General features: G+C 43.5%; 2 protein-coding genes, 1 long non-coding RNA gene and 3 pseudogenes across 3 annotated transcripts; 2 read left to right on the plus strand and 4 right to left on the minus strand.

The window, feature by feature from the left end:
- Nucleotides 1-1,401: 1,401 nt before the first annotated feature.
- Nucleotides 1,402-3,945, minus strand: LOC134759391 (C-terminal-binding protein 1-like; annotated as a pseudogene).
- A 6,197-nt stretch (nt 3,946-10,142) lies between these two features.
- LOC129050019 (E3 ubiquitin-protein ligase HERC2-like) lies at nt 10,143-12,824 on the minus strand. The gene is made up of 3 exons (XM_063716506.1): nt 12,621-12,824; nt 10,710-10,818; nt 10,143-10,603 (listed from the first exon to the last, which is right to left on the minus strand). The coding sequence occupies exons 1-3, from the start codon at nt 12,781-12,783 to the stop codon at nt 10,375-10,377; spliced, it is 501 nt and encodes a 166-aa protein (XP_063572576.1). The 5' UTR covers nt 12,784-12,824; the 3' UTR covers nt 10,143-10,374.
- Nucleotides 12,621-45,213, minus strand: LOC129050020 (E3 ubiquitin-protein ligase HERC2-like). Its single transcript, XM_054531305.2, is given in 31 exon segments — nt 12,621-12,743; nt 12,841-13,001; nt 14,322-14,460; nt 15,959-16,155; nt 16,292-16,310; nt 16,312-16,440; nt 17,255-17,436; nt 20,139-20,321; nt 21,027-21,219; nt 22,285-22,472; nt 28,766-28,957; nt 29,656-29,807; nt 29,926-30,062; nt 30,139-30,159; nt 30,161-30,313; nt 30,850-30,983; nt 33,625-33,820; nt 33,913-34,040; nt 34,148-34,220; nt 34,222-34,281; nt 34,555-34,670; nt 34,673-34,735; nt 34,738-34,767; nt 37,671-37,821; nt 38,823-38,926; nt 39,310-39,480; nt 40,547-40,608; nt 42,658-42,833; nt 43,856-44,027; nt 44,540-44,650; nt 45,090-45,213. Coding segments are annotated over 29 exon segments (3,780 nt in total). The 5' UTR covers nt 44,638-44,650; nt 45,090-45,213; the 3' UTR covers nt 12,621-12,743.
- Nucleotides 45,214-45,566: 353 nt separating this feature from the next.
- On the minus strand, nt 45,567-50,585 carry LOC129050391 (uncharacterized). Its single transcript, XR_008513977.1, has 3 exons — nt 50,480-50,585; nt 49,559-49,660; nt 45,567-45,683 (listed from the first exon to the last, which is right to left on the minus strand). It is a non-coding gene; the product is annotated as an uncharacterized LOC129050391 (long non-coding RNA).
- Nucleotides 50,586-51,743: 1,158 nt separating this feature from the next.
- LOC129050371 (COX assembly mitochondrial protein 2 homolog) lies at nt 51,744-52,303 on the plus strand (annotated as a pseudogene).
- A 9,270-nt stretch (nt 52,304-61,573) lies between these two features.
- On the plus strand, nt 61,574-69,101 carry LOC129050021 (alpha/beta hydrolase domain-containing protein 17A-like; annotated as a pseudogene).
- The last annotated feature ends 2,988 nt before the right edge of the window (nt 69,102-72,089 follow it).

Here is a 72,089-nt window from a genome sequence, read left to right on the forward strand (position 1 = left end):
GACATTCCGCTTCGCCATTCCCTTGGTTCTTCCACGGATTTTACTGTCTATTTGTGATGTATATCTTCCCCCACATGTGTTAATTCCTGGTTCTGCCCTTGTCTGCTATGAGAGGCTTGTCTAGGTGTGTTTTGAATGGCAGACTGCTCTCTCCTGTTCCCCGTGTGCATTTTCTTTTTGGCTTCTCTTCTGAGTTATTTAGCCATTTCCTGCATGAATGAGGTGAGGATAGGAGAGTAGGTGGTGTGCCCTCAATGTTCAGTGTGTTCTGGGGGTCCCCGAGCAGGACAGTGAGTTTGGGGTCTGGGGCTGGGGCACTATGTCAGTAGGCTGTGTGAAGTGACAAGAAGACATCCATTTTGCACACTTTGTTTTCTTTTTTAAAGAAAGATGTTACCATCTCAATTCCCTGGGGGTCCCCTCTTTCACTCCATGCTTAGTTATGAATTTGTCACTCTGCTTTAAAATATATGTATTTTTTGTAATCCCAGCTACTCGGCCGACTGAGACAGGAGAATCGCTTGAACCTGTGAGGTGGAGGTTGCAGTGAGCTGAGATCATGCCATTGCACTCCAGCCTGGGCGACAGAACGAAATTCTGTCTCAAAATACATTTTTTTTTTTTTTTTTTTTTTTTACTATGTCTAATGATGTTCTATAGAAGAAAGAGATGTAGCATGTGGTCACGCTGCTGTCTTGACAGTGGAATTTTTGTTGTTGCTGCTTTCTCTTTTGAGACGGAGTCTCGCTCTTGTGGCCTAGGCTGGAGTGCAGTGGCGCCTTCTTGACTCACTGCAACTTCCACCCGGGTTCAAGTGATTATCCCACCTCAGCCTCCCGAGTAGCTGGGATTACAGGCACCCACCACCATCCCCAACTAATTTTTGTATTTTTAGAGGGCCAGGGTTTTGCCATATTGGACAGGCTAGTCTTGACCTCCTGATCTCAGGTGATCTGCCTGCCTCAGCCTACCAAAGTGCTGGGATTACAGGCATGAGCCACCGCGCCCGGCCAACAGTGGACTGCTTTTGTCTGTCTACTGCATGAAATAGTAACACCTCGCAGGCGAGGAGCTCAATATGGATCTAGACCAGAATGAGGATGGAAGAGGCGGAGCGGTATTGGGGCCTGAGTCCCAGTCCTCCAGCTCATTCTGGCCACACTGTGTGGGTCTTCTCTTGTGCCTACTCAGCCCTGGATGCTGGTGTTGGCTGAGATGTCCACTCCTTCAAGGGTTCTTGATCTCTGGTGCAAGTTCCGTTGTCTCAGCATCAACTTGTTCTGGGCCCAGCCCACCCAGCTGACTGTGTCCTGTCTTGCAGTGGCCAAGCCGCTCTTAAGAGGGCTGCAGGCAGTTCTGTGAGGCCACTGCCTGAGGACACTCTGCTTAGTAGCCTCACTGTTTCTTTTTTTTTTTTTTCTTTTTCTCTTTCTGGGATTTTTATTTCTTTAAAATAATTCATACAGACGGTTACAATCACAGACATGATTTTAACCAAAATCTTGCTAGCCTATCACATCAGCAGGATGGCACTCGTGCAGGCGGGGATGCTGCTACCCTCTGTGTCCCCAGGACAGAAGTCGATGGGCAGCGGGCAAGCTGGGCAGTGCCCAAGCTTTTTGTCTTGAAGCTGCTTCGTGATGCTGTCTTCATTTGGAACAAGGGGGGATTCATGGCAAAATTAGGAAAAACAGCCTTTGTTTTGTTTTCCTATTCTAAAAATAAGCAGGTAGAAGAAACAATGCACTGTGTGGCATGAAAAGAAAAACGGGAATGATTCATTGTCCTGAGAAGTTTGCCAACTGCCTCATTCCGGGGCACATTCCAACATAAAAACAAACAAACAAAAAAAACAAAACAACAAACAAAAAACAAAACTCTGAAACTGACTTCCAAATGTTCCTTCAGGTTTCCTTTTTGTTAACAGCTAAGCAAACAGATCTTTGTAATGTTCTAAAAACTGTACACAGACAAGAACGTTCATGGGAGAATAACTACTGACTTCTGCTTAACGAGGAAGGCAAAGGACACAGGGCAGAGCACCCATAAGACAGATGACGACAACCGACACGAGGCCCAGCGCTGCCCCCTCCCGCCTCCTGAAAGCCCGGACCAGTCTCTGCAGTGCCAGGGCAGCCACACAGGCGCCTCCTCCACACACTCTGGTCCAAGGGTTTCCAGGCCCTCCGCCCAGGCGCCCGGGCTGGAGAGCTCCTCCGGGGCTACAACTGGTCACTGGTGTGGTCTCTATCCGCCTTGGGCTTGATGGTTTGGCCAGGAGAAGGGGCCCCTGTGGGGCGGGTGTGCCATAGGGGAGAGGCTGTGGGACACGAACAAGGCGCTGGGGACGATACCTTCCACAGCAGCTGGGATGCCAGTGGGGCCACGCCCACCACACCCGGAGGGTACCCGTCGAGCTCAGGGTGCACGACGGCGGGGTCCACGCTGGCCCAGTGGGTGGCAGCCGTCAGATGGTCCTTGTTGACACAGTTCTTCAGGCTGTCTGGGATACGGCTCTGCGGATCTCCTGCACCGCCTCCTCTGGCATCTCGGTGGATGCCAGCTCGCTGTACCACGCAGCGTGGGGGGTGCAGAAGAGATTGGGTGCAACCTTCGGGGGCCCTGGCTAAGGCTAAAGGGTTCCCACTCGTGCATGACCAGGGCCTTGCCGCGGATCCGACCCTCCTTCAGGGCCTGGGCCAATGCCTTCTTGTCCACCAGGCCGCCCCAGACAGTGTTCACCAGTGTTCACCCTTGTCTCACTCTAAGGAACAGCAGCATTGCAAAGGAAATTGGCAGCCAGGCGCAGTGGTTCACGATTGTAATCCCAGCACTTTGGGAGGCCAAGGCAGGTGGATCACTTGAGGTCAGGAGTTTGACATCAGCCTAGCCAACATGGTGAAAACCCATCTCTACTAAAAATACAAAAATTAGCTGTGTGTGTTGGTGTATGCCTGTAATCTCAGCTACTCAGGAGGCTGAGGCAGGAGAATCGCTGGAACCTGGGAGGCAGAGTTTGCAGTAAGCAGAGTTGATGCCACTGCACTCCAGCCTGGGTGACAGAAGGAGACTCTGTCTCAATGAATAAATAAATAAATAAATAAAGGAAAGCAACATAAACTGTGTTGTCTGCACAAACAGTTTAGGCACAGTGAGCCACTCTTATTAGGTAGGGAATGGTGACAGGCCTCTCTAAACCCATGTTCCCAGACGCCAACTTTGCAAGCAGCCCTCTCTAAGGATAGTAGTCTCAGGTCTGCTATTCTAACTCTTCTGAACAGCATCCTAGACAAAATTCCTAATTCTTTTTTTTTTTTTCTCACTATGGAGTCTTGTTCTGTTGCCCAGGCTGGTCTTGAACTCCCGGGCTCAAGCAATCCTCCCACTTCAGCCTCCCAAAGGGCTAGGACTACAGGTGTGAGCCACCACCCCCGGCCAGGTTCTACTTTTTAATATTTAAAATATGAAATAGGCTGGGCAAGGTGGCTCACCCCTGTAATCCCAGAACTTTGGGAGGCTGACGCGGGTGGATCACTAGAGGTCAGGAGTTCCAGACCAGTCTGGCCAACATGGTGAATCCCCGTCTCTACTAAAAATACAAAAATTAGCCGAGTGTGGTGGCAGATTCCCATAATCCCAGCTGCTCGGAAGCCTGAGGCACTTAAATCGGGGATGTTGAGATTGCAGTGAGCCGATAACATGCCACTGCACTCCAGCCTCGGTGACAGAGTGAGACTCTGTCTCAGAAAAAAAAAAAAAAAAAAAAAAGAAACCTAGATGGTGTCAGTGATTTCTATTTCATCAGGTCTGGAGGCACTCTGTACCTGATTGCTCTACTTTTAGTGGTGCTAAGTTCAAATAATTCAGGTGGTGAGAACTGACTCCTTCACTGCAAACATCCCCCATCATCCTCTCATCTAATACGGTATTTTCATCCATTGCCATCTTTGCCTCAATTAATTAATTAAATACCACAAAATGGTGATTTTTTTTTTTTTTTTGAGATGGAGTTTCACTCTGTTGGCAGGCTGGAGTGCAGTGGCGCAATCTTGGCTCACTGCAACCTCTGCCTCCCAGGTCCAATTGATTCTCCTGTCTCAGCCTCCTGAGTAGTTGGAATTAAAGGCACACACCACCACACCCAGCTAATTTTTGTATTTTGAGTAGAGACAGGGTTTCACCATGTTGGCCAAGATGGCCTCGATCTCCTGACCTCGTGATCTGCCCTCCTCAGCCTCTCAAAAGTGTCATCCTAGGATTATAGGTGTGAGCCATGGCATCCGGTCACAATGCTGATTTTTATAATTCAATCATTCTATGTTTACTAATGGAATATATATATATATATATATTTTTTTTTTTTTTTGAGATAGCCTCTTACTCTGTCACCCAGGCTGGAGTGCAGTGGCCCAATCTTGGCTCACTGCCACCCCAGCCTGCCCGGTTCAAGCGATTCCTATGCATCAGCCTCCTGAGTAGCTGGGATTGCACGAGTGCACCACCATGCCTGGCTAATTTTTGTATTTTTAGTAGAGAGGTCTTTCATCATATTGGCCAGGCTGTCCTCGAACTCCTGACCTCGTGATCCACCTGTCTCAGCCTCTCAAAGAGCTTGGATTAGAGGCATGAGCCACAGTGCCTGGCCAGAATCTTTGTTAATGTGCATTTTGGTATATACACTGAGACACACACACACATATTCCAATATATATCAATGTATGTGATAGCCTCACCTAGGTGAAGATATAGCAGATTTTTTTTTTTCAGATTTTTTTTTTTTTTTTTCCTTTTTGAGACAGAGTCTTGCTCTGTCACAGAGGCTGGAGTGCAGTGACGTGATCTTGGCTCACGAGTTCAAGGGATTTTCATGCCTCAGCCTCCTGAGTAGCTGGGATTACAGGCATGTACCAACATGCCTGGCTAATTTTTGTGTTTTTGGTTTTGCCATGTTGTCCAGGTTAGTCTCAAACTCCCAGCCTCAAGTGATCCAGCTGCCTTGGCCTCCCAAAGTGCTGGGATTACAGATGTGAAACAGTGCACTCAGCCGTTTCTTTTCTTTTCCTTTCTTTCTTCCTTTTTTTTTTTTTTTTTTTTTGTGACTGGTCTGGCTTAGTCACTGAAGTGACAGGCTGCGGTGCAGTGGCACAATCATAGCTCATTGCAGCCTCAAACTCTTGAGCTCAAGCAATCCTCCTGCCTCAGCCTCCTGAGTAGCTGAGACTACAGGCGCACACCAGCATGCCATGCTAATTTTTAATTTTTTGTAGAGATGGGATCTCGCTATGTTGCCCAGGCTGGTCTCTAACTCCTGGGCTCAAGTGACCCTCTCGCCTAGGCCTCCCAAAGTGCTGGGATTACAGATGTGAAGCAGTGCACTCAGCCTTTCTTCTCTTTTCTTTTCCTTTCTTTCTTCCTTTCCTTTCCTTTCTCTTTTTTTTGGCGACTGGTCCTGCTCAGTCACTGAAGTGACAGGCTGCAGTGCAGTGGCACAATCATAGCTCACTGCAGCCTCAAACTGTTGAGCTCAAGCAATCCTCCTGCCTCAGCCTCCTGAGTAGCTGAGACTACAGGCGCACACCAGCATGCCATGCTAATTTTTAACTTTTTGTAGAGATGGGATCTCACTATGTTGCCCAGGCTGGTCTCTAACTCCTGGGCTCAAGCGACCCTCTCACCTAGGCCTCCCGAAGTGCTGGGATTACAGGCGTGAGCCATTGCACCCAGCCAAGATACGGCAGATTTCTAGTACCCCAGAGAGCTCCTTCCTGATCTAACTTTCCCACAAAAGAAACTACTCTTCTGACTTCAATCATTGTCAGTTCTGCCTTCCTGCGCTTCATCTAAGTGGGCTGGTACAGTGCACTGTCTCTCATACCTGGCTCCCTCTATTCACCCATGTTGTTGAACGTTCCTACCACTTCATTTTTCTTTTTTGGCTGTGTAGTATTCCATGATGTGACTATCACCACTTATTCACTCTCCTGTTGATGGACATTTAGGTTGTTTTCATTTGGGGCTCTTATGAATAAAAATGGCAATGAACATTCTTATATGTCCTTTTGTGGACATATGCACTCATTTCTCTTGTGTACATGCTTAGGATGGAATTTCTGAAGGTAAGCATAGATATAGCTTTAGTAGAAGCTGCCAAACAGGTTTCCAATGTGCTTATACAACTTTATGCTACTGCCAGCTGGACCATTCTTGTAGCTCTACATCTTTGCCAGTACTTGGTATAACACAGCATTTAACTTTAAATAGAGATAAAACGATGGAAAGATCCAAAGAAATGTGCATGTTCCTGAAGAACATCCAATAAACGGCCTATTTTATTCATCTGTTTCTGGCACTGAAAACCACTGCATGGCCAGATCAGGAAGGAGGCCTGGTACAACTCCCAAGGAGGCACGTGTCCCTCGGGTGGGCTTCGTGTCCCAGAAACTCCAGGGAAGGGGTGGAGAGGTACCTTCTGGGTGATCTGGTCTCCTCTGGATTTTCTTGTCCCCTAGGGCTCCCTCCAAAGAGACAGAGCACAGCCTGGCCAGGGAGCAGTATCTCCTGCTGTGCTTGCTGTGAGCCAGCCACTCTGCCCTCTTTCAGGAATTACAAAATCCATAGGTCCCTGGCATCCTTATTTATTTATTCATTTATGAGGCATGGTTTTCCTCAGCTCTGTTGGATGGGTCTCTGTGAAGGGAGCTTGGTGGGGGCGAGTGGCTCCTCCCTGGAGGCAGGCCGCTGGTTAGAATCTTTGGAGCTCCAGGTCTCATGAGTGGGGGCCAGGCTCCCTAGAGAAACCCTTCTTGGCTAGGGCTGGGGAGCCCACCAGAGTGACTCAATCAGTTCTCAGGGCCTGTGGTGGGGCCAAGTGGTTTTGAGAAGCCAGTGTTCGGCTCCATCCTAAAGAGCACTCATGCAAGTTGGGGAGGAGGGCCGGGGTGCACAGCTCTGAGCCGAGTCAGACCCACCTCAGCACTGAGCCCAGCAGAAGGAGGCCCAGAGTCACTGACCACAAAACGAGCAGATGCCTCCCCCGTGCTGGTTGAGATGAGTCTTGGTCATCAACTCTAATAACTTCTAACTGCACCCAGAAATACTGATTCACACAGCAACTAGTGAATAATAGCCTTTTAGAGCTAAAAAAGCCTTGTATGATTTATTATAAGTTGACATATGCATTTTACACAAACTAGAGGCACCGTGGTGGGCCAGCAGCAGCCTGTTCAGGGGCCACAACAAGGAGACTGGATTTCCTTAAGTGCAATGGGAGTTACTGGCAAGGCTTTAAGGTTTTAGCCACAGGAAAGATGAATGTATTTCAGAGCAATGTGGGTGGATTCAAAATGAGGTTTAGAACTAGATCAATGTTTTTTTTTTTTTTTTAGATGGAATCTGACTCTCATTGCCCAGGCTGGAGTGCAGTGGTGCTATTTTGGCTCATTGCAACCTCTGCCACCCGGGTTCAAGCGATTCTCCTGCCTCAGCCTCCTGAGTCGTTGGGATTACAGGCACCCACCACCATGCCCGGCTAATTTTTGTATTTTTAGTAGAGATGGGGTTTCACCATCCTGGCCAGGCAGTTCTTGAACTCCTGACCTCGTGATCTACCCGCCTTGGCCTCCCAAAGTATTAAAATTTTTTTTTTTGAGACGGAGTCTTGCTGTGTCACCCAGGCTGGAGTGCAGTGGCCTGATGTCGGCTCACTGCAAGCTCCTCCTCCCAGGCTCACGCCATTCTCCTGCCTCAGCCTCCCGAGTAGCTGGGACTACAGGCGCCTGCCACGATGCCCGGCTAATTTTTTGTATTTTTTTAGTAGAAACGGGGTTTCACCGTGTTAGCCAGGATGGTATCGATCTCCTGACTTCGTGATCCATCCGCCTCGGCCTCCCAAAATGCTGGGATTACAGGGGTGAGCCACCATGCCCAGCCAAGTATTAAATTTTTTATTTGAAAAATCTCCCCTCTCCAAAGATCTCCCAGCATTTCTGAAGAGGTCTCTACCTAGGTAAGGAGAAGAAACAATTCTTGGCTGGGTACAGTGGCTCACGCCTGTAATGCCAGCACTTTGGAAAGCATGGTTGGTGGATTCCTTGATCCCAGAAGCTCAAGATCAGCCTGGCCAATATGGTGAAACCCCATCTCTACTAAAAATACAAAAATCAGTCGGATGTGGTGGTGCATGCCTGTAATCCCAGCTACTTGGGAGGCTGAGGCAGGAGAATCGCTTGAATCTGGGAGGTGGAGGTTGTTGTGAGCTGAGATCACGCCATCGTACTCCAGCCTGGGCAACAAGAGTGAAACTCTGTCTCAAACAAACAAAAAACAAAAACAAAAAACACAGTGTAACATGTTATTATAAAGTCACTGCTCAGGGACCAACTTGTCCCCTCCTGTGCCTCTAGAGGGAAGCTCCCTCCCACTGTTCTTTAGAGTTTTATATCTTAAGTACAGGAGTCAACAAACTAGGCCTATGCACCACATCTGGCACCCAGCCTTTATTTATTTTTTCAGATGGCGTCTCACTCGGTCACCCAGGCTGCAGTGTGGTAGCACAATCTCAGCTCACTGCAACTTCCGCCTCCCAGATTCAAGCAATTCTCCTGCCTCAGCCTACTGAGTAGCTGGGATTACAGGTGCGTGCCACCATGCCCAGCTAATTTTTGTATTTTTGGTAGAGACGGGGTTTCACCATGTTGGTCATCTGGTCTCGAACTCCTGACATCAGGTGATCCGCCTGCGTTGGCCTCTCAAAGTGCTGGGATTACAGGCATGACCCATGATGCATGACCCAGCCTTTTTTAAAATGAAGGTTTTGGCTGGTGTGGTGGCTCACGTCAGTAATCCCAGCACCTTGGGAACCACTGTGCCTGGCAAATCCTTTGACATTTTTTGAAACTTTGTTTGAGCGTATGACCCACTTAGCATATGACTGGATTTTATGAACATTTTCTGTGTGCATAAAAGAATGTCTTCTATAGTTCTGTTAGATATGTATTTGTATAAAATGTATAAAATTTTGGCTGGACGTGGTAGCTCATGCACATAACCCCAGCACTTTGGGAGGCTGAGGTGGGTAGACTGCCTGAGGTCAGGAGTTCAAGAGCAGCCTGGCCAACATGGTGAAATCTCACCTCTACTAAAAATACAAAAATTAGCCAGGCGTGGTGGCAGGAGCCTGCAATCCCAGCTACTCGGGAGGCTGATGCAGGAGAATTGCTTGAGCCCGGGAGGTGTTGGTTGCAGTGAGCCAGGATCACGCCACTGCACTCCAGCCTGGGCGACAGAGTGAGACTCCATCTCAAAAAAAAAAACAAAAGCAAAACATTAAAATATGTTAAGAACGCATAAATCAGAATGAAGATAAATGATGTTAAAGAGAACTAAGGTCTTTGCATTGTTTAAGAGAATATACTAAAAATAGATTTGAATGAGTCAAAAATAGATGTTATAATTAATATCTTCAGTAAGTACTAAAACTAAAAATGTATATAACATATACACTCCTTATAGACAGAGTGAGACTCTGTCACAAAAAAATAATAATTAAAAAAAAATAGAAAAGTTAGCTGAGCATGGTGGCACCGGCCTGTAATCCCAGCTACTCAGGAGGCAGAGACAGGAGAATTGCTTGAAGCCAGGAGGCGGAGGTTGCACTGAGCCAAGATCATGCCACTGCATTCCAGCCTGGGCAACAGAGTGAGACTCTGTCTCACAAAGAAGAAAAGTGATATATGCATACAGTGGAATATCATTCAGCCATTAAAAAGGATGACGTTCTGACACATGCTACAATACGGATGAAGCTTGAAGACATTATGCTAAACGCAAAAGGATAAATCTTACATGGTTCCATCTAGATGAGGTATCTGGAGTGGTCATATTCATAGAGACCAAGGTTAGATTCAAGGTTACCAGGGTTGGGGTAAGGGGAAGTAGGGTAGTTAAACTGCTTAATGGGTACAGTTTCTGATCAGAGTGGTGAAAAGTTTTGGTAAGAGAGAGTTGTGATGGTTGTGCAACTCTGTACTTAAGGTACTTAATACCCTGAATTATAAACTTAGAAAATGATTAAGTGGCTAATTTTAAGTTATATATATTTTGCCACAATGAAAAATACAGTAAAAGGTATATAAATGAAAAACCTCACTCTCCATCTAACTAATTCCACATGCCATGCAACTAAACACTTACTAGTTTCTTGAGATTCTTTTAATGTTTCTTTATGGAAAAACAAGCAAACAAGCCTAGTTACTCTAATTCTTCCCCGACACTCCATCCTGATTTTTTTAAAAAGCCAGCCAGTCATCAGTGGGTAGGACCGTCACTTCCGTTTCACTGTACTCACTCTACAGAATTACCGTATACATAGGAACCTTAAAATAACAAATTCCAATACATTGTGGTCCACAATAAGTATTTCATTAATATTTGGTGGAAGAGAGAATATAAACATTCTGCCATACCTGGTTCATTTATTCTGCCAAATGTATGCCTGGTATTGTGTTTTTCGGTCTTGAAACACATTTCACAAAAATCAAAGTCATCACAGTTTCTGCATTTGAATCTGGATCCATTGATAGGAAACATCTGACATCCATCACATCTATTTGTAAAATAGCAACTGAGTTAAGAAAGGTCATTTATTAAACTTACTTCAACAGAAAACCATTCGTCCCAAAGCAAATCTAGCAATCATAAAAATAACTCACGTAACCCCAGGATGAATACTGGGCACCAACTCCATTTCTGATAGCAACCCAGTCCAGTGAGACTGCTGGGGAAAGTCATCAATGATATCTTTTCCATTGGCACTGAAAGCTAGGAGAGAACACAAATCACCTGATCCATCTTCCTCTTCACCAATAAAAACCTGAACTTAAAACTGCACCTAGCCATGTCATACTACATTGTAGTTATTTGTTTTTTACAAAGAGTCTTATCTTTTAGAGATAGGTACTAAAATACTTATGGATGAAATAATACATGATGTCAGCGCCTGGTTTCAAAATAATCACAAGAAGGGAGCATGAATAATTTTGGCCGTGAGGTGACAATTGTTAAAGCCAGGTGATGAGCACATGGAGGTTCATTGTAAAGTACATTCCTTACTTTTGCATTAGGTTTAAAATAGGACATTTGGGTTTTTAATTACACCAAGTCAACAATTCCATATAATACCTTTGGTATCTCAGGGAATAAAAACCACATTAATAACATGAAGACTTCTTTTGTCCTTTGATAAGAGCAACATGTCACTCAAAACAAAGAAACCAAATTCTTATTTTAAAAATTTGTCTTGTTTTGATTTGCAAATATTTTAACAATCTCTTAAACAAAGAAAAATGTTTAAAGTAAAATATTAAATAATCCATTTGTTCTTATGTAACATGAGAAGCTCTAGGAACCTCTCACCACTGTGGAACCACCACCAACTGTGGCCATTTTCTAAGCGATCTGATGAAAAGAGAGGCTTCCACAAGGTTCAGATGAACAAACAAACAATCTCTTTATGGCATCAAGAGTTTATAAAACTATACACATACTTATTTCTCATGCAACTGTTAAAACGGACATAGTATACCTTTCAAAGTGTGCCACGGATTTGATTTGGAATCTCAATAGTATCATATTAAACCAGTTCCTAATTCCCACCATTAGCACATTTCCATTTCTTAAATTCAGTCCTAAATTTTTATACAGCATGAAAAAGGGAGCCAGGCGTGGTGGCTCACGCCTGTAATCCCAACACTTTGGGAGGCCAAGGTGGGCGGATCAATAGGTGAGGAGTTCGAGACCAGCCTGGCCAACATGGTGAAACCCCATCTCTACGAAAAATACAAAAATTAGCCAGGCACGGTGGTGGGCACCTGTAATCCCAGCTACTCTGGAGGCTGAGACCGGAGAATTGCTTAAACCCGGGGATGGAGGTTGCAGTGAGCCGAGATGGTGCCACTGCACTCCAGCCTGGTCAGGGGAGGAGAAAGAAAAAGCAGTCCTGACAGTCAGGAGATGGCCTGTTAATGTCAGTGTTAGGCCATTTCACAGAACAACTGACAGGACAAGTTGACAGAACACGAACATCAGATAAGGCCACTCTGTGACTGATGAATCAAGGCACAACCAAAACCCCTCCTTAACCATGTGTGATTAAAGTTGAGTCTGATCCAAACCACAAACAACCACACAGTCCCCTATCCTGGTGATATGAATGACTGCTTCCTTACCAATCATGACATTAGCATGGCTCCGTTCTTTCTGCCTGCCAGGTAAATTTATTAAGACATCCTGTCTTAGAATTACCCCTGCTTTCTCGACCCCTCCCCCAAATACCCAACATAAACTTCATTAGTCCTTGCTCACTCCCTCTGATGGAGACACCCATTCCCCAAGGTGTGTGTTCTCCTGCACTGCAATGAGTTAACATTAATAAATCTGATTGTTTCACTGCAGGTGAGTTCCTCTGTGGCCTTTGGCAGAAGGTAATGACAAGCAAAGGAACACTCTATCTCTTTCTTCACACTTGTTTTCTTTTTTTGTGTGCTTGAACAAAAAGAAATACTAAGTACACATGCGTTAATGAAAAGTTAACATCAGGAATTTTATTACCCAGATAATATTACCTTTCACAACCCCCACACTCTGATGAGTCACAGATCCCCATTTGTATTTTGGTGTGGTGACAGAGGCTTTGACCCGCACTTTATCACCAATCTTGATGTGGGAAGAACTTGGTGGAGGATAGCCTACAGATTTCAATAACAAATCATTATAATCAGTATTCATTTATGGGAATTCTGTCTCTAAGAAAAAGCAAAAGCACTGAACAAAGAATGTGCTCACCTATAAGTTCAGCATGAATGTACCTAACCCAGTAGGTGCCCCCTTTCTGCTGCCAGTCACACTGCACACTGAGATCATGCAATCCATCTCTGTCCAGTTTGATGACTTTGCCAACATCACCTTCGCACACTTCTTCGTACGCAGGTCCAGGTCCACTTGTCCTGCGGAAGGAAAGAGTGAGAAGGGCGTGCCCTGCTCAGACTCCCTCCTCGCCAGCATCAAGCCTCCGCCACATGGTGATGAGTAACGCTCTGCCCTTCAGGAATCTGCCAACCGCACACACTGTCCGTGACGAAGGGCTCGCCTTTCCCAGTGTTACACTCGGTGCTTCTGGGTAAGCACCTTCTGCCTCCTGGGTCTTCCTTCCCTGCTCTCCAGGCACCTAACTTGATAGGACGCAGGATTCAATGGGTTTAACACGGTTAGAACCATGTCAGCTACTATTAATATGATCAAATGTTCCCCAAGTTGCTGAAGGTTCAGCTGCTTTCACTCTTCTTCTAAGACTCCTCTGAGAGAATCTGTCAGCCCCACTAGCTCTTTAACTGATGAAGATGGCAGCAATGCCCAAGGCTTATCTGAATACAGAGGCCGCAGAAGCAGCACAGAGAGTGTGGGGTGGGAAGGAAGGAGTGCTGCAGGTGCCGCTCGGGCACTGGCTCGACTAACTGGCAGACAGGTTTATTCACCACGATGGGAAACGGCAGCTACTAGAGAAAGCCAGCTGAATTTCGGACATGTTGTGATTTGCATGCACTGCACCTCCAACCAGAGATGTGAATGGGAAATCCAGACTTGAAAGTGCTTACATCATAAATGCTGAAGCAGCAATCCTAGGTCTGTGGGAGCAACAGGGGAGAAAACGTAGGTCTGTGGGAGCAAGAGGAGAGAAAACTCAAGAAGAGTGGGCAGAATATGCCATAGTTATGGGTGAAGCCACACAGACTTCCAGGATATAAAGAACGAGCAGAGAGAAGAGCTCCCTAGAAACATGGAAAGAAACTCAGGAGAGCTGCATTCTAGACCCAAAGGAAGGCAAAGTCAAGCAAGGCTACAGTCTCAGCCACCCTGAATGCCACAAGCAAGCCAGGTGCTTCGGGGACAGAGGCCCCTGGATCTGGCAGGGAACAGACTGTGAGCCATGGTCCAACAGGGTGACTGGGCCACAGGGCCCTGGAATGGAGGGGAGGAGGGAAGAGGTGAACACAGACTTCTCTTCCGGGATAAAGGGTGACACAGAGAAGAGGGTGTCAGCCATGGGGTTCTTCAAGTGTGGCTCCGAACATGGCAAGAAAGGCTGACTCGAAAACACTCATTACCACGAACACAGGGTTACATTGCCAACCGCAACTCAACAAATGGTGGGCCCAGGTGAACCCCAGGACTTTAGCACGTCCGTGAACTCACTCATAAAAGAACACTGTACAAACAACACGAGTTTAAGACGGCAGCTATTTCATCAAGAAGCACGATGTACTGACCTGCAAAGGCCTGTTTAGTTGATTTCTTTATTTTGTGCTTTTCTAACTTGCTTCCAGCGAGGTTCACCAACTGAGCCCAGACAGACAGCATGGGCTCTGTGAAGGGCAGGCTGTTCACATTAAAGGCCACGGCAGGGAGCTGGAGAGGACACAGAAGCTGTCAGCGTGTGGCCAGTATGACTAACCAATGAAACGTGCTGAAAGTCATCAAAACCATGGGCTTAATCCTGAAATGCCACACATACCCGGAAGCCTTTTTATAGCTGAGAATAATCATTTTTTAAAATGACATAAAAGGCAAGATAGAGACTTATACATATAATAAGTATAATCTATATTAATTTTTCTTTACAAACCTGTCAACAGTAATTACATCAGTGTGGTGGTTACTATCTTCTCAGGTATTTTCTATATACTTCAAAAGTTTTCTACAACATGTACATATTCCTATAATAATAAAAAAGAGTACTTTATAGAAAATATAGTCAGGCCGGGCACGGTGGCTCACGCCTGTAATCCCAGCACTTTGGGAGGCCGAGGAGGGTGGATCACCTGAGGTCAGGAGTTTGAGACCAGCCCGGCCAACATAGTGAAACCCCATCTCTACTAAAAATACAAAATTAGCCAGGTGTGGTGGCACACACCGTAATCCCAGCTACTCAGGAGGCTGAGGCAGGAGAATCGCTTGAACCCGGGAGGCAAAGGTTGCAGAGGGACGACAAGATCGTGCCATTGCACTCCAGCCTGGGTGACAAGAGCAAGACTCCATCTCAAAAAAAAAGAAAAAGAATATACAGTAACATTGCACTTGGGCTACATGAAAATAATGTAAATGGCTCCTTCTCCCTGTGCATCCTTGATTCATAGGTTAAGATAACAGTAGCTGCTACATTAAGTCACGTCACTCAAAACAACTAAGCATTTTCTACATGAAGAAAGGCTGTTTTTTTTTAAAGGTGTTTAAACATGTTTAAGTTTTTTAAAAATTTGAGTTGTTTAATAAAAAGTAGACTTCATAAATTCACATTTTAAAATAATTAGAACTACCTCATAGATGCATGGTAACTTCCAGGTTGCTAAAGCCCTCTCCGTGTCTCTGAGGCTGAAACCACAAGAACCACTGCTTTAGGTGCCCTGAGAGACAGGCCCTGCTCACCAGAGACGCACAAGCTCACACAGCTTCCTGGAAGGCAAACTTGAAGTACCAGAATCAAGTTCTTTCAAGTGCTAATGTTGGTGCTGGGTTCTAGTGTAAAGCCAATTTCCCTTAACATACAGTAACTGCGCACAAGTTCACCTACTGGTTTCAGCTGATTCAATGGGCAAACGCGACACGTCTGCATGTCAGAGAACTGCATGGTGATTTTGCCCTTCGGGGTGATGCGAGTCACGGTGCCTTCTCCAAACTCATCGTTCACAACTTGGCCACCCAGGCGCAGGCAACCATCGATGCCTCCAATCACGGCCAGGACCGCCATGAGGCCCCCCACTTCAGGGTTCTCGGAGTCGGGGGAAGTAGTCCTCTAACTAGGCCTAGTGCAGACCAAACAGCGAGCTCCACCAGGGACACTCACGGAGCTGCCCAATCCCTACAGGTTTACCTTTCAACTAAATTAATTCTGAGAACACAAACCCACCCCTTCAGAAGGCCTTCCCGCAAAGCTGTGGGTGATGGAGCGGAGCTGGGAGTTGATGTACTTGTTGATGAACCCATTCCACTGAGTCAGGGAGTGCAGCGTGTGCAGCAGTGCCACCACCTCCTCCGCCAGTGTGCTGCTGTGGGTGCCAGTCAGCGAGGCCTGCGAGCGCACCCTGCGCCGCCTTGGTGTGGACTCTGAGGAGGTAACAAGGGGAGAAGCTGCTGCACCGCTCTTCACCAGGGCACAGGGAAGGGAGATGGCCACCCACCTCTGAGTGACGGCACTGTGCGGCTCTTCACCAGGGCACAGGGAAGGGAGACGGCCACCCACCTCTGAGTAAGGGCACGTCGGGCGGAGCAGGTAGTGAGCAAGCTCCCCAAGAAGTCAAACAGCTTCTCCACAAGGCATTTCATGTCCCTCGCCCTTTCGGTCTTGTCCCATGATGGAAGGACTGCTTGCAACAAATGCACAGCTAAGATCTGATAAAAGAAAATTTAAAATGACAAGCATTAAAAAAAAAATCTGATTAAGAAACTAGAGATTGTTATTTTCTCTTTTCTTTTTTGAGACAGAGTCTCGCACTGTCACCCGGGCTGGAGTGCAGTGGCACGGTCTCGGCTCACTACAACCTCCACCTCCCAGGTTCAAGCGATTCTGCTTCCCTTAGCTTCCTGAATAGCTGGGATTACAAGCACCCACCACCAAGCCCAGCTCATTTTTTTTGGATTTTTAGTAGAGACAGGATTTCACTATGTTGGCCAGGCTGGTCTCAAACTCCTGACCTCATGATCCACCTGCCTCGGCCTCCCAAAGTGCTGGGATTACAGGCATGAGCCACTGCGCCCAGCCTCTCTTTATTTTCTGTTCTCATAATGCAAGTAATCATGTGAAAATGTTGAGATTCATTACTTTACAGCCAGGTAATTACACTCAAGTTGATTAGTGATTAGGATTGTCAGGGACTTTAGAAAAAAACAACATTACAGATGCATGTGTTTAAAAAAAAAGAATTATTTTTAGTTTAATTCTTAAGAGAATTACACTACAAATTCTGTGAAGCAGATGAGTGAGTAGTTGCAGGATTTACCACTTAAGAGAAAAGCAGGTAAACTAAAGGTTAGCAACTTACCAATTATCAAGGACCTCTGCCCCTTGCCTCCAGAAAATCTACCCTGTCACTTCTAGACCCTTTCTGCACTCGTTACTGAATAAAGGCCCCTGAATCTGAGGGCAGGGAACTTCAGTACATGGAGGCCTCTCTCAGGGAACTGGTTTTGCCTGCCAGCACATTACCTGTCTCTGCAGCAAGGCGGCACTGAAGGGTGCGTGCCCTTCCACGACCTTCATGAGCAGCGTGATCCGCTGCGGGGAGCTGAGGGCGCTGCACACCTGCGGCGTGAGAGCGATGCTCTGCACAAACCCCAGCATACATCAGCTCCGGTGTTGCTCCCTGTACATCAGCCTGTTTGGAGAAGCTGCGGGAGGGAAAATAGATATGCTTGGTTAACAAGTCCCTAAAGACAAATCCCTAAAGATAAATCCTTACTTTTTTTTATCAACTTATCTTATTTTCTACAATAAGCTCCTTTAAAATATATTGCAGTTTGTAAATTAATTCAAACTAATTCAAAGTGAGAAGTGGAAGGCGGCTTTTAAGTTAGTTCAAGAAACATTTCCGAATTTTTTTGTTTGATTTTTTTAGAGATGGGCCCTCACTATGTTGCCCAGGCTGGTCTAAAACTCCTGGGCTCAAGTGATTCTCCTGCCTTGCCCTGCCGAATAGCTGGGACTACAGGCATTTTTAAAACCTTGTAAGCATGTGTAGTAAAAGTAGTTAGGGAATTTTAGCTATGCATTGTTTCTAGGCAATAGGAAAATGATCTATAATTCAAATAGCAGTAATTTGCAACAGTGCATCTATTATATTTTTAATTTCGTGTTTTAAATATCTCCACATTTGCTTATATTTAATCTGCACCACTTAAATACTTTTTTTGTATTTTTAGTAGAGACAGTTTCCAATCCAAGTTTAATACATCTGCATTAACAAAATGAGTTTTTCACTAGGTTTACACCATTGGATTCTGGCACCAGTGGGCCCACCTCTGCTCTGCCTGGCTCTAGGACTCCACTACTCCCTGAATGGAGGCTGAGGCTTGGAGGCTGGGCCCCCCGAGGGACCCCGCCCACAGCCCCACAGGACCTGCTCTCCCTCCCACCTCCCCCACCCTGCCCTCAGCTATCCAAGCTTATGAGGACACCTGCCTTCCTTCAGCACACTCACATGAGCTCACACACACACACTCTCACACCCTCATATGCATCCTCACACTCACACCCATACTAAGTTATTCAGACACACTCATGGGCACTCACACACCCACCCTCACACTCTCAGGTGCACCCACCACTGTCACAATCACTAACACACACACAATCCCAGTCACACATATGCACACACAACAGATGCAAGCTGACACACTCCTATGCACTCTCACATCCACTTACCCCTCCCAATGCATACAAAAACTCACATATGCACTCACACTCCTAAACACTAGTCACAACTGATTACTCACCCACTCACACCTTTACCCACACACTTTCTCACTTTACACTCACACCTACACTGTTATAACCTCCCACTCACTGACACGAGCAAAATACTCACATTCACTCACACGCATTCACAATAACGTCACTCGTGCTCACACAGATACAAGGCACTCATACACATTTACACAAATGCTCGCACTCAATCGCACACTTACACATGAGTGGGTGCTGCCACCCACTCATACTTCCTCACACTCACCAAGCCTCACTGAGTTACACTTCATCTCATTCACACACCCAGTAATCCCCTCACACTCATGCCCCCCTCGTGCTCACCCTCACACACACACACTGGCTCAATGTACTGACGCTTTCACTCCCACTTCACCTGAATGTAGTCACCTGCCCACTCACACGCTCTCATGGACATACACACCACTCACATAAATGCACGCATACACACACCCACACAACCACATGCTACAAACACACCATCACACTTGCAACACAAACGCTCAGCCACTTGCCCATCGACTGCTAACACACTCACTCTCATCAATATGTGCGGACTCTCCAGCACACCACTAATACACGCATGCTCTCACACACACTGGAGCATGCCCACATATCCACCCACACTCACATGTGCTCACTCTCAGTCACAGGCACACTCACCCCACTCCCTCAGCTCACATTTCTCATACTTACTCTCCACACACACAAACACTTTATGGATTAAACTGTGCCTGTCCCCCAACTTCACATACATTCGGAACCTCAGAATATGATCTTATTTAATGAGGTCTCTGTAGACGTCATTAAGAATTTAGGTGCCATCATGTTGGATTAGAGTCAAAAGAAACTCAATGAAAGAGTCCTTTCAGAGACAGAAAAGGACATGCAGAACACAGGGGCAGGGGCCATGTGAAGACGCAGGCAGAGACTGGCACAATGCGTCCCCACACCGAGGAAGCCTGGAGCTCCCAGAAGCTGGACGAAGTAGGGAAGGACCTTCCCCTAGAGCCTGTGGAGGGAGCATGGCCCTGCCCGCACTTGGATTTGCGACTTCTGGTCTCCAGAACTCTGACAGAACAAATTTGTTGTTTGAAGCCAGTGTTATGGGTTAAATTCAGAATTGCAAAATTGGTATGTTGAAGCCCTAACCTCTACCGTACCTCAGCAGGTGACCTTGTTTGGAAACAGGGTCGCTGCAGATGTAATCAGTTTGATGAGGCTGAATGATGTCCCTATGAAAAGGGGAGATTTGGAGGCGACTCACACACAGGGAGAATGCCATGTGAAGATGACGGCAGAGATCGGGGTGACACCTCTACAAGCCGAGGAACGCTAAAGAGGCCAGCAAACTCCAGAAGCTGGGGCAGAGCCCTGAAGCAGCTTCTCCCTCACAGCCCCAGAAGGAACCACCCTCGATCTCAGCCTTCCAGCCACCAGAACCATGAGAATTTCTACTGTGTAAGCCCCCAAGTTTGTAGTACTTAGTTACAGCAGCCACAGGAAAGGAATCCACACACATCCACACCCACCCACATGCACACCCAGACACGACAAGCATGCGGCCCCCAGCGCTGACTCCCTGGGCCCTCGATCTCTCATTCCATACATGTCTTGTCCGTCGTTCCGCTTTCCACTAACATTCGCAGCAGTCCGCATAAAGTCTTGGTGGCTTCACTCTGCATGATCTCAGCATGAACTCCGGCAGACAGACAAAGAGTCTGCAGTAAGTTAATAGTGCTGGTAAACATCATTGCAGTGGGGTGAATGTTCCTTTCAGTTTGTTCGGCTTCTAAAAAAAATAATCAAAATAACAAATTATATTGGCAGCCCCAGCTTCTTGGATGGTCTTACGAAGCCCAGCCATGTGAAGCTTCACATGTCTTTTAAGAACAGCTAAGAAATGTCACGAAACCTCCTCCCACAACCTGGATCTCCACAGATAGGATCTAGCTTTCTTGGTGCACCCCTAAATTCTCACTTCTGCTTCCCTAGAAGCGATAAAGTGCTGACTAACTCCACATTACATGAAGAGTTCAGAGTCAGGGACCGCAGAGGAAAGGTAAAGGCAGGTGGCAGGTGGGGTGTGCTCCGGCGGGGGCTCTCACTGGAGGAGGACGCGATGGACCGAGACTGCAGGGCAATTCCACCAGGCCTCGGCTCACTCACTCAGATACAGGCTCAGCACCAACCACGAGACTCACTGGTGGTGCAGCTGCCCCGGCCTGGCCACCACATTCTCAAAGAGGGGCGGGTGCACACGTGAGAGGAAAATGCAGAAAGTCAGTTCCAGCCAGACTGCCAGATCCCACAGCCACTCCACACACCTGCATCGGAGGTGCCTGGGAGCTTATTTAAATTGCAGGCTCCGAGGACAGAGTGCCAGCTGCAGATGTGTCCTGACATCCCATTCTAAGGCCCAGATGGCAGTGGTGGCAGCCAGCACCTGGACAGTTTGTGGGCTGCCTTGGACTAAATGCCTTCCTGAGTCACCCACCAGAGTCGTCCTCTGTGTCCGAGTCCTCTGCTGAGGGCTGTGCAGCGACTGGCAGCTCTGCCAACTTGAGGTCATATTTTCCTTCTTTCCCCATCCTGTAGGAGTTGGTGCTGCCCGTGTCCCACTGGACTCTTATCCACCCGTCCTCTCCCAGCTCACCAATCACTCGGCCTAGGCCTGGAGGAGGCCCATCCTGAGAAAGCCAAAGGAGAGATCAGTTAGGAGGGTGCGTGCCATGCCCTGGTCCTTCCATGGCTCCCAGCAGACCTGCCACACAGATGTCGCCATATGCCACCATGTCTGTCAGGGGCTGTCCCCAGACACAGATTTCACCTCTCCTACAAAATGTGTGCTTGCATCATTTTAAATTAAATGGCATAAAATAACGTGATCATGCTGCTTTACCAAGGAAGTCGGGGAAATCTCATCTCAGTGAGGATCCTCTGAGTCAATGCAGAGACAGGGCTTTGCAGCAAGTCCTGACCCCTCCATCCCTCAAGGGCCTTGCAAGAGCAGAAACCTGAAACAAGCACCAGCACCTCCACATTCCCTTTGCTTCAGTTTCCCCCGGGCCCCAGGGGGAAGCTCTGTCTCTCACTTCTGCAGGAGAAAGCTGTTTCTAGAATGGATGCTGCTGTCTCCAGACACTGCTATTTCTAAGATGACTGTGACAAAGCCGGGGCTTACCAGCGTGGCTGAGAAAAGCTAGACAGACCACGGGAAGGTGAACACTGCCCTAACTTAGCTAGGGCTGTGGTAAGTGACTTCCACCTGGGGGCACCTGGCAGAGATTTAGAAGAGAGCTGCGATGAGGGAAAATGGAGACATGGCCACAGGCCCATGAAGTATATCCCTAACTACTGGGTTCAGGGCACTTCGCAGCACATGGCCATCAGCTCACAGGGGCAGCACCTGGGCTTCCTGCCGCAGAGCCTTCACTACACCAACTTTCAGGATGAGATTTACTCTCTTGCTCACTCTCACTCTTGTTGTTCCAGTGACCCATCAAACTGAGCCTCATGCCAGTGAGTTTCCTGAAAAGAGCTGCCTCTCTTTCCAGACTTGATTCTGCTCAGATGCCCTACTTATGATTCCCTGTTTGTGTCCACTCCCTTCGGCTGCTTGGGAACCAACACTTGTGTCATCGATCAACCAACACATCCTGGATTATTCCAATTTCCACCCACCAATAGCGTACAGAACTTTGCAGAAGATAACTAATGTGTGGCTAATGTGTTCCCATCAAATCTCTGAGTACCTGATCGCCCCATTTCCAGTCCACACCTCTCACGACCCTCGTTCCAATCTTCATCATGGCAGCCAGTTCTGGCCCTGAAACAGGGAGCTGCACAGGAGCCGTTTCCTTCCTTGTTTCTTCCAAAACTGTGGCAGAAGCACCTTGAGCAGAAGCATTCATATCTTCCTCAACGTTGTCACAACTGGGGCCTGACAGAGCGTCAAAAACAATAGCTGAGCCAACAAGTAGCTACATGTCCCCTTAATACACACAAAACATTTAAAAAGTACTAATGAAGATCATAATTTTGAAGAATCCATACTATATGCTTTATCAATTAATATAATACTATCAATATTTTACTGATGTAGGATAAAAAAAAACAGAAGGACGAAATACATAAATAGGCTAAGAAGATATAAAAGATATTAAAATGCTCAGTAAAGCTACTTTCTCTACTTCTAGGAGTTACTCCCCTGAAAAAGCAAAATAACTGAGTTAGAAAGATACTCATCACATTTTTTACTAATAGAAAAACAAAGATAACTACCTAAATATCTAACAGTGGGAAACTAACAAACTTTAATCATGGTTCTGTGCAGAAGACAGCTAACAGGTGGCCCGAGATACGACCTCAGACAGGATTGCTGCAGGCTAGCCCTCGGCTGGAGTCTGGATCTCAGGAGGACTCCCCCACTCCCTAGGTGGGAGGTGTGGTTTGCTGTGCCTGAACTGTCTGTACAAACAACATGTTCTGTGCTGAAACCTGTTTTCCTTGTTCTGGAACTTGGTACGCGCCAGGCAGGGGGTACCTGTGTGATCAGCCCCGATGGAAACCCTGGGCCTGGAGTCTCTACCCAGCTTCCCGGCAGACAGCACTTGACACGGCTCAGTGCCAGGGCAGTTAAGCTCATCCTGTGTGGATCCTGTGGAAGCTTGTACCTGCTTTCCTCTGGACTTTACCCATGTCCTTTTTCATGATTTTGCTGTGTCCCTTCACTGTAATAAACTATAGCCCTGAGTACAACTACATGCTGAGTCTTGTAAGTCCTCCTGGCCAACCATCAAACCTGGAGACCCTTGACAACTGGTGCCCTGGGTGGCTACAGAGTCATCCATAGCATGAAACAGAAGCTGGGCTGCTGTCACCTGAGAGAAGTAAAACTTACCAATGGATTTGAAAATAGGAGGCTAACCCTAGGAGAGTAGGCTAGATTTTTAACACCCCTTTTCCCACTTGCTAAACTGAGAGGGGGTGGGAGTGCGGTTCTGCTAACTCCCTTGATTTTAGTTTCTCCTCCAGGTGGGAGGGGAAAAAGACCCAAACAGTCCCAAAGGTGGGCTTGGGTGGACCAAAAAATGTAAAAAGTTTGTGTTTCTCTCTCTTCCAAGAGAGCAAAAAAGGATATTCAATTCTCAGGGCTGGAGCAAAACTTTAGATAAACTAGCAGGGGTAACAGCCTTTCCTTTAGCCTAGCTGCTACTTTAGGGCCCCCAAGAAGGGGCCCCAAGGAAGGGACAGGAGTTGCATTCCAGGTGGATCTCCCAGGATCCCCTGGGCAGCTATACTGTTAACTCTGTAAAGACTGAATTTATTGCTAAGGGCTTGAATACATTTGCAACCAAAACTGGGGGGAATTTTTTATTTTACATAGCTTTATGTTTTGTGGCTGTTACATGTGGATGTATACATTAAGCTGGTATAAAATATTATATGCTTATAATTTCTTAAATGATAAGAAGGATACCCTGATCAGGGCAAGCTGCAAATATAGACGGATACTCATGAGACACAACTTCCTTGCTTTTTGCAGCCAGTGGGCCAGATGAAATTTAAACACATGAATACTATCAACAGAAAAAGTCCCCATACTTAATGATTTGTGCTGTGATTTTTACTTATTGGAACCTCCAGGGAAAAAGCAGACAAGATAAAAAGGCCATTTCTCGATGGAGATATGCTTTTGTAATTTTTAAATGCAACTTTTGGTTGCTAATGAGGCCTCAAGAAATCAGATGTAACTCTTACTAGATGATTCTTTTCAGCTGTAATATACACATTAAAATATATATTTAACATAATACAACATATAATATATAAATTAAAAAATAATTATATATATGTATAGTGAGAGAGAGAGAGACAGACTGACAGACAGATAGATAGAAAGACTCCCGCAGCCCCCAAGACAGGATTTCACTCCGTCACCCAGGCTGGAGCCCAGGCTGGAGTGCAGTGGCTTGATCTCCGCTCACTGCAACCTCTGCCTCCCTGGCTCAAGCAATCCTCCCACCTCAGCCTCCCAGGTAGCTGGGACCACAGGCACACACCACTATGCCCAGCTAATTTTCATATTTTTTGTAGAGATAGGGCTTCGCTATGTTGCCCAAGTTGGTCTCAAACTCATGAGCTCAAGCAATCCACCCCCTTCAGCCTCCCAAAGTGCTAGGATTACAGCCTGGCCTGATACATATTTTTGAATGGATTAATGTGAACTCTAAGACTGATGTGATTAAAAGAGCTTGGGAAAACCTTGCTTTTTCACTGTGACTTTGACAACTGGCCCTGCAGCATCTCAGTTTTAGCCAAAGAACACCACCATAAACCCATCAGATCTAATAGACACATACAGAACATTTCACCAAAAAGAGCAGAATACACATTCTTCTCAAGTACACCACAGAACACTCTCTTAGACTGACCAGACCATATGTTAGGCCACAAAGTCTCAAATTTAAACAGACTAAAATCATACAAATTACCTTCTCCAACCAAAAGGAAATGATGAGAAATTAATAACAAAAGGAAAAGTGGAAAATTCACAAGTATATGAAAATTAAACAACACACGGTAAACAATCAATGCATTGGTCAAAGAAGAAATCACAAGGGAAATTAGAAAATACTATGAGATGAATGAAAACACAACATACCAAAACTTCTGTGCTGCACCAAAAGCAGGGTTAAAAGGGGCAATTATACTATAAAAGTCTGCATTTACAAAAGATGATCTCAAATCAATAACCCTACATCTGGAAGAACTAAAAAAATAAGAACTCAATAAAAACCAAAGTTAGGCCCAGGTGTGGTGCCTCACACCTGTAATCCCAGCACTTTGGGAGGCTGAGGCAGGTGGATAACTTGAGCCCAGGAGGTTGAGGCTGCAGTGAGCCATGACTGCGCCACTGTACTTCAGCCTCAGGGACAAAGTAAGACCCTGTCTCAAAACAAACACAAACACAAAAAACAAAAAAATACAAAGCAGAAAGAAGGAAATGATAGAGACTGGAGCAGCCATAAATTAAATACAGAATAGAAAAATAATCTACACAACCAAAAGTTCAGTTTCTGGCAAGAACAAAAAATCTGACAAACTTTTGGTAAATTAAGAAAAAAAGTGGCCAGGCAAGGTGGCTCACGACTGTAATCCCAGCACTTTAGGAAGCTGAGGTGGGCGGATCACAAGGTCAAGAGATCGAGACCATACTAGTCAACATGGTGAAACCCCATCTCCACTAAAAATACACAAAAATTAGCCAGGCGTGGTGGCGGGTGCCTGTAGTGCCAGCTACTCAGGAGGCTGAGGCAGGAGAATCACTTCAACCTGGGAGGCGGAGGTTGCAGTGAGCCGAGACTGTGCCACTGCACTCCAGCCTGGCAACAGAGCGAGACTCCGTCTCAAAAAAAAAAAAAAAAAAAAGAGAAAAGATGCAAATAACATCAGAAATGCAAGTGGAGACACTACTACCAACATAAAAATAAAAAAGAGTATAAAAGAACACTGTGAACAACGGTATGCCAACAAATAAAATAGCCTAGATAAAATGGACACATTCCTAGAAACATACATTACCCAAACTGACTCAAGAAGAAATAGAAAATCTGAATAGACCCGTAACAAGTAAAGAGATTGAATCGGTAATTAAAAATCTTTCAGGCCGGGCACGGTGGCTCATGCCTGTAATCCCAGCACTTTGGGAGGCCGAGGCAGGTGGATCACGAGGTCAGGAGATCGAGACCATCCTGGCTAACACGGTGAAACCCCGTCTCTACTAAAAATACAAAAAATTAGCCGGGCGTGGTGGCGGGCGCCTGTAGTCCCAGCTACTCGGGAGGCTGAGGCAGGAGAATGGCGTGAACCTGGGAGGCGGAGCTTGCAGTGAGCTGAGATCGCACCACTGCAGTCCAGCCTGGGCAACAGTGTGAGACTCCGTCTCAAAAAAAAAAAACTTTCAACAAAGAAAAGCTTAGCTGGTCAACTCTATCAAACATTTAAAGCAGAATTGAAACCAATCCTCAAACTCTTCTAAAAACAGAATATATGGGAACACTACCTAGTTCATTCCATGAGGCCATTATTACCCTGATAACTGTAAAACAATAAAACACTGCTGAAAGAAATTAAAGAGGACAGAAATAAATGGAAAGACATTGCACATTCAGAGAATGGATGTTAACATTGTTAAGATGGCACTATTCCCCAAAACAATCTACAGATTCAATCCCTAGCAAAAATCCCAATGGCCTTTTTTTGCAGATATGGAAAAGCCAGCCTTGAAGTTCATGTGAAAATGCAAGGGACCCAAAGTAGCCAAAATAATCTTGAGAAAGAAAACACACTTCTCAATTTTAAAACAGTACAAAACTACAATGTTCAAAACATTGCGGTACCTGTATAATTATCAACATATAGAATGTGATAATGTAATTGAGAGTCCAGAAATAAACCTAAATATCTACAGCCAACTGATTTTTGCCAAGGGTACCGAGAACTTCAGGGAAAGAACAGTCCTCAACAAGTGGTATTGAAACAATCAGATCATCAAAAGAAAAAGGCTGGACTCTTACCTCACACTGTGTAAAAGAAACTACCTAAAAATGGACCAAAGATCTAAATATAAAAGCTAAAACTATAAAACTTACAGAAAAAAAACATGAGATGAGGATAATCTTCATCAACCTTGTATTTGGAAATGGCTTTTTGGATAGATATCAAAAGCATAGACGACAAAAGAGAAACAGATAAATTGAACTTCATCAAAATAAAAAACTTCTCTATCAAAGGAAATACAATCCAGAGAACAGGAGAAAATACCCTCAAATGATATATATGATAAAGGTCTACAGATCTGTGAAGGTCTAGTATACATGAAATTTTTAAAGAGTCTGAGGACCGGTGTTAATTCTTCTTTAAATGTTTGGTACACTTCTATAGTGCATTTATTGGTACAACAACAAGATGACGACAAATAACCCTATTTAAAAAGGAGAAAGGGGCTGGGCGCAGTGGCTCACGCCTGTTATCCCAGCACTTTGGGTGGCCAAGGCAGGCAGATCACTTGAGGTCAGAAGTTCCAGACCAGCCCGGCCAACATGGCGAAACCCCATCTCTACCAAAAATACAAAAATTAGCAGGTGTGTTGGTGTGTGACTGTAATCCCAGCTACTCGGGAGGCTGAGACACGAGGAGCGCTTGAACCCAGGAGGCAGAGGTTGCAGTGAGACGAGATCGTGTCACTGTGCTCCAGCCTGGGCGACAGAATGAGACTCCGTCTCAAATAAATAAAATAAAAAATAAAGAGAAAGTGACTTGAATAGACACTTCTCCAAAGAAGATATACAAATGGCCAACAAGCACAAACATATAAAGAAGCTCAATGTCATTCATCATTAGTGAAACACAAATCAAAATCATAATGAGATACCACTTCACACCCACTAGGATGGCCTCAATCCAAAACAAAAAAAAAAGAAAAGAAAACCACAAAAAATAGTGTTGGCAGGGAAGTAGAGAAACTGGAACCCTGGAATCCTGCCCACTGGTGGTGGGAATGTAAAAATGATACGGCACTGTGGAAAAGTTTGGTAGTTTCTTAGTAAGTTACACAGTTGTACCATATGACCCTGTAATTCCAGTCCTAGCTGTATAATCAAAAGAACTAGAAACAAGTGTTCAAACAAGTATTTGTATATAAATGTTCCTAGCAGCACTATTCACAAAAGTCAAAAGGCAAAACCAACCCAAATGTCCATCAACAGATAAATGAATAAACAAAATGTTATCTATTCATACAATGAAATCTTTTTCAGCCATAAAAATAAGGTACTGATATATACCAAATGAAATAACCCAGACACAAAGGCCACAAATGGTATGATTCCATTTATATGAAATATCCAGGATATGCAAATCCATAGACAGAGAAAGCAGATTTGTGACTATCAGGGGCTGGAGAGCAGGGTGAGTCAGGACTGATGGCTAAATGGGGTGCATTTATAGTGATGAAAAAGTTCTACAACTAGACAGTGGTGATGACTCTAGAAAATTCTGAATATATTTAATACCGCTGAACTGCGATGTTAAAATGCTACACTTTCTGCTATTTGTGTCTTACCATAATTTACAAAAAGCTTAAAAAAAAAAAAAAAAAAAAGAAAAGAAAAGCAATCAAAGCAAAATCTTGACGTTTTCCCAAAGGCTCTCAAGCCGGTGCAGACCTACCAATCAGGCGCAGTGCCGTCTGAGCGAGGGCCAGCATTCCGGAATTGAGCAGGAGGTCGAGGTTGTTTGCGCCGTGCTGCAGGGTGAGCATGCTGAGTACCACCAGGAGGAAGCGGGCTTGCGGGATGGTCCCCAGGCTGGGTCCTGACAGGTTCTCATTGGTGATGGTTTGCAGGGGAACTGGCTGGATACCTAATGAGCATTGGCACCCACTGACATTTCTTGTGATGGATACAAGAATAAACGTAACGCAGAAAGCACGGGCGATTACTCTAAACATCTGACTATTTTGACACCCACTGACTTTTCTCGTGCATGAATGCAAGAATAAACGTAACGCAGAAGGCACGGGCGATTACTTTAAACATCTGACTATTTTCCAGGGGTTTCCACTGAGTGGGCAGCTCTGTCATGCTGCACGATGGGCCTACCCCCTGCATTCTATGCACAGGTCGTTCCATCTGTCTACAGGACTTAGCATGTTGCTCTCTGAATACCCTGGTGCCCTATTCCATTCCTCCCATTTCAAATGTAAAAGTTATGTCTCCCTTTTCCTCCACAAAACCAATCTAATCAACTCTCTGTAGATGCTCAAACTATACAGAAAATAAATATTAATATAGGACACAGACACTTTAGGATATATGGTGATACACATAAAAAGGTCAAAATGTGAAAATGTTATACTAGAGTACTTCAACATTGTGTCTCCTGCTAAATTTTAAAGTTTTGTTTAAAATCTGAGAAAGCTGACAGCAGCATAGATTATACAAGTACAAAGTACAAACTTATTAAAGTCTTCTCAAAAGCAAAAATTGGCATTTGCAAGTTTCCACAACATATAATTAAAGGCAAACCATAAAATAACACTGATGCAGTTGTTGACTCACCAAACTCTTTAAATTTGGCACTGGCATCTATCAAAACATTTCAAATGTTCCTAACAGTCCAAGCATACAGCTTGCCAAAGGTGACTTCCAGCAGCATCCGATTAAAAGGTGAGATCAAATCAACATCCTTTAAACAATCAGTAAGAGGTTCCCTTTCAAATAAAGACAAAGAATTTGACTCGGGACACTGCCAGACTTCTAACTGTTACAGAACAACATTCTGTTGCCACAGCTTCCTTAATTAAGAAAAAAAATATGCTAACGTTTTACCCTGTATCGATTCCTTCAGGAATAAGTCTTTGCCATCCACAAAACATCGCATACCGCACAGATGGAAGTAAGAAATTCTTGCTCACCAGTTTTAAAATTGTATCTATCCCTTCCAGGCGAACCTCTGCTCTCTCCAACTGCAAAATATCATGCATACAGTTAAGTGTTATGTATATTACCCAATGCAGAGATGCATTTCTCATCAAATGTTACCTGTTTTAGTAGGCACTTTCTTATTTTTTTCCACATCCACTGGCTCTTCTTTAAGGGCAAATTCAGCAATTGTACAGAGGAGTGGAGACTGCGGATAAAGACCCTGCACATTCTGCTTCAACCACTTGTATTTGTGAACACCTGTAACAGTACTCAACTGCGGCTGCCATTTGTCCTAACAAAGGAAAACAATTTTCATCATTAGTCTGCCCTATTTAATATTAAACTGTGCTCTAAAAGTTATTCAAGTAAAATATAAATAATGCTCACAGGTTTAAATTGGTTAAAATATGTTAAACTTAGTAATTAATACACGGTTTTAAAACTATGCTATAAATATAAGTGAATTTATAATCTTTATACTAATGTATGTTGGAACAGGCTAGCTTGGCATATAAAGTTAAGTTATGGTTCATATTAATAGCCACAGGGCCCAGCACTGTTTCTGGAACAAAGAATATATTTAAGGAATGAATGGTGGATAACTAATGATACAATCTAGTACCAAAAATAAAAGGAAACCCTTCTCCAGCTACAGCTCTGACCAGGACATCATAAGTCAAGTTCATGAAGCATCACTGGGGCCGTATTTCTAACAACCACCCGTCCCTCCCTCCGGATGCTCAGGTACAGAGGTACGAGACTGTGGATTCCTTTGCTACGTGCTATGATTCTATTCAACCAACCTCAGAATCACAGAAAATACTGCACCTTGGGCGATTTAATTGCAAGGGGTCTCTTGTCCACATTTATTAGACTATGAGGCAAAATGCAAGCTTCTTCTAAATCACTCTCTTCATTTCCAATTTTTTCTTCATTATCCGTAGATTCTGGCTTCTTAGGAACTGTGTTTTAAAACATCATTCACTATAAAAATCATACACTTAAATATAATTTTAAATTAAGAAATACTTAGATTTGCATGAAGGACAAATATTTCATTCAAATAAACATCTAAACAACATTATAAATTGCAACGCTCAAACAACAAGAGTGAAATGATCACCCTGGCAGAACAAAAAGACAAAGTGAGAGTGTGATGAGGGGAGAAGCCCCGAAGCAGGGGAAGCCTGGCAGCCAGCAAGCTCTTCCTCAAGTGCCAGAGAGTGAACATTTGAGTCTTTCAGGCCATGCAGTCTGTTGCAAATACTCAACTCTGCTGCTGTAGCACAAAAAGTAACCACAGATAAAGCAACAGGTGTAGCTGTGCTCCCGTAAAACTCTATTTATGGTGCTACAATTTTACCTTCATGTAATTTTCATGTGTCAAAAATAATATACTTCTTTTGATTGTTAAAAAACAATTTCAAACTGGAAAAAAAGAAAAGGTCTTAGTCCATGGGCAACACAAAGCAAGCAAGAGGTGGAATTTTAACCACAGTTCCTGGCTTGTCCACCCTGGTCCAGTTCAGTGGTTCTGTTAGTGTGTAACCGAATCAATTGAATTCACTGTGATATGTGGAATTTCCTCCCTATATTTTATCTCTTTTAAAATTTTTGGTCTAAATCTCCTCAGCATATAATATAAAAAATAAGCAACATGATAACACACCTGGGCAGTAAAGAGCTAACATAGCAGGCCGGGGTTGCTCAAACCCTGCAAATTCCCAAGGAAGGTCTGTCCCTTCAGGGTTGGTCCTTCTTCTAGGAGCTGAGCTCTGAGCCCTTGGAACATCCTGACTGATAAGCTTTTTGGTATACCTGACACCCAGGACCTTGTGGCAGTGGTCTGGCCAGGTAGTTTATGTTAATGATGTGACTTGCGAGGGACCACTTGTTTTTGCACCGGGGCACTGGAGTCTGAGTAATTGAGGTCAGTCACATGGGCACTGCCTGCATAGGTGACTGGCCCCCAACAAAATCTCTAGACTCGAGGCTCAGGTGCGCTGGCCTGGTTAACATTTCTTTACACATGATGTGACACACTTGCTGGGAGAGCTAAGCACATCCACGTGACGCCACTGGGGAGAGACACCAAAGCTTGTGCCTAGTTTCCTCTGGACTTCCCTCCATGCACCCTTCCCCTTGCTAATTTTAATCTGTATCCTTTCTGCGGTAAAAAAACACAGCTGTGAGTATAACAGCTCTTCTGAGTCGTTTTAGTGAATCATCAAGCCTGAGAGAAGGCTCGGGGATCCCTGACACAGCAACAGGAATATTAATCACTTAATCTTTTCAAGTTACTTAATTTCCAAAAAAAAGAAAACCAGCTTGAAACAACACACAATAAATCTATAAACCCACAAGAAACTCTAAAAGTGACAGTGTGGGCTCAGAACCCACGGATATGAGATGGCAAATGGTGGAGTCTCCCTCCCTCATGCCGAGGCGGCCTGTCTCCTCGGCCCGGGCTGAGTTCCTGCGTGCCTGGGTTCAAGGAATTGCAGCAGTGTGACTGCTGTTACTTCCTGATCCAGAGCACCCATTGGATCCAGACAGGCTGTTATGGTGTAGGGTTTGTTCAGGAACAATCAAATTAGGATGGCTTCTAAAACACTTTAGTCTTTCATAAGCTTATTGTTCAAAACACCCATCAGAAACTCAGTAATTAATACTGTTCAATAAGCAGGTTTGTGAGTAAATCAGTATAAGTCATAATATGATCAGAGGCCAGGCACGGTGGCTCACGCCTGTAATCCCAGCACTTTGGGAGGCCGAGGCAGGAAGATCACGAGGTCAGGAGATCAAGACCATCTTGGCCAACATGGTGAAATCCCGTTTCTACTAAAATACAAAAATTAGCCAGGCGTGGTGGCGCGTGCCTGTAATCCCAGCTACTTGGAAGGCTGAGGCAGGGGAATCCTTTGAACCTGGGAGGTGGAGGTTGCAGTGAGCTGAGATCACACCACTGCACTCCAGCCTGGCGACAGAGCAAGACTCCGTCTCAAAGAAATAAAAAAAGGATATAATCAGAAATTTCTGTAGTTTATTTATAATCACAAGTGACTAAATTCTAAACTATTTTATAATTTCTAAGCATTTTTATTCAAATTTGGATTTAATGCAAAAAGACTTTTCTGTACCCTTACACAGCTACTTCCAGGAAAATGTCAGTAACTCTTTTAGCTTCCCTTTATAATTCTCCATGTATCAGAATACTCAATATTTCCAAACAAAAAACATTTCTTTAGAAGAATGGCAATAAGTTTAAATGTTCCCATTATATCTCATTACCAGAATAACTAATAAAATAAAAATACTTCCTTGTTCTCATCAATTTAGCAAAGATTATTTACATTTTCAACATCAATTTACTAGTAATCAAATCATACCACACTCAATTCCTAATCGGCCTCATTGTCTGATTGCTTGGAAAAATAAGCGAGATTTCTGTATTTAATCATAAGTATACATAAAAATGATGGCAGCAGGTAGAAATGTCACATGGAATCAACAGTAGAGAAACTTCACTCTGAAATCACAGGTCCAGTGAGGCAGGGTGAAGCACATGCTTTAATAGTATCTTCTGTCCTTTTACATTCTCACCTCTCTTTTTCCTTCATTCTTGAATTATCTTCTGAGCTATCCTCCTCCAACGGGGCAAATAACTTAACGATTTAAACTTAGACATTATAGAGAGGTCATTACAAACAGCAGGTCTCAATTCGTTAAGGAGGAATCTCAAACGTTCGATGACAGGAGCACAGACCTCCTTGTAAGAACGGCCCTGTTCTTGATGAGTCTGCAAAGTTAACCAGGAAAAGACAACTTTAACAACAAATATTTCAGCAACTGTCTGCAAAGCACAGAATAAAAAGAATTAAAATCTATCACCTTAATGAGCGAACATTTTGCTTGGTAGACAACTCTACAAACATCCACCACTGACTTAGGCAACGTTCTGTGCTTTACTTGCTCAATACCAAGTGCACCTGCATGAACTAAAGATAATGCCACATGACCTGTAAAAAGACATTTAAAAGAAGGGCAGGGAAGGAATGAATATGTACTGCAGGTTAGTCGAGGGATCTGCAGTGTAGCTAAAGTACACAGATATTGAGCTCCTTACCTAAATCTTCATGTTTCGAGAGGCAACATAACAGCAAGCGACTGACATCTTCCACGGGATGCTCAGGGGGAAAACATGATTGGTGTGGTCAAATGGCACTGCCTACAGTACCTTTCTATTTGACACAAAAAGTCCTGCAACAGAAACAGCTGGAGGTAACCTCAGAGCCACCCAGTGAGTCTTCACAAATCTTAAACATGCCACAGCTTCTGATGCACTTGCAGTCAGTAATGCTTCTGAAGCCTCGCTAGCATGTTAACACAATCAGGTTCTCACCTCAAAACCCTCCAGATAATACATGAAACAAAGTCTGTGCTGTGTTAACCAAAGAGCACATAAGTATTCCTATGTCAAAGTCCTCAGATAAACAGAGCACTGAGGTGGCAGTGGGGGCAGGCCTAGCTCACCTTCATGTTGTGATCCTGAATGTTATTGTCTGCAATGGCTTGCAGAAATGCCTGGGAATGGTCCCCCAGAGCCCATCTGTGGGAGTAGAGTCGAGATTTGCTGGCAGGTGTGCCCCTGGGGAGCTGCAGTGGTCCTCATCTTTCTCCTCTTTGTAGCTGTAGTGGATCTGGCTGGTGTGCGGCTTCCAGAGAAGATGGATGACTGAAGCCATTCTAGAAAATGCACATGCAGACATGAAAGAGAAACTCAAGTGCACAACTCAAAATAAATACTATAAAAAAAAAAAAAGATGCTCAACTGAACACTCAATTTAGAAGGTGAAATTCAGCATCATTCATATGAAAGAGCTCCACCTAAGATGTTTAAACAGGTTGACTTATAATTCCTCTATCTACGTGAACACACTTTCTGGTGATTCCACACGCCTCAGGCATGGCATCAGAACTCAGGATCGTAGTTCCAGTCCAGCATTCACTGGATACCTGTGCTCTGCCTGCAGCTGCCTGGTTCCACAGATACCGTGTGAAGACTGAGGTGCACATTCTAACAAGGAAGGCAGCAAAGGGCACCACTGACACAATTAATCACAGGATTTCAAGTCCAAAACTATGTGCAATGGATGACTATGGGGGTACCAGGGAGACTGGAAGACAGACCACCGCTATTCTGAGGGTCAGTAAGGGACTTGTGGAAGCAACAACTGAGCTAAGATGAGAAATAAGACCTAGACGCTGAGTATCCAGGCAGGGAACAGCACATCTGAAGGATTTCTACAAAGAATTACATCCTCAGGGTAAGCTACGTATTCCTAGAGCACTTATAAAGGAACGAAAAGGAGAAAATATTTAACAAACACACAATCTTTAATGAAGGATAGATCCCTGGAGATGGGAGGGCCGACGGACTGGAAAGGAGACCTGTGCATGGTGCCAGGCACGGGATCGGCCAGTGCGAATGTTAATTACAACTGCTTATGGTCACTTGAGGGAGTGGCACATACACACAAAATTAGTATGTGCACCACTACAGATCTCTATTAAGGATCTGTGTTATCAAATACTGCTCCAAATCCAAGCAATCAAAGCGGGCATGCACTTAGTGTTCTTTTACTGGACATTTAGATTTTAGAGCACTCAGGAGCATTCCCCAACCCACCACATTCATTCTCCTGAAACACTAATCCAATGCCGACTCTCTCTGGCCCTCTCTCTTTAAGCACAGGACCGCCCCTCCTTACTGCTCCAAGATAAGCCTCTGAGCCTCCTGTGGATCGGACCCACCTGCCAGGGCCCATGGCACCCTCTGCCCTGGAGCTCGCCAGCCCTGCCCTCCTTGCCAATTTAAACAAAGCCCATCTTCTGGCAAGCAATGAGCCTTGAGGAGGACGGAGGGAAGCAGACACCTCACAGGACACCACAGGCAGCCCAGCACCCAGCACTGCACAAAGGTCCACCCATCAGGGGGCTGTGTGGACACCAAGATCCTCCTTCCCCGCAAACCTCTGCCACACCCACTCTCGCAAGCAGCAGGAAAGCCCTGCTCCTCTCAGCAGTGCCCTTGACACTCCTGCGTTTTCTGCCCAGAATGCTCCCTCACACAATTTCAGGACTGCTGCCAATGTGAAGCCTTTCTTCTCCCAGAACCACGTATGAACCTCTCCATTTCACCATTCACCACCTTGTAACGTGACCTGCTTAGAATGCTGGCTCATCAACAAGCAGCAGCTGAAGGCAGAGGCATGTCCTATCCATCACTGCATCCTGAACACCTCGCATGGTAACGGCACCAGAAAGCAGAGGCGTGTCCTATCCATCACTGCATCCTGAACACCTCACATGGTAACGGCACTAGAAAGCAGAGGCGTGTCCTATCCATCACTGCATCCTGAACACCTCGCACGGTAACGGCACCAGAAAGCAGAGGCGTGTCCTATCCATCACTGCATCCTGAACACCTCATATGGTAACGGCACTAGGCAACTGCTCAACAGAAGCTGCTCAATGGACAGACAGACAGACAGACAGATGGGAAATGCACAACTACATGAAGGAAAATGTAAACCCATCTTAGGAGACAGGAAGAAGCTTATTATTTTAGGTGGTTACAAAGGCTGCCATCCTGAACTATAACTGACTTGAGCCTGGTCTGGTAAAAACGCAGTCCTCAAGTAGAATGCTGTTCCCTGAGAGGACAGCTGATCCACATTCTGTGCAATTTCTGGGCATTCAGGCAGAAAAAAGCCATGCTGAGCCCATCAGGCAGAGGCTGCAATACGTGAGAACACCACAGGGTAGACGGGTAGACATTCCTGCACACTTTTTAGCTTCCTCTGCAGCAACAGACCATGAGGGCAAATAACAGCCACTCACAGCTGTTTCTACCTGATTCAGTCTCACTATCCTTATTATTATTTTTTTTTAACGTCATCAACTGTGTTGAATACTCCTCTCCTTTTTTTTTTGAGACAGAGTCTCACGCTTGTCACCCAGGCTGGAGTGCAGTGGTGCGATCTCAGCTCACTGCAACCTCTGTCTCCTGGGTTCAAGCAATTCTCCTACCTCAGCCTCCCGAGTAACTGGGATTACAGGCACCTGTCACCACACCCAGCTAATTTTTGCATTTTTAGTAGACATGGGGTTTCACCACATTGGCCAGGCTGGTCTCGAACTCCTGACCTCAGGTGATCCACCCGCCTCAGCCTCCCAAAGTGCTGGGATTACAGGCATGAGCCACCGCCTGGCCATCTCCTACTTTTTTAAAGAGAGAGTCTTGTTTTGTCACCCAGGCTGGAGTGCAGTGGTATGATCATGACTCACTGCAACCTCAACCTCCCAGGCTCAAGCGATCCTCCTACCTCAGCCTCCTGAGTATCTGGGACTCCAAGTATGTGCCACCATGCCTGGATAATTTTTGTGTATATTGTAGAGATGGGGTTTTGCCATGTTGCCCAGGCTGGTCTCAAACTCTTGACCTCAAGCAATCCACATGCCTCAACCTCCCAAAGTGCTGGGATTACAGGCATGAACCACTGTGCCCGGCCCTCTCCCACTCTTAATGGCACTTACAGTTCAAAAAAAATAATCTGCTAATCAGCAAAAAGCAAAGATTTTCTTACTGGCACATTCAATCTCGACAGGAGACAGCGGTGCGCTCATTGCTAAATAGGAAGCATGTAATCCGAGAAGCAGGCCCAGATTCCTCTCTGTGTCTATCAGAGGTGAAGAGAGACTTCCCAGATCTGGTATGGTGACAACTTCTTGGTCAGGCTGGAAAAATAAATTTCATCATCAATCTGAGGAAACAGAATTAATTAAAAACATAAAACCAAAAGGACAGCTCTGTCCTGCAACTGTACCGCCATGTGAGCCCAGGGGTGCTCTGGGCGTTCTGCCCCTCCATCCTGTAATGAGTTTTTGCTGCTGTGCCCAAGTAACAGCAGATACCACATAAACCCACATGCCCAATAAAGCAGGCAGCAACCGCACAGCCCTACTGTAGAAAAACTAAAGCACAGATACGTGATTTGGCTAGAATATTCCTTAGGAATCAGTTTCCAAAGTGACTGTACACCTTGCTTCAGAAAGTATAATGAATTGTTACATGCATAAATAACCCACTGGGCAACAAAACTATGACAAGTATTCGATGACAAGTATTAGTGGACTGTGACCACACATGTAGAGGAAATGAAATTTATTCTAACAAAAATCAAACTCTGAAAAAAGCAAGAGTTCAACTTTTCCAGTCACAGAAGATATTTACAGCAAAGTTAATTCTCCCCTTCATAAAATGCTTTAAGCCCTGCCCTAATGGCATTTAATACATTTTATTACTTGCAGATACCTGGAAAGCTAATCCCAATATATAAATTCTATGTGTTCGTGAATACATAGGAAGGACATATTTCTATTGTAAAGAATTACACTTCTACATAGTTCTTCCCAAAAAATACACACCTCAAGATAATAAGCCATTCCAAATTTCTACATAAGACCAAAGTGTAACCTCTTTTCTTGTGGAACACTGTCTATATTTCTCACAAATTGAACATTTAAAAAACAATCTTTCAAGACCAGTACATCACAGATCTTAACACGAATAAATGTAAATTCATTTATGACAAAACTTCTAAAGGATCTTTATATTTATCCCTAATGCCCCCCAAAAGACTCAGATATCAGTACTTCTAGATCCAAATATTCCTATCACAAACACACAGAGGGTATCCCCTGCCATCCTCTGCATCATTCAAGGCATACAGCCTCACCTCCAAATATTGGCCAACACAAAATGCGTAAACGGATTCCCGGGTGTCTTCAAACTGCAAAGCAGCTTCCAAAGCTACCACTGGGTCTTCCCCTGCAAACTGAGCTGAAACAAAAAGAGAAAAAGCAACATGAGTTCAATTCAGCTTGCCTGAAGAGCTATAGGAGAAACAGTGAGTAGGAAATAAGTTAGGTGCTTAACTCAAAAGTGAGGGTTACCAGAGTATAATGACCTCCCACTGTCTCCCAGGGTTGCCTGGGCCGACTCAGAACTTGAAATGAGTTCCAAGTATTAAAACAAAAATGCATAATGAAAGGAAATTCTTCAAATGTGCTCAATTTGTTGATAAGACAGACACCAAAGCCACCGATACATTAAAGTATGCGGGGGCTGGCACAAAACTAAAGAAATCATTTATAAGCCAAATACTCTGCTTAGAATGATACAGGTTGTAACTTTTAACCAGGAAATAAGAAGTGTAATCTTACCAAGAATACTATTTCCTGTTAACGACTGTGTCTGGAAGTCCTTTATATCATATACTTTCCCGTCAATCACAGTCCAGAAGCCTCCATCTTTATTATGGTTCTCCAAATCAGCTTTGCGTATAAGTGTCACCTCCTCATTATTTCTACAGTTCTGACCTGTAAAAAATGACTCTGTATATACAGAAACCAGAATCAGTCCATCGATCAATCAACAGGTAAAATGAAAAGAACAAACTGTGTGAAAGAACTACAAGCAGAAATAAACAAATCCACAATCAAAATGGGAGAAATACATATCTAGCTCTGAAACTAATACCACACATACAAATTCTATTAAATATAGAATGCTTTAAAAAAAAATCTAGACAGCATGAATATCAAATCTGGCCATGCCAGGCCACAGAGCAAATCTCAACAGATTTCAAAGAAATAAAGTTACAGAGCATGTGTGCTGACTACAATGCAGTTAAATTAGAAATAGGTTTTCAAAAATTCATTCAAAATAAAATAAAAATGACTCTGTATATACAGAAAATAAAAATATTCATTCACATATTTGAAAATTATAAAATACACTCATAAGTAACCCAAAATTCTAAGAAAAAATGACTATGAAAATTAGAAAATGTGTTCAATTAATAATCAAAATACTGCAGATCAAAATTGGTGACATACAACTAAATGCATGCTTGAGGGCATTTACGCCTTTAAATGTGTGTATTAGAGGGAAAAAGCTAAAAAAGAAAAGAAACACCGAATCAATAAAAGTCTATTAGTTCATAAAAGTACTCAAAAAAAGAAAACCTGAGTGGTGGTCACCTATGCAAGTGCTAGGATACCAACTCAATATTACCAAAAATAGTTAAAGGGAGGTGGCAGTTCAAGAAGTCAAGCCTAGATTATGTCCTTCCTGTACAGATTGTACCTCCTGCTAACCAGACAGCAGAGGGCAAGGTTGGTGGGGATTTTATAGAGGACACGCAGCACATGAATTCCCTGGTCTAGTTCACAGAACTAAAGCGGGAGCCACCGAGCACTACAGGCCTCCTGAGCCAACAGAAAGCATGCAGCATGACTCCAGACGTAACACCACCCCAACGAGACTGAATCCAAATCCAACCAAACCTCTAGATCTAACCAGCAGATTAATGGAACTAACAGAAGAACATGTTGGTCTAGAATAAGAGAAAGCAATCAACCAAATTCAGAAAATGTGAAGTTCTCCAAAATAACCAACCTGCTTCTTTGAAAAAGAAAACGGTATGATCAGAGACAGGGAGAGGAGGGCCTGGAGCCATGCTGTTTGGAGAAAGAGACTAGAAGCATATGTCAAGCAATGCCAACACAGAGAACGTGCTCAGGTCGTAATTCAAAATTACCACCTAAAAAAGGCATTTTTGAGATAGTCCAGGAAAATGTAACATGGGCCGCATGTTAGGTTAAGGAATCACTGTTAATCTTATAGACAGGATAATGATATTGTAGAGTTTTTTTTTTAAATCCTTAAGAGGTAAAATGCCTTAAAATGTTTTAAAGACAGAGTTATGCTTTAAAATAATCCAATCAGCCAGGCACGGTGGCTCATGCCTGTAATCCCAGCACTTTGGGAGGCCGAGGCGGGCAGATCACGAAGTCAGGAGATCGAGACCATCCTGGCTAACACAGTGAAACCCCATCTCATACCACGCCGTATTACCGCATTTAACAGGTATAATGAAGCAACTTGAACAGGCTATTTTTCCATTTCCATTGCATTTCAACAGAGCCCATTAAAAAGTAGTATAAATGGCCCTTAAATACTAATATATTTTAAAATGCTCAAACTATATCGGGGTCACCACTTTGTGCTTTAGCAGGCAAAATCCCAAAAGCCCACACACAAGGCTGGGAGGCCAGCAGCCCTATTGGTGGTGAGAGAAATCAAGATGTACAGGAGCAATCTGGTGACAACCAGCCCACACTAGATGCATCCCCACCTGTGCATGTGCACAGGCACACATGCGTGCACACATGGAGGACATGTGTTCCAGGTCAGGCCTTGCAGAACTATTTTTGTTGTTGTTGTTGTTGTTGTTTGAGATGGAGTTTCACTTTTGTTGCCCAGCCTGGAATGCAGTGGTGTGATCTCGGCTCACTGCAACCTCTGCCTCCCAGGTTCAAGGGATTCTCCCGCCTCAGCCTCCCGAGTAGCTGGGATTATAGGCATGCACCACCATGCCCTGCTAACTGTTGTATTTTTCAGTAGAGACGGGGTTTCTCCAAGTTGGCCAGGCTGATCTCCAACTCCCAACCTCAGGTGATCCACCCACCTTGGCCTCCCAAAGTGCTGGGATTACAGGCGTGAGCCACCACACCCGACCCTCAGCACTATTTGTATAGCAACATTGTGGCAATAAGCCCAAGTGTCCACCAATAAGAGACTCACTAAAGAAAGATACATAAAAGACACATCCACACACTGAAGACTAAGCTGCTTTATAAAAACTAAGAGCGACACTCTGATAAAGTACTCCAGTATATATGGTTAGTTAAAAAAAACAAGCAGCACAAGTAATGCAACATGCTACCACTAGCGTACTCATTCCAGAGAACAAGGAGGTTACAGAGGAGACTGAAAAGTCAGAGGCAGCAGGTGAGAAATGGCTGGAAGGCGTGGGCGGGGAAGCGACAGTGTGTCTCTACCTAGGTTTGATTTTTGAACCATGTGACTGTATTCCTTTTTTTTTTAATGACTGTAAAACAAAATAAATGCTCTTCATACTAGAAATAAAATGTTAGCAAAATCTGCATTCAAAACTAGGATTACTGTTCTACACTGGCAAAGTTCACTACCATTAGCAGAGGCAGTTTTCTCATTGACATAATGAGATACAACAGCGTGCATGGGGTCCTCAGCGGGCCTGCACCCTACAGGTGCTCCACACATGCAAATCACTACTATTACCATTACTATTACATAACAGATATAATATATAATTATACTGTCACTACTATAACCAGCATTACATACTAAGACAGCCTGCATTCAGAGTATAAAGAAGGCTGTGGAACCCCCTGCAGAAGGTGGGAGGGCCTGGGGCTGTGCATAAAGGGGAGCTCTCTGGGGCTGTGCCAACTGAACCTGGAACCTGGGCCCCCAGGTTGGGTCCCCAGGCCTGTGTGCCTCAGCTTGCTCATCATTCACTCTCAACACGGATAACACCTTCAACTGCAAACACATTTAAAAACCACAGGCCAGCTCCCGCTACCAATACCAGAAAAAGCAAGTCTCCACACAGGCCCAGGATGAGAGCCTACAAGTGGTACTAGCTACAAAACACATGGAGAACACGGTTCTTGCACACACACCTTATGAGATGTTGGAGAGCTACATGGCGGAGGCATCTACAGGGTGTAGCCAGATGGTCTAGATGGGCCAAGACAACAACTGCCATTTGTTGCAGATCAATGGCAAGCTCGTTGTCTTGTGGAAGGGTGAGGTACCTCAGGAAACTCTCACTGGGGCTCAGAGGGCCAGACAAAAGCTAGAAGGGAAAAGTAAACAAACATTCAGAAATGGTGGGAAAAATTAAAGTAACACAGTGAGCCTTTACCCACTCTTTATATTTTGGTATTGACTCATTTGACCCATCAAATGAAATGCTGATGATACAGTTATACTATACAGCTATGTATTTGTGCAGCACATAAACTGTGTAAATGTCTAAATTTGCGGTATACATGTACACAACATTGACTGTGCATGTATACATTTATGATACCACAGGTAAGTTGAATCCACACAGATTACTAACATGAGCAAACCACCCTACAGGCCTAGGACCCCTGGAGAAAGGCAGAAGCACCTCTGTGGGAACCCAGCACAGCATCTCAAGCTGGCCTTGAAATCTAAAACCAAAACCTTTATTTTAATCTAAACGTTGCCCACTCTGGAGAATACCTACTTTCATTTGCAAATTAAATCATAGTTCTAATTCTTCTAAAGGCAGAAGAGCCCTATTATCATTAGGTTAAAGACTACCAAATAATAGAAAAATTAAAACAAGGCATGATATTGAAATGCCTAAGACTTTCCCAAAAAGACACAAAATCCAACTTGTACTTGACCTGTAAAGACCAGCAGTCCTGGAGGTTTACGCCCAGGGCCCCACATGCCTGCTCCTCCCCCAGCTCGGCGTCCACACCTGTTAAGGGGGGAGCTGGTACTAAACAGAGTGACAGCTCAGGTGACACACCCTGCACAGAGCCCAGTACATAGGAAGGGCCAACAAAGCAAGTCACTATTTTCATTGTTCTTTTCTGGTATTGATTTAAAAGTGCGTGTTTCAAGCTTGGTTCTGTGCTGACAAGGGAGTCGGTGCTCACTGATCTGAGTCTTCTCCACAAACAAGTGGCTTCCCAACCTGTCTCATCTGACTCGCTGCTGTTACCACCAAACACACACACGCCAGAGAAAAACACTGCCGTGGACACGCACGCTGGTCTTGCTTTAAAAATAACTAGACTCGAGTGCCACCTAAACACAAAGTTCCATCATGACACTCACATGCTTGTTGCCCTCGGAGTGGGGTGTATCCTTCCTGCAAATGATGCTCTGGAACCTTTGCAGCAAGGGCAAAAGCAGGGCGCTGGTGCCCTGGGCAGAACGCTCATTGTCAGTCTCCTGTGCCCCGCTGTCCCACAGCTGAAGCAACAACAGGATGGCAGACAACATTTGGCTAAAGGAGAAAACATATTTATTCTTAGTAAAAACAGGTTAACTTTTTTTTTTCATGGTTGATCAAAAATAAAAGCAAACAGCTAGATAGAAGTGAAGCAATACTTGGGATATGAAAGGAAATGAAAGTAAAGCCATGGTAATTAAATCACTGAATTGACACCAAGATTTTAGCACAAGTCATTGCCTTCTGCTGATAGGAAAGACCAGTTAAGAAGCTCAAAGAGCATGTTTACATGGAAGTTCTAGGATCTTAAACTCATGGAATAAAAATAATTAAATGAGGAAAACTGAAAGAAAAAAAAAAGAACAGTTCCCAGGCTAGAAAACTGAGCATAAAAAAGGAAGTGAAAAAAAGGTAAAGAGAGAGCGAGCTCTGGGACATGGTTCTCTGGTTACAGAGCACCACATCTGCTGCGGTCACACACGATTTAGTGAAATGCACACAATGCAACAGGTATTTGGACACAGAGGTGCTTCCCCGAAGCATTCCCAGTCTGCGGCAGCCCTCACCTCAACGTGCCTCTCTGCACAGCCAGCTCCAGCAGGACGGCCAGGGCCAAGTTCTGGTCCTGCAGGGGGATGCTTCCTGGCCCTTTGGTGGCTGGCATTCCATGAACATCCCTGAAATGAAAACAGTGGATGCAGGAACAAAGCGACCTCCAGAAAGACAGCATGCTTACAATCACACTAACACATTTACTACATGCTCCCTCCCAAGGAAGGATATATTTTTAATATTTAGAATCAAGTTTCTGAGACTTGCTACTCAAATTTTTCAGAGATTTTTAAAGTATACAATTAACTCACAGAAATGTATTTATTCATTCGGATGCTATTACAGTAGATGACATACTCCAAGTGTGTGAAGCATAAAATAATTTATCTCATTATCCAAAACATGAGTAGGAGAATATCTAGCTATCTTTTCCAGTTTCAATGACGTGTAAGACTATGCCAGTATCTACCTCCTCCTACAGAATTAGAGAGCCAATTTCTAAAACCACCTGAGGATCTGGAGGCAAAATGTCTACACTAATTTCTATCTCTGATCAAAGATTACCTGGTTGCTTACTCCATACCCAGCTCTCCAGAATTGACTTGGCCCTATATACAGGTGCAGGAGTTTCATCTTTTTTCTCTTTGTCATCCAGATCTTCTTTCTTTGTTCCACTTGGTTCGACACTATCATCTGCAGAATTAAAATTTTTTTAATCTGTAACTGCTTTTCAGAATGCCATACCATTAGTCAGTCTCTGCAAATGTCCCTCCCCGAAGTTACAACATCATTAACTGTATGTTTGACAACTTAAAAATAAAATACATCAATCATACCTCTAACAGATCCAGTATAATTTTCATAAACAAACCAATAAATTGGCCGGGAGTGGTGGCTTATGCCTGTAATCCCAGCACTCTAAGAGGCCGAGGCGGGTGGATCAGAAGGTCAGAAGATGGACACCATCTTGGCTAACACGGTGAAACCCCATCCCTACTAAAAATACAAAAAATTGGCCAGGTATGATGGTGGATACCTATAGTTCCAGCTACTCGGGAGGCTGAGGCAGGACAATGGCATGAACCCGGGAGGCAGAGCTTGCAGTGAGCCGAGATGGCACCACTGCACTCCAGCCTGGGCAAAAGAGCAAGACTCCATCTGAAAAAAAAAAAGAAAAGAAACCAATATATCAAATTATTTAAAGCCTGTCTTCCAAAATCATATTTCATTAACTTCCTAGTAGATTTCACAACTGAGAAACTTAGTCTTTGATATTTACCTACTTCAATTTCACACCAATTGCTTTTATCCAGTGAGTCCCAGTGCTTGTGTATCCGTGGGAAAAGGGAGGGTGTAGAAAAGGAGTACAATTCAAAAATCTTTTAACTCTTTACAAGGCCCTACTCCACTGCCAACTGGGAAGCACTGCTATGCACTGTCACTGTCACTGATAGCATAATTCAAGAGCACTGGGACACAAAGGAAAAGCTGAGAAAAATGACTTTAGGCCACTGACAATGTAAAGTTTCAGTCAAAAACAACTGTCATAAAACTCCTTACATAGTAAGCAAAGAGAAGAGAGAACTAACCTTACCCTTGAAGTGTAAACACCTTCCATCACAGAAGGCTGTGACTAAATGTCTAAACAACATAATTAGAAAAATGTATCTCAATCAGTGAAAGACAATGTCCCATCCAGATTACAAATAATGACTATCTAAAAATCTCGAAGGAAACAGTTCCTCTGTTTACAACACTTCTGACACCAAATGTATGGACTTTTGCACCAAGCAATTCTCCAGTTCTCTGCAACACCCAGCTGTGTGTCCCACAGTGCAATTCAATTCTGAAACTAACTACCTAGAATTAGGACAGACACCGCAGGTTAATAACAGGAGACAAAAGGTACAATGCTGAAAACAATATCTAAAGAACTAATGGCTGAAAACTTCCTAAGTTCAGCGAATGACACAAACCTAGGCAGATTGAAGAATCTGTGCAAAGCCCAGACATGATAAATCCAAAGGAAGCCATGACGAGGCACATCATAATCAACCGCCAAACACTAAGGACAAAACCGTTTCAAAAGTGCCACAGAAAGTAGATATAGAAGAATGTCTTTTGTGGCCTGAAATTAAGGCTAAATATTATGTGCTGCCTTGACGTCGGTAAAATCAAGAAAGCCTCAAATGGCCTAACCACAAGGTCTCCCCCGAGCTCTGCTCCCACGGATAAGATCCCAAAGCCAAACAACTCTCCTTATCGCAGAGACCCGACCCCAGCCTGCTCATCCCTGCCGGCCCAGAGTTATTCAAACAAGCCAATCACATCTTCCCATGGACGATGTGTTAGCCAAATGAAATGGTATTCCAAATGAAATACCATTCAGCAATAAAAAGAACTATTAATACACAGAACAAGTATAAATCTCAAACATCTAACTAGGAGTAAATGAAGATGGTTTCAAAACATTACTGAAAATATGGTTCCACTCACATGACATTCTCAAAAAGAATACCCTATACTGATGGAGAACAGATCAGTGGTTGCCAGGGTACGAGGCCAGGGAACATGTGATAAAAAGGAGAAGCACAAGGGAGCTTTTGGGGTGATGAAAATTCTCCATCCTGATGATGATGGGGGTTACATGAATCTATAGAAGTCAAAATTTACTGAACTACATACCACAATAAAATAAATTTCATATAAGTTTTTTAATAAAAAAAAAAAAGTTGGCTGGGTGTGGTGGCTCACACCTGTAATCCCAGCACTTCGGGAGGCTGGGGTGAGCAGATCACAAGGTCAGGATTTCGAGACGAGCCTGGCCAACATGGTAAACCCCGTCTCTACTAAAAATGCAAAAATTAGCCAGGTGTGGTGGCACGCGCCTGTAATCCCAGCTACCTGGGAGCCTGAGGCAGGAGAATCGCTTAAACCTGGAAGGCGGAGGTTGCAGTGAGCTGAGATCACGCCACTGCACTCCAGCCTGGACCACCAAGTGAAACGTCATCTCAAAACAAAACAAAACAAAAAACAAAGAAAATATCTAGGTCTAGGTAGGACAGCTGGAATACAGTCTGGTGGAATCATGTCAGAGCAGCGAGCTGGGTCTGGAGGGCTGGAGTAGGGTATGGCCCCACTCTAGGAAGGAACTAGGAAACGCATCCTGGGTGAAGCAAGAGCAGAGTCCCGTTCTGCAACAGATTAGCATTTATCCTGATCTGACAAACTACATGCAAATTTAATACGTCTCACTTAGCCTCTTATTTTCCTTAACAACATGGAAAATGAGAGAACAAACAATTCAGAAGTTTAAGACATGAAATACATTTAATTCAGAAATCATACACAGAAAGGTAGGAAATAAATGGGGGGAAAAAGCAGCTAATGAAAAGTGAAAATGCGCCAGGTGCAGTGGCTCACACCTACAATCCCAGCACGCTGGGAGGCCAAGGCGGGCGGATCAATTGAGGTCAGGAGTTTCAGACCAGCTTGGCCGACATGGTGAAACTCCAACTCTACTAAAAATACAAAAATTGGCCCAGCGTGGTGGCAACCACCTGTAATTCCAGCAGCTCGAGAGGCTGAGGCAGGAGAACTGCTTGAACCTGGGAGGCAGAGGCTGCAGTGAGCCAAGATCATGCCACTGTACTCCAGCCTGGGAAACAGAGCAAGACCCTGTCTCAGAAAATAAAATAAAATATTCATAGTCTTAATAATGGAAAATAAAAACATTTACTGAATGCCAAAAAATCTCCCTAAAAACCCCAATCAGTTGTGATCTACATAAAGAACAATTATGCTCTGCTTTCTAACCACAATTTTAAAGAACAAAAATATTCATCAAATGTGGGCCGGGTGCGGAGGCTCACGCCTGTAATCCCAACACTTTGGGAGGCCGTGGCAGGCGGATCATGAGGTCAGGAGTTCAAGACCAGCCTGGCCAATATGGTGAAACTCTGTCTCTACTAAAAACACAAAAATTAGCTGGGCGTGGTGGAGGGCACCTGTAATCCTAGCTATTCAGGAGGCTAAGACAGAGAACTGCTTGAACCCAGGAGGCGGAGGTTGCAGTAAGCCAAGATCAGGCCACTGCACTCCAGCCTGAGCGACAGAGCAAGACTCCCTCTCGAGAGGAAAAAACAAACCGAAAATTCATCAAATGTAATAAATAAAACATATACTTTGGATTTTTCCATGTATTTAGCTTTTCTTAGAGCATCTTTTAGAATTATTGCTTCACAAAAAACACTTTTGGAAATGTTTTAATTTATTAACAAATACTGGAGGGCTAGGAAGAAGAGGTTAAAACTTTTTAAAATATACACAATGAATTACGCATATGTGAAAAAAAAGAAAAAAGGGTTGCTGACTCCTGTCATGGAAGGCACTGTCATATGGACACTCTTAGCCTCAGCATCCAGAGGTCCAGAAAGGGAAAATTTCAAGTCAGAGAGAATTCTATATATACCATTTATTTGGAAACTTCAGCCCTTAAGATCCCAGCATCATGACCTCAGTTTCAACACAATTGTCCTTAGACCTTGTATTGGTTACAAATACAAAACAAACAGCTCAACTGAACTAACTCTTGTCTCTCCAGAAACACAAACACAAAACCTCATAAAATGAGTGAGTTTCTAGCGGCCGTAATTACTGCAACTTCTCCAATTTTCCCCTCCACAGTTAACTAAACAGCTCAAAAACTATCAATAACAAACAACAGTCACCATGATATGGTTAGGAGTGTGGCAGATTTCTTAACCAGTAATAATAAATAGGAAAAAAATTTTGCCTATTAATAAATCTCAAGTTTCGTGCACTTGCAAGAAACTAATTAAAAGGCAGCCGTGCACAATCTACAAAAACAGCCATAAAGACTGTTACATTTTAAGTCATAGGAAACAAACCTGCTCCTCTAATATAGCAAGATACAACTGACTTCCCCTTACATACCCTAAAAAAAAGACTTACATGAGAAATATAAACATGGAAGCAGAAATACACCAAGAAAAAGACATGTCAAACCCCACCTGTATATGTTTTCAACCATTCGGTGTCAAGGCGAGCCTGGGCAGCCAAACACAAAGATTCAGAGGGTATTCTTTTCTCCAGCTTCCTCCCAGTTCTCAGGCCTGCAAGTAAACATACATGTTGAAGACCTGACGCTTTTTAATAGTTTACAAAGACACTCCCGAAAGGTTTAATGCAGAAAAAAAAAAAGACAGAGAACAGAAAGATGGGAAAGAAGAGCTCGGGGAGGGGAATGAAGGGGAGAGAGGGAAAGAGGGAAGAGATGGAGGGAGAGGGAAGTGGGGAAGGGAAAGCCTCCTTCCAAGGTAGGCAGGGTGTGCCTGGTTTCTCAGGAGGCCAAATCACAATGTCATCCCCCTGCCCTCAAATCCAAAAGGTACACACACACATGACAGGAAGCCCATCGTTTTTTGTTTTGTTTTGAGATGGAGTCTCCCTCTGTAACCCAGGCCTGAGTGCAGTGGCACCATCTCAGCTCACTGCAAACTCCGCCTCCCGGGTTCACACCATTCTCCTGCCTCAGCCTCCCGAGTAGCTGGGACTACAGGCGCCCGCCACCACGCCAGCTAATTTTTTCTATTTTTAGTACAGATAGGGTTTCACCATGTTAGCCAGGATGATCTGGATCTCCCAACCTCGTGATCCGCCCGCCTCGGCCTCCCAAAGTGCTGGGACTACAGGCTTGAGCCACGGCGCCTGGCCAGGAAGCCCACTGTTTGAACGACAAACGACAGCAGCATGAATCTGCCGCTTTACCCCACAGCAGGGCGCCTGCGTGAAACAAATTACTAAAAAGGATCACCTGCAGAAAAACCCACAGCCACCACCGCTTAGAGATGGAGAGAGACCCGAGGCTGCCCCGCGGGCGGTCCGCGCAGGCCCCTAGTTCGCCCGCCCGCCCGCCAACCCCGCGCCCACACCTCCTCCGACGCTGGCAGCCCCGGTGCCCCAGGCCAGGACCTGACGCGCAGGGCCCGGCCGCCTCGCCCCGCTGGCTTGCGGACACAGCCTCCCAGCAGCCGCTGGCTCAGGGGCGCCAGGGATCCTGACGCCTCTCGCGACCCCCGCTACCCGCGCTTATGGCCAATCGCAAGGCGGCTCCGTGGGCGCAGCCAATGGGGAAGGGGAGCCCTTCGCCGCTCCTCCGGACTCTCCCGCTCCTGCAATCCGGTTTATCTTCCTACTTGGAGCTCACCGGCTGCGGCCAGGGGCAAAGGCAGGCGCCGGAAGGCGGGATTTCCGCCGCACGCACGCACACCCGCGCTCCTACGGGAGTCAGTTTCTCACCACCTGAATTATTTGAACTTAGCACCACTAAAAGTGGAGCAATCAGGTGCAGAGTGTTTCCAGACCTCGTGTAATAGAAATCACTGACACCATCTATTTTTTTTTTTTTTTTGAGACAGAGTCTCACTGCCTCGCCGAGACTGGAGTGCAGTGGCCTGATATCTGCTCATTGCAACCTCCACCTCCCGGGTTTAGGTGCCTCAGCCTTCTGAGTAGCTGGGATTACAGGCATCTGCCACCACACCCGGCTAATTTTTGTATTTTCAGTAGTGACGAAGTTTCATCATGTTGGCCAGGCTGGTCACGAACTCCTGACCTCTGGTGATCTGCCCGCCTCAGCCTCCCAAAGTTCTGGGATTACAGGTGTGAGCCACCGTGCCCGGCCTATTTCATATTTTAAATATTAGAAAAGTAGAACTTGGCCAGGTGTGGTGGCTCACACCTGTAGTCTTAGCACTTTGGGAGGCTGAAGTGGGAGGATCGCTTGAGCCCGGGAGTTCAAGACCAGCCTGGGCAACATGACAAGACCCTGTCTATTCAAAAAATAAAATTAGCCAGGTAAGGTGGCACGTGCCTGTGGTCCCAGCTACTCGGGAGGCCGAGGCAGGAGAATCGCTTGAACCCCGGAGGCGGAGGTTGCAGTGAGCCGAGATCGTGCTACTGCACTCCAGCCTGGGAGACAGAGCCAGATTCCGTTTCAAAATAATAATAATGATAATAAGTTTGGGCGGTGGAGGGCCACCCCCGGGCATTGGCCACCTGTGGAATGACCTGGCCTTTGGCTCCCTGGCAGCCAGCTTCTGGGTCAGGCATCTTCGTTGGTGACTACCCCTTCAGCTCTCCTCGTGTGGCCGTGAGTGGTGTGGCACTGCCGTGACCCATCATCTTGTCTTAAAGATGCATCCTGACTTTCCTCCACACTCGCACACTCAAGAATGCAACATCGTGATTAACTTGCTAAAAGAATATCACAAAAATCATAGCATTTGAAAATTTTTTGGTCATTGCAATGATCTTGATCAGGCAATGAGAAAATAAATGCTTGAAGAATGAGTACATGGAAAAGAAGACCAAGAGCAGAGAGTATGGCAATTCCATGCAAAAGAGACTTTTTTTTTTTTTTTTTTTTTGAGACAGAGTCTTGCTCTTTCACCAGGGCAAGTGCAGTGGCTCAATCTTGGCTCACTGCAACCTCCGTCTCCTGGGTTCAAGCAATTCTCCTGCCTCAGCCTCCCACGTAGCTGGGACAACAGGCGTGTGTCACTACACCCTACTAATTTTTGTATTTTTAGTAGAGACAGGGTTTCACCATGTTGGCCCTGGCCAGGATGGTCTCGATCTCTTGACCTTGTGATCTGCCTGCCTTAGCCTCCCAAAGTGCTGGGATTACAGGTGTGAGTCGCCGTGTCCAGCCGTAAAAGAGACTTTTTAATTCTCCAGAGGAATCTGAAAAATAAAGTGCATTTTCACTGGATGCTGAGAGAAGACCAAAAGACTATGGGTTGGCCCGGGCACAGTGGCTCACGCCTGTAATCCTAGCACTTTCGGAGGCCGAGGTGAGTGGATCACCTGAGGTCAGGAGTTCAAGACCAGCCTGACCAATATGGCGAAACGCTGTGTTTACTAAAAATACAAAAATTAGCCAGGCATGGTTGTGTGGGCCTGTAATCCCAGCTACTCGCAGGCTGAGGCAGGAGAATCTCTTGAACCCAGGAGGCAGAGGTTGCAGTGAGCCGAGATCATGCCACTGCCCTCTGCACTCCAGCCTGGGTGAGAAAGCAAGACTCCGTCTCAAAAATAAAAAAAAAAAAAAAGAAAAAGAAAACGCAGAGTGCATAGCACATGGTAGATAGATACTGACACTGCACTGAGTCTCTTATACACATCGTCTCATTTTACTCTCACAAAACCCCAGGAGTTTGGTATCTTTATTCTAATTTTAAAGATGAGAAACTGAGGCTCAAAAATATTAGGGATATGTCCAAGGTAACGCAATGAGTAATTTGTAGATCTGAAATGCAGACAGATCTCTCATTCTGAGCCAAGTGCTTCGACAGCACAGAAGGTAGAGAAACTAAAGTTCCCTGTGGAGTTGTGGGATGCTTACTGAAGGTAGATCATTTGGTGTGGAAACCAAAACACAAATGTCATTAGCGGGAGTAAGGGAGGGAGGAGGAGGGAGGGGAGTAGAGGATTTCATTGCGGGCTGAAGGAAGAGCATGCTAAAGATGTTAATTTGTGAAAAAAAAGCTTGGCAGTTTTAGTAATTTACTGTTGTGAGGAGAAATAAATTTAGAGTATGAATGGTATGGCGGCAGATCATATGAGAGGTATAGTGAAAATTTACAGAATCTGCTGACCCCAACATCAACAAAATTAATGGGGCCCAACTCTGTACCTGCCATGACCAAGTTTTAAATTTTTCTGTAGATAGGCTGTTCCTTCCAAAGCTTAGAGATTAAGCATATATATATATATATATATATACACATAATTTTTTTTTGAGACGGAGTCTCGATCTGTAGTCCCAGGCTAGAGTACAATGGCACGATCTTGGCTCCCTACAGCTTCCGCCTCCAGGGTTCAAGCGATTCTCCTGCATCAGCCTCCTGAGTAGCTGGGATTACAGGCACGTGCCACCATGCCTAGCTAATTTTTGTATTTTTAGTAGAGATGGGGTTTCATCATGTTGGTCAGGCTGGTCTTGAACTCCTGACCTCATGATCTGCCCGCCTCAGAATCCCAAAGTGCTGGAGTTACAGGCATGAGCCACTGTGCCCGGCTGCATTTATATATTTTTAATTGAAGCCACTAGACCTCAGCATGTGGTCTAAACAAAGCCTGTTCTCCTAGTTCAGTCCATTTTCCATGATATCAGGTTCTCCAAAGGATGAACCCAAGAGGTTCCTGTTAGCTGAAGACAAAGTGAAAGGCTGACAATGACATGCAAATTTAGTAGAGCAAAGAATACGCATTTATAGTAGAATAATACATGAATTTTTTTCCTTTCTACCATACAAAAAAAATAATGCTTACAATGCAGGTACATTAATTTTATATTAAAAATACTCTTAGGTTGACCTCTGATGTTTTGCTTTTGCACCTGCAGTAAGCCTTAAGGCATTTGGCATTCCCATTTTCACAAACCTAATTTAGTAGACTAAATGGCTATGCTAAGCATTTCACTTGCTTTCTATTATTCTTTGGCTATAGACTATCACATAATGTGAGTGTTATTGATTTTATCCATGTTAATTTCTCCTACCACGTACTATAGCAAGCTATACCTTTAGCATTTTTTTTTTTTTTTAGGTTTTTGGCTTATAGGAAGGTATCTCCTAAACCATAAAACTTATCCCATATTATTTTCTTTTCTCACAATTTATTTATTGAGCTTTGCTGTATGTAGCTTTTTGAAGTAGATTTTATAGTTTAGAATTGTTGCTTTCCGTTTTTAATCTTTCACTCTTCATTTTTATTGAGTTATGAATTAACTATCTTTATTGTAGTGGTAAAACCATTTGTAATAGTCATAGTTTGATTGAGTGTACATAAATAAATAAAACCCCTACGTTAAACTGGGAAGTGACATCAGCCCCTTTCTATTTTTTCATTTAAATTCTGAAAACACATGGAGATGAGTGTCCTTCATTTCTACCTTAAGTGGGTTGTTACAACTGAAGGTAATAGGGGCAGTCAGTTAGCACAAAACAAATGGGCAGCTACACACAAAGAACATGTTAAAGGTAAAACATGGGTATTTAGAAGGTTGCTTCCATATGTGCTATAAGTTATGTATGAGTATCGAGGAAAGAAGACAGTAACGACTACCTGGTAATCATTTGTGCTCTTACGAAGAAGGAGCAGTGGCTCCATAATGTCCCCAAAATGAGGCAGCAGTCTGTCACTGTAGCAAATGGTGAGAGGGCCCTTGAGCTAGCAGGCTGGGGCACATTCTACAACCCCTTTCCTTTGTCCTATAGATTCAACTTTCACATATGAGAAATACTAAAGGAATTTTCTCGGCATTCACATAAAAATAAGAATAAAGATAAAAAGGAATATATCAACTCTTGTAATCACTAGAAACGTGTTGCTACAAAACAGATGAAAAAAGGAATGAACATTTATACATTCCAACATAAATTGTAAGGGTGTAATATATCAACTCTTGTAATCACTAGAAACGTGTTGCTACAAAACAGATGAAAAATATGAACATTTATACATTCCAACATAAATTGTAAGGGTGTAATAAAACATAAAGAGACCATGAAGTGAAACGCAAGAGCATGGGGAAGAGATAGCCAGAAAGTGCAATAGAAACTGGCAGAATCCATGAAAGAAATAGGATTTAAAAACAAAATCATTGTCGAAAAACAGAAAACTAAATTGTAAAGAGAACGAGGGAGACTGAACCCCAAATAATGTAAGGTTTGTAAAGGGTGTAAGTGAGAAAAAAATATGTAATGAGTCCCCTCCCCTGTCCAAAAATCCAAAAACTGTGAAACATAGGATAGAATTAGAAAAAAGTTATTGCCTATATTAAGCCAAGATAGATCATCATAAGCACATACATTTACATTACCGTGTAGTATATGCTTATATATGTTTTTAGAATGTTCAACTCCAAGATATATCCCTGTATGGGACTAGGACTTTAAAGATTAAGAAAGCATTATTTGGGGGCTTAAGCAAAAATAGTCAACTTAGAGAAAAAGAAAATCATTTTGGCATCAGAGTTTTCCACAGCAAAAGTTAACACCAGAAAATGGGGGGAAATATTGAGAAAGAAGAGAAGGGAGAAGCCAATGGTTATCCTTATCCTTGCAAGATATCTATCAGCTATAAAGTGTACAGTTATAAGCACCCATAACTGCAGGGAACACTGTTTACAGAAAGTTCTTATTAAGAGATTTACCACAGGACAAAGTTCAATCAACCTAGTTCTGAGTAGGTAAAATACTACCAGTAAGGCAAGAGGTAAGCATTCACTGCGTCGTATATAGATTTAAGGGATACATGGTGTAGAAAATGTAAAAAGATATTTTACTGATGATTCTGATAATGTACAAATGATTGAACTGTAACAACTAGGAGGAGAGAGTAAAAGAAAGAGGAAAGTAGGAAATAGCTCCCTGATTGCCTCATCTATAATAGTTGAGAACAATGGGTTCATTTTAAATCTCAAAATTTGCCCATTGTTTAATGTATGAAAATATTAAGTGACACAAAGGCAAATATTAAGAAATATCCTGCCACAAAAATCAAATAGTTCAGGAGAAGCTGAGAAAGTGAAAACAGCATAGAGTCTAATTTAATTGCCACTCATTGTGGGGAACCATTAGGTATTATCTAAATAAATGGGGAAAAATATAAATGCAGGTAAAATTACAAAAATAACAACCAGAAAACTACATCTTTCTTATCAATAAAGATAAATTATCATTTAACAATATAAAGTATTTAATAATAATAAAAAATACTAAATTTTATGATACATATACAAGAAATACACCAAAATCAAAGAGCCAATTTTTTTTAAATAAAATGGTCAACAAATACCAAACAGACAAATGCTAACAAATGAATTATCAACCTACTTTTATTCTGTCTTCTCCTTGCTTATTTTTTTAAATTCCTTTTTAAAATTTTGTTTAGATACTTTAAAATTACTCTTTTCATATTATTTTCTCTAATAATTCTAACCTTCTGGTTCTGTTTTTCGACATTTCTGCTGTTTCTATCACAATATCTATTTTCCTTGAGTGTTTTCTTGGTGGTGGTGTTCTTTTCTGGTTTTTGTTTGTTTTGTTTGTTTGTTTTGGTTTTGATTGAAAGAAATACAACAATGGAAGCTCACACTACTGCAGGGTGCTTCTCCAGATTTTGCTTATCACTCATAATTCTACTTTTATTTACTTTTCAGTTTCCTCAGTTAGTTGCTTATTGTACTTTTCATAGTTGTAGTTGTAATCAACATGTAAGATAGGCTACAGGGAGTTTATCCTGCCACAAAATACCGGAAATCCATCATTTTTTTCTTAAAAAAAGTCATTTTGAACTCGTGATTTGTAGGAAGGAATGCAGATTTAGAGGCATACATTTTCCATGACATGGAAAAATCATTTAACAATGTTAAGTCTCTATTTCAGCAAATACAGAAAAGATATGATTCACAGGACAAGAAAACTGACAGTTAACAACTTACATGGAAAGGCATTTCGACAAATAATATAATCCATCCTACTCCTAAGAGAGGAAAATTTGTATTAATGAAACTTCTACCAGGTATCACTTTCACCTCAGTTAATCCACGAAAATTAAGTCAGCAACATTTTGTGATAAACCATATCCAAAAGAGTTGATTGATGAAATGTCATTAATAGAACAGCAGTTATCCATCATTCAGTAAAAATTCATCTATCACCCGTACACCAAACTTAATTCCATCTTATACAAAGCACATACACTACATTGAAAACTGTCAACTTCTGATGATCTAAAAATGTCTCTTCTATGACCATGTGATCACACTGAAATAAAGAATACAGAAAATTCATAGATGGTCAGTTAAAAAAAAAAGATTCCACGAAGCAATAAACTTTCCTTAAAAATGCCAAAATAATAACATAGACTGCGTAATACAACACTCATTTTACTGACATAATCTGTTGCGGCATTTTGTTAATCAAATACTTTCTTTTATATATACTTATAAATGTCATACTAGAATTACACATTTTCTAATGAAATACAAAAGCATAAAAGAATCGTATTCATAAGTTGATTTTAATCATTGTCTCGAGTTCAATATTACAAACAAGTGTAATTATGGTACAAGTACAAAACAAATGGTGATTAAAGCATGTCAGAAAACAGATGTTCCTGCATACAGATGGACAATCCAATTAACACTTCTCAAATAGAAAACAGCTATTTACTCCTTACTAATGAGTGATATAATTATTTATCATTAATGCAGCTTGGTTTTTTAATGTCTCCATGAAGAGCTTAAATATAATTTTCCTAAAGATGCATTTGGGCCGGGCGCCGAGGCTCAGGCCTGTAATCCCAGCACTTTGGGAGGCCAAGGCAGGCGGATAACGAGGTCAGGAGATTGAGCCCATCCTGGCTAACATGGTGAAACCCCTTCTCTACTAAAAATACAAAAAAATTAGCTGGGTGTGGTGGCGGGCGCTTGTAGTCCCAGCTACTCGGGAGGCTGAAGCATGAGAATGGCGGGAACCTGGGAGGTGGAGCTTGCAGTGAGCTGAGATCCCACCACTGCACTCCAGCCTGGGCGACAGAGCGAGACTCCGTCTCAAAAAAAAAAAAAATAAATAATAAAAATAAATAAATAAATAAATAAGAAAAATGATGTATTTGGATGGTTAATGTATTTTTAATGTATAATTATCTATTGTAGTTAAAAGATGATCAAATATGCTGATTCACTCAGTGTCTATGTTTTAAATGCAGGACTTAAGGAACAATCTGCCATAAGGCACCAACTTATTGTTTTCTTTTAAATTATATATCTAACACGCATACACACACACACTATATATATACAAAACATTAATAATGATGAAAATTTTGAGAATCATGAAGAATAGTATAAATGTAATATATATTTTTTTCACAAGAGTTTTCCAACTACCCTACTTTTTTTTTTAGTAGAATACATTAGATACTACAAAAGAAATGAAAACAAAATGATGTGGAATAGCATGTAAACAATAGAAAGAAGTTTTTGAAGATTGTTACAACACAGCTTCCCTAGCTAATAATACCTGAGAAAACCTGCACATGTGGCATATATGTGTAGGTACCTTTTAGCATATATAATGGATTTATTAATATTTCTTCATTGCGTTGATGGGATGAATATATAAAATAGTAAGTACAAATACCTAGACCTTTGCTTGGTGTATAGTAAATATTGTGTTAAAATAGAACTCTACTATCTTTCTACAGAAATACTCTATGCAGTGATTACTTCTGGCTGTGATACATAAAAACAGGAAAATCTCAATAGAGAAAAAATATGTATTCATGATCATGATTTGGATTTTTCCAAAGAACAAAAACTATGAATTGGGTTGCAAAGATTTCCTGTTAAGACAACAGTAGAAATAAAGACATGGAGTAGAAGATACACACATTGAGTAGGTTTAACAGGCCTAAGCAAAAGATGCACATGATGAAACATCAGGAGAACAGACTAGAAATTCCTCTAAGCCTGTTGTGAGAGCCAAAGAAAATACATCTGGGTTTGACTGTTGATAATGAGGAATTTCTGAAAGGTTGACCTATAGAAGTTCTGAAAAAATGCTTCTAAACAAACCAGATTCCTTTGTCAAATAGATAAGGGAAATTATGGATATGTAATGCCACTTTAGAAATTTCAAATGCACATTAACAAGCAACAGCAAAAAGTAAACCCCATTTAACTTTATTTAACCTAGATTTTATGAACTTATTTACTAAGCAAACTCTCCCATCCATATTTCCCTACTTGTAATACTTATTAAGAATCACTGTTCTGGTGTCATTGGAATTTACTTAGAGAAATGCAGTCTAACCTCTGCTTTAAGAAGCCAACTCTGGCAGAACTATCAATTGGAAAAAAGGAGAGTTTAGATGCTAGGAGGCCATTATAAAGCTCACTTGAGAGCTAATCTGTGCATGACTCTGACAGGAGAAAATAAAATTGAGAAAAAGGCCTGCATTGGAGGCAACAATCCTTGGAATGTGATTGACCGTAGATAATAATGAATGTGGAAGACCCAGAACAGACTTTAAAATGTTAAGCCCAAATGACTGTCTGACAGGTGGTATCTGTAATGAAAACTGGAAAGTCTGAAAGAAGAACAAGATTCTGAGGAAAAGACTAATTTTTTAATGTGTTGAGTTTGAGGGCCTGCTTTGGAACTAACGGGCAGCTGAAGATTTCATTTCATGTCAAAGAAACCTAATTTAAAATCCAGCAAGTACTAAACTCAGAGCTAAATGTGAAAGACTGAAATATGAACTTGCCCACCATGTTAGAGAGGTTTATGAGAGCTCAATGCAGAAATGCCTCTGAAGTGGGAAAATCTATAATTTCTCTGAAGAAGCACTGTCTGTGCTCTGGAGGTCAGAAATTTCCTAGACTCATGCCCTCTTTAGAGCAGATCCAGAAGTCTTTTAGAAATGAAATGTTGGACATGCCCATATGTCCTCTGAGCCTGTCCTTTCTGTCAGAAGTCATGCAGAGACCCAAATGTCAAAAAGGGACACCTTGTTTTGTTGATGCACAAGATTGTGGCATTCCAGTCTCTTTCTGAAAATACATTATTGGATTCTTTGCAGCCAAATTCTTAATAAAAGTTTGGTATTGCAGACTAATATTCCATGAAGAATTACCTAAAGCATGAGGAAATCATCCCTTTAGATCAGTGGATTTTTTGCTTTAATTTTTAAATTGACACATCATTGTACATATTTATAGGGTATAGGGTGATATTTTGATTAGATCCGTGTTTTATAGCATGTTATGTAAAGCTTCTGAGAAGAGTTAGGGAGCATCTTAGAAAGCAAAATGGAGTCTGTAAACAGACATGTAATGAATACTCAGCAAATATTCATGCACTCCCAGATATTTCAGAGACTTCCAGTTATGTTGGGATCACGTGGAAAGATCTAAGAGACTCTGAGGGGAAGTGCCATGAATCACTCTGGGGCTAAGGCAATAAAAAGCCCCTGCCTCATTCCAAGTTCTCTCCTTTTCCACTGCCAGTACTTTGAAGGTTACGTGCAATGTGTGTCATAGGTTAAGGCTAGAGGAGTTTATTCTGACTGACATTGAACTTTATGGGAGCAACCAACAAATTTTGGTTTGGTTGAGCCACTGAGAATTCAAGCTTAGTATCTTCTGGTTGCTGTTGCTGTTTACCAACACAGTGGGATTTCTACAGGGCTCAAGCGGGCAGAGGAATTCCATGTGAACCAGAATGTCTCCTGTTGGGCTTCTGTATAAATTGTGCTGATGAAAAATGTTAAGCAGATAAAAATGTTAGAAATTCATTGCTCCACACTGTATCGAAGGTATTTTTGTCTCAGTTGAAGCCATCCTAAAATTATATATTTAGTTCATACTATCTTCAATAGAATTGTTTTTACCGAGTTGCTTTTTGACGTTATACATGAGCCTTTTGTAGTTCACAACCGAATTCATACACAAATGTTACTGAGTCTATTGCCCACCATGTTAGAGAGGTTTATGAGAGCTCAATGCAGAAATGCCTCTGAAGCGGAAAAATCTGTCATTTCTCTGCAGAAACTATTGTAGTTTTAACAGAATGAATGATGGAAAATAATAATATAGAAAATCATATGAAGGAGTATGGAAGATGGGGCACTATTAAAGTGATTATTTGATGGCAACAAGGATGAAAATGTGTCATTGAAATTCTTTAGGTTTCACATAGAAATTGCACCAGTTTATCCCAGCAGACATATTGTTTAGAAGTTTTTAAGAAAAGAAATTTCTGAATCATGGTTTACATTGTTTTAGGTCATGGGAACTAGTAAACATGTTTCACTATGCAGACTATTAGTCAACATTTAGATCATGCGTTTCAATAAAGAATGTCAAATTGTGAGAGGAGAATGAATAAATCTAATTGTTACAGTCACTCAGCTGACATGCTGAAGTGCCTGGAAAATTTCTCACATGAATAATGGGTGAAGAGTCAAAGAATGATTCGTTTGGGGAAAAGAAGATCTGCCGGGTTTTGGAAAGGGTATGTGTATGCATTTAGTATTGTTTAGTGTGATAGCTCTATGGTCCTGACCTTCACATATTTATTGGGCTGCCATGTGTTAGGTGGAAACACAAAACTGTCATTATTTTGTAGGACAGAAAAGGCTGAATACTGACAATTTCATAGGTTCCACCTAATAGAATAGGAAACAGAGTTATCTCTGAATTGTTTATCTAAGGTAGAATTTGGGGAAGTACTTAGAATTTATAAAAATTAAATTTTAGACTAAAATATATAGATATATCTAGAGTTGTTCAAAAATGAAAATAGAGCTGAAATTTCAAGTGCTATAATGGAGTTCATATAAGAATTCCAGGCTTTATATTTGAGGTTGGATATGTGCTTTTTCTTTATCCCTTTCATTTATATGGATCTAATCTTCTATAATGTTTAAAACATTTTGATAGAGATGTTCTTTGGTGTTCTTTTTTCTCTTGATTTAAAGATCTGCTTTACAACCAAACAGTAAGATTAAACAAAACAAAACAATGCCCACGGCTTCATGGTCACTCTACGCATTTAGAAAGGCCTCGTGCATGACCTATTATGGTCATCTGGAAATTCTTTGTAATTTTTTATCAAAGGGCTCTACATTTTCACTTTGTACTGGGCCCTGAGAATTATGCACCCAATCCTCAATCCATGGTCTTCTTAAATTCACATGCGGATTAGAATTATAAAGGTACATTAATTCTAGGCCATCAAAGGCTAGCTTATAACTTTCAAATTACATTTGGGAATTGTTCTTATATAACAGCATTTATTGCTCCAAAGATCATTATGTAATAACTACTAAATAATCTATATGAATGTACATTTGGGAAACCATGAAAACTTTCTCAAAGAGCTCTGCTGTTTTAAGTAACAACCATGAAATATTTCCAAAGGCATAAATTAAAATAATTACAACAGAAAATCTGACAGACAAAAAGAAAATCTATGACAACATACCAATGCAATTTATTGAAAATAGATACACATGAAACAAAGAATAAAGAACAGCAGGAAAATGTGCCACTATTGTGGTTACAGCTTCGAGGCAACACATTAAAATGCCAACCAGACACAGGTGGCAACAGATGTATCTACCACCAAAAAATAAAGTTAAATTAAATCAAGTCAAAAATTTCAAATGAAGTAACTGTTCAACGAAAATGAAAAAGAATAAAAATCACATCTGCTTACATGGCAATGAAACATGAAAGATTCTGCTAAAAGTTTATGTTGAAAATTAAGATGGAGGTGATCTATGCACACTCATCCAAAAATAGAAAACAATGAATTAGTGGACCAATGCCAATGTTAATTTTGAAAACCTGAAAAAGAAGAAAATTAAAATATGGTTGATAGGTTCTCTACAATATAGCAAGAAAACTCTGCCCAAATTCTAAAGGATACAAAGTCTACTCAATTTAATAACAAATGGCACGTTTCTTTTTCTTAAAAACATATGCATAATCTGTGAGTGCATTTTCTACTTTAGGGACCATTTGAATTAAAATCCTTAAGTTCTTATGAATGTTTTAGAAATATGTACAGTAAATGAATAAAGCCCATAGTTATTTAAGGATAACATTTAAAATTATTTACTAAATGTTTAATATTAAAATAATAGTACATGCCGTCCAGTCATAATCAAAAAAGCCAAGGTGATTATGGAGTATTGAGGCTGAAAAGAGCTAGATCTAAATCAACCTATTCTGGACTTCACTGTCAGTGAAAAGAATTGAGAGGAAAATTTTCAAAAAATACTTATACTTGTGAGATTGGTGATGAGAAACAATCTGTGAAATATTGCCATTTCTCTGGAGTAAAAATTTTAAATGATTGATTAGCACGATGTCCCTTTCTCTTCACACTTACATCTTTCTGATTTGCTCCTCACATCTCAGGCATGCTGAGGCTATAATGTCTTTCCATCTACCTTAGGTTTACTATTTTAAAATTGATTTTTGATGTTGTGAACATGAATTGTGTATTAATACAGGAGAACGGGGTGTGTATTTCTGAAAGTCCAGAGTTGTAGGGGCAAAGAAGAGATTTCTGGAGTCCCCTGCGTGCCTGCTTACAGAGGTTTCCTTCCTGATATTGTCAACTTCCAGAATTCTTGCTCTGGCTCCATTTTAAAGCCCTGACCACAGTTAAGTGTCTTTTCCTGACCCTCATTTATACTACCATGAAGCTCCTTTGTAACATGAAATGTGCAATGTGACCAATTGTTGGCTGTCCAGACAAACATATGTTAGGACTTTTCACTCTGGCTTCATGCTGAAACATCATTCACATTTAGTAAAGGAAGGGGCACTCTGTTAAACTCACCACATTCTTTACTTTCTGGAGTCATATAGAGATATTCCACTAAGTCCTTTTGCTTGATCCCGTAGAGACCATCCTATGAAAATTGAATTAATATGAAAGCAGGTAGAGTGAATATTCATTTAAGTCATTTACAACAACATCCAATAGTGTCTCCAAGTGGAACAGATATTTAGAGACCAGTTTGGCAGGAGATGGGATGGGGAAAAAGAGTGGCTGATGCATGCTGAGAAGTAGTAGGAACAATCTAGTTTTCAAAATATTGTTCTTCTTGTTAAGAGTCTGTTTCTCAGGTTAAACACAGTCAAGTGATCACTCAGTCGAGTCTAATAATTCAGTAACTGAGAACAGATGGAGAATACATGGATATGTGTCTGTGTGTACACTCACATGCAAAATCAGTTGCCCTGACTTTATCTTACATCAATCTATTTATTGATTTTGATAGGAAGAGTATGTATTTTAGATACCTCAAGAATATCTCCTGAAATACTTCCATATTCTTGCCTTTTGAAGAATCTTTTTAAAGGAAGAAAAATAATTATTAGCAAAGAATCCACATTCCCAGTGGCTCCATTTTCATCTCCTTAATCCAGTGTTAAAATTCATGGCTTGGGAAAACTGGGATGTTTACAATGCCTTTTTATACCATTCATCTATACCATTAGTTTTAATAGCCTGTTCACTTGAACAATTTGTAAGTATGTGGTAAAAGAAACTAAACTAAAATAATAATGCAGTATATTTGAAAACATCAGTATCCTGTACACAAAACTTCCATAAGTAGTTCTTCCTAGATTGAAACTAGAACAAATCCATTTCCAAAAAATCTATATTTTTCTGAAGACAAAAAAAAATGTTGCTACAGATAATTGCCATGGGCTGCAAATATTCTAATTCATCCAATATTTCTCTCTTGTTGCATGTTGTATAGATAAATATAATGCATCAATATTAGGATAGCATATATTTTATTAAATGTTAATGCAGAATTCTAAATTTTCTAGCATTCACAGAAAAGCAAGCTGCTGATAATAAGTAGTATTTAAAGAGAAATCTTATCTACTACAATGAATTGAGAAATCCAGGATATTAAGACCACAAAAATGATTGTTTAGATGATTTAATTATAGCACAACAGGCTTTTCTGCTGATAGTTATAATTATGTTTTAATAACCCAATCTCAACAAACATAACTACAGTACAAATGATGAGCACAAAAATCCATCTCATTTGTAGCTCAGACTAGTATTTCAAATGGAATTTCTCTATTAGTAATTTAGTCTGATTTTTATAATTCATTAGAATAAATCAATAACTGACTTAGAAATCACTTCTATGATTTTAAGTATTTTCCACAGAAACATTAACAATACCACAAGCATTAAAATATTGAGAAATGTTTGTATATGATGATGTCAGTGGATGTTCCTTTCCTCAGCTAATAAATTCTAGTATAAAGTTTTCAGATCTGTACACAAAAATGGATCATAAAAATATAATCATGGTAGAAACTATGTAGCAATTTTATGAATGTGGAGAAAGAGTTCAAATAGTACTTTTCTACTGTACTGTGTCCATGCAAAGCTTCATTCAAACAAACAAAAACAATACTGAATTCATTATGTTACAATCTTTCAGGACACTGCATTTGTTCACTCTCCCCTATCTCCATCTCTAAGGGACAGATGTAATTCCCCACTCCTTGACTTTGATCCTTGCTGTGTGACTTTGCTTAAGCCAAAGGGGTATCTTAGAGGATTTAAGGCAACAGAAGCCTGGCATGTTTTTGCACAGGCAGGTTGCACTCCTGACTTTTGCCATAACAATAACATGCTTCAAGTACCCAGGAGGGCTGAGGAGGATAACAAATACATGGAACAGATCTGGACACCAGCTGCAGCTTCAAGCCAATGCCAGCCAAGCCCAGCCTAGATCAGCTGAACTGTGTCTGACCAGAGGTGCACGAACAAGAAAGGCAACGCCGTGGACCTGGGCCAGATGGGCAGCTTCTACATCGGCCTGGGTTCCCGCCTCCACTGCAACATCTTCTCCTACGACTACTCCGGCTACGGTGCCAGTTCCGGCAGGCCCTCCGAGACCAACCTCTACGCCGACATGGACGCCGCCTGGCAGGCCCTGCGCACCAGGTGAGGGCGGCCCTGGGGGGAGCTCAGCCTGGGCACACCCGAGAGGGGACCAGGTCGGCGGCCGAGGGGAGGGTCGGGCTTCCCCGGGAGGAAGGTGGGCGGCCCTGCAGGAGCGGAGCCACAGTGGACGCATGCGGCCAGAGAGCCGGACAGGTGAGCTCAGGCGTGCGGGTGCAGCCTCCACACGGCTAAGGTGTGGCCAGGAGGTCCCCCCACACCCTGGCCTGTGGAGCCAGGCTCCCTGGGATCCCCTGGCCTGAGGACAGGAAGGGGCTGAGCTTGTCACAGGGGCGTGGACACCACGCGGCGGGAGGGGGTGGGTGGTGTCGGGGGGTCTGTGCACGTGTGGCTGGGAGCCCACGGGCCGAGGCAGCACTTGGGGCCAGGTGAGGCGAGCCTGCTGCATCGAGGTCCCGAGGCCTGGCCCATGAGGCCCTGTGGCTGTGGAGATCGGCCATCCCGGGGCAGGGCCTGCAGGTTCAGGTGCAGACCCCCAGCACACACCCGAGGTCTGGGCCAGCCTCGATTCCAGATCCAGCCCTCCTAATCATCCAGGTCCCCAGCCCTGCGCTTGCTTGGGCCCTTCTCTCGTGTTTGAGCACCGCCCGGGCCAGTGCTGCTCTGGACCGGAAGACCCGCGTGGGCCTCTGGAGGCCTTTCTTGCTCGCCACCCACTGGGGCTGTCTCGTCCTGGCCCTGCCCTGCCCTGCCCAGCCCAGTGGTCTGACCCGCTCCTGCAGGGGCCAGGCGCAGCTCTGAGAAGTCAGAGACGCTGGGGAGGTAGGGTCCTCATTGCCTTGGCGATATCCCAGGCAGTCCCTGCTGTGGGCCTGGGAGCTGGGTCCCCTGCACCACCCTGGCTCTGGGGGGCTCCCGGCAGTGTGGGGCGCTGAAACCAAGCACCACTTCATGCAGCTTCCTCGGCCCCCTTCTGTCTCTACTTCCCGGGGCACCGGCAGAGTCACATCCACCATGGCCAGCTCTGAGCTCTGTCTGCTCGGCCTTCTGTCCTGCTGCCGCTTTGTCCTGCAGGAACCTCGGCCCAGAGCCGTGATGGGGAGGCCAGATCGCACTCAGGGCCTCCACTGAGGATGTGTCTTGTTTGATTGTCTGAGTGGTGACAACCAGGTGGCAGCTGGGGCTCCTGCCTGGAGCAGGTGACAGGGCTGGGCTGGCTCAGCACACTACTGGCCTTGGCTGCCAGGGAGCAGGCCAGGGAGGCTGAGGCAGAGCTGGGGCCACAGGCACAAGCCAGGCAGCATCCTTTGGGCCATGGGTGAGCAGTGAGCTGTGGAGTGCTGCCAGGAGGCTGGGATTCCAGGCCAAGGAGGGGGACAGCCCTGCTGGTGGAGTCCGAATGCCAGGCAGACGGGACGCACACCTGCCCATGCTCCTGCCTCGCAGGAGGGCATCTGCCTAGGATCAGAGCCTGGAGCGTGTGGGAGAGTTCTTGGGGTCGCGGCATCGACTGGGTGGCAGGTGGGTCCCGCGTGGTTGGGACTGGGCACGAAGAGGCCTTGGGACTGGTGCTGGATCAGCTGGGCCAGGGGCCGCACACCAGTGACCTGGGGGTGGGGGTGGCCCTGGGTGGGAGCTGGTGGTGCTGAGGTGGCCGAGGACTTGTCCACTCCCAAGAGAAGGCACTGGTGGGAGGAGGTGCTGCCCCCGCAGCCGCCACCCTCGATGCTGACCTGGGTTGGGCTGGCACCTCATTGGGCATGGGACTCCGAGAGTCCAAAATTGGGTGGAGACATCTGGGGACACAGCTGCCTGAATTCCTCATGGCCAAGGGGGTGGGCAAGGGCTGCAGGGAGGAAGAGTGTACCCTGCCCCGGCCAGTGTACCAGGAACGGCTTTCTAACCTGGGCAGGAAGGCGTGAAGCATTCAGGATGTGGGGGAGCACACAGTTCCCAGTGTGCGCCCAGGAGTGACCAGGAGAAGGAGAGGCGCCAGGGCTTCCCCTACCCTAGCCCGAGGGGGACTCCCTAGCCAGCATCCAGCAGATCCTGGCTAGGAAACGCCAGTGAACCATAGCGCCAGGGAACAGGACCAGGCCGCCGGCTCCGCCCACCGCTGCGGTGTTGGGGGACTGGGGGTGGCCCTTTGGACTGGTGTGGAGCCTGGGACTGACCCACTGACTTGGCTGAGCAGGGAGACTGGAGAGTCGCATCCGGAGCTGGGCCCGGGGACGCCCGCTGGCGGGAGGGGTGCGCGCGAGTCGGAGGCCGCGGCTGACCCTGCTCCGGTGCCGCCAGGTACCGCATCAGCCCGGACAGCATCATCCTGTACCGGCAGAGCATCGGCACAGAGCCCACGGTGGACCTGGCCTCGCGCTACGAGTCCCCCGCGGTGGTGCTGCACTCGCCGCTCACCTTGGACCTGAGCGTCGCCTTCCTGACACCAAGAAGACCTACTGCTTCGACGCCTTCCCCAAGTGAGCAGGCTGGGGCGGGGACAGGGGCGGTGACGTGGATGGGGTCGGGGACGGGGGCGGCGCCCGGGCCGGGCGAGGTCTCACCCGCCCCACGCCCCTTCCGCAGAATCCAGAAGGTGTCCGAGATCACGTCGCCCGTGCTCATCATCCACGGCACGAAAGACGAGGTGATCGACTTCTCGCACGGGCTGGCGCTCTACCAGCGCTGCGCCAAGGCGGTGGAGCCGCTGTGGGTGGAGAGCGCCAGGCACAAAGACATCCAGCTCTACAGCCAGTACCCGGAGCGCCTGCGCCGCTTCATCTCCCAGGAGCTGCCAAGCAGAGCGCCTAGCGGCCGCCGGGGCCCCAACCGGCCGGACCTCAGCAATGAAGCGGCCCCCGGACCTCACCCCGCACCGGCCTCCCAGGGGCTGCATGTGGACCCCCGGGGGGCCCCGGGGACCCCGCCCCGATCCAGGGGCCGTGGACGATGTACAGGCAACAGAGCTACGCACTTCTTTCCTTTCGGAAGTAAGAAGAAAAATCGTGAAAACGGAAATTAAAGATTTAATTTTTTTTTAAAAAACACAATGTTTATTAATATACCCCAAAGTTTTTTTTTTTTTTTTTTTTTGAGACGGAGTCTCACTCTGTCGCCCAGGCTGGAGTGCAGTGGCGCGATCTCAGCTTACTGCAGCCTCCGTCTCCCAGGTTCAAGCGATTCTCCTGTCTCAGCCTCCCGAGTAGCTGGGACTACAGGCGCGTGCCACCATGCCCGGCTAATGTTTTGTATTTTTAGTAGTTACGGGGTTGCACCGTGTTAGCCAGGATGGTCTCCATTTCCCAACCTCGTGATCCGCCTGCCTCGGCCTCCCAAAGTGCTGGGTAATTACAGGCGTGAGCCCACGTGCCCGGCCGTTTTGCACAGATTTTTTAATGCAAAATCATGGTGGCAATGGGTAATGGCTACCAAGGTGCCATCGTTCAACAATCCTCTTATTCAGCCATCACATCTACTATGTGTAAGCCATAATATCTTCTAAAATGAATTACAACTATATTCTAATTGTTATTTCACTAAGTAATCTCTGCTAGTTTAGTCTCTATTTCATCTCAACGGAATGCCTTCTGAGTTCCCATAATTGTGACTAATTCTCTGAGACGACATCAGAAATATCACTATAAACTATGAAACCTACAAAGGGGATTCCTCTTTTTCCTTTTTATTATAAAGATGCTTTTTTGTTTGTTTTCTGCAAGCAAGCATGGTCTTAATCAATTTTGTATGCCCATACCTAGGAGAGCCCCTGATTCATAATAAGACCTCAATAAGATTTGTTGAATAAAGTGCAAATATGATTTTCAGCTTTCCCTCACCACTTTCTTCAAAACAGACTAGTTCATAACTGAAACAGGCATTGTTTCTAGAAAACAGTCACTCCAACTGATCCCCTCGTTTAATCATTTTTGTACTGCCTGAATCTGTCATAATACCTGGCACATAGTGGGTAAGTAATCAATATTTGTTCACTGAACTAATAGAAGGATGAGTGAATGGAACAGTACAGGCATTTTAAAATTATAATTCAAGATTGAAAGCATATTACTTGTCATTAGAGTGATTTTAAACAGTTAAGTATATGATAATTAGGAAGATTTACTTTCCTGCTTCATTTAAATTTTAAATATAGTGATCAAGGTAATTATGATTTTCATTCATTTATTCAATAAATGTATATTTAATATTTTTTATCTCACATGATAGATTGATACTGGTCAAAGACATTACAATGGTATTATACATAAAGATTTGTTTTAAATTTATAATATCTTGAAATTTTTCTCTTGTTAATCCACAAAGTATATTTATAGGTTGGGAAATAAACTTTTTAAAATGTTAGATAATGATATTTTTATTTTCTATTTTATCTTATTATTATTATTTTTGACACAAGATCTCACTATGTCACCCACGCTGGAATGCAGTGACATAATCATGGCTCACCACAGCCTCAACCTCCCAGGCCCAGGTGATCCTCCTACTTCAGCCTCCTGAGTTGCTAGGACAACAGGTGCCTGCCACCTTGCCCGGCTAACTTTTTAATTTTTTTTTTTTTGGTAGAGATGAGTTTTCACCATGTTGCCCAGGCTGGTCTTGAACTCCGGGGCTCAAGCAAAATGCCAGCCTCGGCCTCCCAAAGTGTTAGGATTACAGGCATGAGTCACCACTATGGGGCAGATAATGATAGTTTTTCAAGAATCGGTAAAACATTGTCCTTCAATGAATTAGTGCAGAAGCATGAAAAAAATCTATTATGAGCAAATCTGTGAAACAGACATTGAAGTTAGTATTCTAATAAGGCTTTGTGCTTTTTGATGACATAAAATAATTTTGCTATGACAATACAGTTACTTAAATGAGAAGTATGAATAACTTGCTTTGATATGTTTGTGGTATGTTTCACTTATTTTTTAAGAAGGGAAATTATTAAATTTAAACTATATATGTAAAGAGTGCATATCAAGTATTTTAAAAGCCTGAAGAATTAGGTCTTCATTTCAAGAATTATTAAGTGTCTTAAGAACATATTTATTTTCTAGAAATATTGAGCCTCTTCTTGTGTAATGTGATTCTTTTAAAAATTTTGAAAGGACTTTCTTATTACATTAAAAATGAATGTATACAGTAAGAAGTTACTAGGATAGAGTGAATTTAGCAGCTATCTTGCTTTGTTATATGTCTTATAAATTAAAACTATATTTTCATAATTAAAAGCCAAGCTCATTTGCTTTCATAAGACCAAGAGAAAAGGAGTATTAAATGAAGTTAAATTAGATTTTACCATCTTCTTAATAAATTTCAGGCCTGGTTTGATAATATATTCCCAGATACATAATTTAAAAATGATCCTTTGGCCGGGCACAGTGACTCACGCCTGTAATCCCAGCACTTTGGGAGGCCGAGGCGGGCAGATCACGAGGTCAGGAGATCGAGACCATCCTGGTTAACATGGTGAAACCCCATCTCTATTAAAAATACAAAAAATTATCTGGGCGTGGTGGTGGACGCCCATAGTCCTAGCTACTAGGGAGGCTGAGGCAGGAGAATGGCGTGAACCCAGGAGGCAGAGCTTGCAGTGAGCCAAGATCACGCCACTGCACTCCAGCCTGGGCGACAGAGCGAGACTCTGTCCCAAAAATAAATAAACAAATATGAATTTAGTGACAACTGGTTATAGTTTGGAACCTCATTTGTGAAATAAACCGTATTTCAAAATATTTTAAGCAGAAATACATTTAAGTTTTAGCCTATAAATTACCAGAATTTGTCCTAGTCACCTAAATAAAAAATATAAAAGTTCTACATTTTAACCTCCTTTCAACACTTTATAACCAGAAAACCCAGCAGATAAACAGCTCAAGTCTTACTGGGAAATGATAACATATAAGATCAGCAGCATCTGCATAAATCAATTTTTATCCAACACAAAACAATTACATACGCTTTAATCAAAAAGAAATTACCAATGGCCAACCCCAATCCCATTACT

This window comes from Pongo abelii, chromosome 16, assembly GCF_028885655.2.
Source record: "Pongo abelii isolate AG06213 chromosome 16, NHGRI_mPonAbe1-v2.0_pri, whole genome shotgun sequence".
NCBI lineage: Eukaryota > Metazoa > Chordata > Mammalia > Primates > Hominidae > Pongo > Pongo abelii.

What these genes read in the sequence shown, in the direction of transcription:
- LOC129050019 (XM_063716506.1), bottom strand. Translation starts at nt 12,783, where the DNA reads ATGAATACTGATTATAATGATTTGTTATTGAAATCTGTAGGCTATCCT. An exon ending in GAGTGTGGGGGTTGTGAAAG is followed by an intron (nt 10,819 to 12,620) that starts GTAATATTATCT and finishes GTTCTCTCCTAG; the next exon opens with CTTTCAGTGCCAATGGAAAA. An exon ending in AGTATTCATCCTGGGGTTAC is followed by an intron (nt 10,604 to 10,709) that starts GTGAGTTATTTT and finishes TTTTACAAATAG; the next exon opens with ATGTGATGGATGTCAGATGT.